Below are 71,942 nucleotides of genomic sequence, written 5' to 3' on the forward strand. Positions count from 1 at the left end.
TGATGTCATAGGCACTACTTTAAATATAGCACCCAACCAAGCAAGTCTGAATTCCAGCCTAGTCAGGGCTACACAGTAAGACACTGCCTCAAAAATGGATGGATGGATGGATGGATAGATAGATAGATAGATAGATAGATAGATAGATAGATAGATAGATTCGGGACCAGGGACCTAGAAAATCTGTGAGTTTCAAGGCAGCTGGGCCCTGAGTACTTTTCATGCAATACTCCATGAACATCAAATGTGTTTAACGTACAAGAAAAAATGACCAATAAGATGGATATAATGATTATTCCCACTTTGGAGATTAAGGAAACAGGTACAGAGAGAATGTAGAACTTGGTCAAGGGCAATTAGTTAAGGCCTCTGAGAAGAGGTGGGCTTCAGGTGACAGGGTTGTGAAGGACAGTGCAGCTGTAGAAGCATACTGTATCACTAGTCTTGGCCATTCCTACATGACAGAGGCCAGAGGCTGCCCAGGGTGTTGGTCCCAAGTGACAGAGTGCAGCCCTAAGACAACAGCTTTTTTGTTTGTTTCCTGCCGATTCTCTGGGTCCATCAGAGATGATCTCTCAAACCCTGAAGTTCTGCTTCAGCCAGAGAAACCATTTGGCAGAACAAAGGAAGCAATTGCCTGGATGCCCCAGGAATAGAACACTGCCTGGCCCTTCACATTCTCCCACTTGAGGCCACCACTGCCCTTTTCACCTTGTCACCACCTTCCCATTTGTGCAGTTGCCTGAGGCAGAACCCAGAGGAGGGTGTGGTATAAGTGTGGACCAAAAGTTCCCTGGGAAGGAAATGCTCCCTTAAAACTCAACCTGGAAGAAAAGGAAGAATTTACAGTAAAATAGGGTGGTTACTGAAAGCAGAAGAGACACTAAGTGTGGTGGAGAGGCTAGGTGTGGTGGTACACACCTTTGATTCCAGCACTTTGTTGACGTTGGGTCCACCTTGGTCACTAAGTGAGTTCCAGGCCAGGCAGATTTAAATGTGAGATCCTGTGTAAAAACAAAAATATACAGAAAAAGTCCTAGCCAGAAGAAACCCAGGAAAGCTGAAAGAGGAGGGTCACGAGTTTGCAGCTAGCCTGAGCTACCTAGGAGAAGGCAGGAAGGAGACCCAAGATATCCACATACAGAATAGGATCTTCTCCTAGTGTTCAGGAAGCATTGCAGTACATGAAGGCAGGAACACATAAATCCACAAACATCAAAATCCCCCAGAAGCACAGACTCACAGAGATCCATGCCCGATCACTGTAAACTTTTACTCTCTGCTTTAATCTCCATATTATTATTTAATTAATGTATTTAATGTATTAGTTATTTTTAAAGACAATGCTGAGCCAAAATGATGGATTTTGATAAAAGCCTTTGAAGGGACCAGCTCCCCATTTCGACAGCCATAACAGCCGAACACGTGCTTGTCTGACCTTGTCTTAGTCACTAAGAGGGCAGACGCCTGCCTCATGGCAAGGAACCAATCAGAAGTTAGCTGGTGGTGCTATGGACAAGTGCACAGCAATGACGGGCAGAGCATAGTAACCACCTGGCAGGGCCTATGGGCCATAACAACCAGTTGACCAGTCAACACAGGGCAAACCCTCCAAGCCTGGAGCCCCACCAATCCTGAGCCTGTGCATACCCCTAGATACTTCCCTTACACTGCCCTATAAGATCTCTATGCAGACGGTTCAAGCTGTCTTTCCTAGCCATCTGCCATGGTGGGTGTGTTAGACCCCCCCGAAAACTCAAGTATACGGGGTCCCAGGCCACGTTCACGGTCACCCCAATCACCAGGCGGATTCGAGAGCTTCCTGCAAACTGCACGAGGCTTTATTGTAATTTAACGAACTAACCCCATGTTAGCTCGGGTCTTTCACCCACCCGCCATGGCGGACGGCTAGAAAAGATGGCTTGAAGCTGCTGCGCATAGATCTTATAGGGCAGCGTAAGGGGAGTGTCTAGGGGTACGCACAGGCTTACGATTGGTGTGCCTCCAGGCTTGGAGGGCTTGCCCTGTGTTGATTGGTCAACTGGTTGTTATGGCCCATAGGCCCTCCCAGGGTGGTTGTTATGCTCTCTACGTCATTGCTGTGCACTTGTCCGTAAAGCACACCCAGGGTCGTAAAGCATAGCGCCACCAGCTAACCTCTGATTGGCTCCTTGTCACGAGACAGGCATCTGACTTTAGTGACTAGGTCAAGGTCATAGAAGCACATGTTCGACCATTATGGCTGCCAAAAGGGAAGCCGGTTCCTTCAGGTGGATGAAACACCCAAGCTAACATGGGGTTAGCTTGTTAAACAACTATAATAAAGCCTCGTGCAGTTTGCATCAAGCTTTCGACTCTGCCTGGTGATTGGGGTGAACAAGGTCCTGGGCTAAGATCCTGGAGGCCTGAGCTTCTGGGGGTCTTACAGCCTTTACTTTGCCAACATGATGACCTGAATTCTGTCCCTGGAACCCACAACAAGCTGGATGTGGTGGCATTCATCTGTAGTCCTAGTGTTCATGCATCTGAGAACTTGGAAGACCAGTAAGCTAGAGCAGGCACAGCAGAACACAGACTCCTCAAAGTTGTTCTTTGACCTCCACACTCTTGCCATGACAGGCATGTAAACAGGCACTCACAAACACAGCACACACATACATACCCAATAATTTTTTGTTGTTATTTTACTTTTCTTTGTATAGCCTTGGTGATTTTAGAACTTGCTCTGTAGACTAGGCTGGCCTTTAAATCACAGAGATCGGCCTGCCTCTGCCTCCTGAGTGCTGGGATAAAGTGTGCACCACCACTGCCCAGCCAGGCAGCATTTGAACATCTATGTGACAGGTCTCCCTCCCTCCACCTACACATGGCTAGCATTACAAGTACACACCCCTAGTTGTATGTGGAATCATTGCCACTGCCCATCCCCAGCTGAAAGACAGTCTCAGGGTCTCTCTGAGCCCCTCAGATCCTTATCTAGAAAATGTAAACAAAATCTAGTAATTCTCAAATGTGGGTGCACATTACATTCACAAGGAATAGTGTCCAAAACCACTGGGGATTAAATTCAAGGCTTTGTGCACACTAAGCAAGCAGTCCACTATGATTAAATTAATGTTTTAAATTTAATTTTTTTTATTTTATTTTATGTGTATTTGTTTTGCTTGCATGTATGCCTATGCACCACTTGTGTGCCCGGTGCTTTTGGAGACCGTAAGAGGGCATCAGATCCTGTCAACTGAAGTTACAGAGAGTTACAGGCTGTCATGTGGGCTGAAATTGAACCTGGGTCCTCTGGAAGAGCAGCCAGTGAGTGCTCGTAACTCCTAAGTCTTATCTCTCCAGCCCCGTCTACTGTGATGAAATAAATCTTAAAAGGGGAAGCATCAACATAACACTGAGGCTGCACCCTGGGACCATCATGGGGAGCTGACTCCCAGCAGGGCATTTCTCAAGGTCTCCAGCTGAGAATAATGTCTCCATTATGTCCCCTCAGAGTTGCTTCTCAGACATCCTTCCCATAGGTAACCTACTACTTATAGTCTCACCTTCATGTTCCAAGAAGGTTCTGGATTCCAGAAGGCAGATTTGAGAGCTGCAGGCTCCAACAGATGAGAGATGTCAGCATCTGTGGGAAAGGGGGTCAGAACCTAAGTCAGGAAATACAAAAAGCTGGAGTGGGGTGGTCTGCTTATAGCATCACATTGCTCCTCCAATAAGGAGCAACTGGTTCAGCAAGTGCATGACCTGGGCCAACAGCAAAAGTTGCCATGTTGGTAACTGACTTCTCTTATTTCTATTTTCTTCAATCTTTGATTCAGAAACAGCAAAGTATCCTGCTTCAGAGCAGAAGCGAAAGAGACCAAGAACTCAGTGAGATGGCCAGTTCTCAAACCTTTAGCCTTCCTTGACTCTTCCTGAAAACAGAATTGATGGTGAGAGTTAAATGCACTAAGAAAGCCAAGTCCTCAGCCATGTACCTGGCACAGACAGGACATGGTAATTGCCAGCTTCAGGACCACAAGTACAAGACCCCAGGCAGTTATGACCCTCACCTAACAGCTGCAGAAGCAAAATCAGCTCACACACTGTCTTGGTCTCTGGGAATAAAAGCCATCCCGGGATCTGTGCTTGCCCAAACCCAATAGTGATTGGGTTAGTATTTATTCAAAAGTATTACCTTTAAGCTGGAAGTGTAGATCCTTGGTAGAGCACTGGCCCAGCCTGCACAAGATCCTTGCCTTGCTAACTAACACCCACCCCACACACACACACATACACACACAGGGTGTGGTTTGGCGCACACCTTCAGTCCCAGCACCCAGAGACAGAGTTCAAGGCCAGCCTGGTCTATATAGAGAATTCCAGGACAGCCAGGGCTAAAAAGTGTATACCTACTACTGGCAGTTCATATGTCTTTCTAGTATAAACGCTCTAGGGATCACCTTTGCTGTGAGGGAGTCTGGGACAATGAAATGTTGCTGAATTCTTGTAGGGAGAGAGGCTTTCTCACCTCTCCACCTTGCTATTATTATTGTTGTTACAGGCAGGGTCTCTCTCTACATAGCCACGGCTATCCTGGATTATTATTATTAGTTGTTATTATTACTGACAACGTCTCTCTACCTAGCCCTGGTGGTCCTGGAACTTATTAGCTCCTGCTACTTGGTAGAACTCAGAGATCCGCCTGCCTCTGCTTCCTGAGTGCTGGGATTAATGGTGTGGCTCCACCAGGCTCAGCTCCACTTCACTCCCCAGGGTACTGCCCCAGGGTTCCCACATCCCATAACCACTGGGCACAGCCTCAAAATCCCTATAAAGTCTTTGCTTTTATTTGGGCTTTCTTCATTTCCTTTCTTCCTTTCTTTTTTGGTTTGTTTAGTTTTGGTTTTTTGAGACAGGGTCTCTCTGTGTAGCCTTGGTTGTCCTGGAACTTGCTCTGGCCTCCAATTCAGAGATCCTCTAGAGTCCTGGGATTAAAGGAGTGTGCCACCACTGCCCAGATGTTTTGGGTTTTTGCTTGTTTGTTTGTTTGGTTGGTTTTTTGTTTTTGTTTTTCTCGAGACAGGGTTTCTCTGTGGCTTTGGAGGCTGTCCTGGAACTAGCTCTTATAGACCAGGCTGGTCTCAAACTCACAGAGATTTACCTACCTCTGCCTCCTGAGTGCTGGGATTAAAGGCATGCACCATGACTGCCCTGCCAATATTCTTATAAAAAGTAATTCTAATTTGCTAGGTGGGTATATAGCTTAATAGAACCTGCCTTGTATGTCAAGGCCCTGGTCTCATTCACTGAACCAGCAGAAGGAATGAAAGGGGGGAAAAAGACTCTCAGTGAAGTCCAGACCAGACTCCTTACCTGACAAAGCTTCTGGTAGCTCCTGACTACCTAGCTTTTGCTGTTGGCCTCTTGGCATCCAATCACTTTCCCGATTTCCTGTTTCCTTTGGGTAAGTCCTTCACTGGGTTCCTACAAAGAAAAATTCAGGTGATAAATATCTCAGACTTTACATATCTGAAAACTATTTTTATTCCTTAGTCTTAATTTTCATTTATTCTTTCTTTCTTTTTTTTCCTTTTTGAGGTAGACTCAAGCAATCTACCCGCCTTAGCCTCTAGTAACTGGGACACCTGGCTCACTACTACTTCATCTAGAATTCTTCGTATTTTAATTGATAGTTTCACAAGGTATAAAATTCTAAACCTTATTTTCCTGGCTTGACCAGTTCTGTTCCCAAGAAGTATGAGAGTTTCCAGTGTCCAGGTTATGGAATAAGTTTCAGGGCTGGGGAGATAGCTCAGTTGGTAGAATGAGTGACAATTTTCTATTGTGAGTCAGCATGTAAGGGCTGGGACTTGAACCAGAGTTCCCTGAAAGAGCAACAAATTCAAGTCCACTTAATCACTAAGCTATCTCTTCAGTCCCTCCTTTTGTACAAAACAAATGCCCCCATTCTTACTGTACCTTGAATACCTGTAAAAACAACTGGGCCATTATTATCATCAAGGAGATTTCCCTGCCAGCCATTCCCCAACCCCATCACAGTCCCAACACACACATACCAAGGGTGAGTGGCTTTGTCTCTTAGGAGATCCTGGTGTGTATCCCTATATATCACTATTTGCTTACACCGCTGGCTCTTCTGCTAGATTATGAGCATGAGAAATGGAAATTCATAACCATAGTGAGTGTTACTCCCCAAATATGTGTAGTAAAACAAGAATGAATGAATAAGGGTTTGTTTTTTTTTTAACTTTTTGTTTTGTTTTTAATGTATCGATATCTTAATTAGGGTGAGTATTGCTGTGATGAAACACCACAACCAGAAGCAACTTGGGGAGAAAAGGGTTTATTTCACTCACAGTCCCATTTAACAGTTATCATTGAAAGCAGTGAAGGCAGGAACCTGGAGGAGGCAGGAGCTGATGCTGAGGCCATGGAGGAGTGCAGCTTACTGGCTTGCTCCTCATGACTTGTTCAGCTTACTTTCTTATAGAACCCAGTACTACCAGTCCAGGGTGTTGAGACACACAATGGGCAGCATCCTCCCCCATCAATCACCAATTAAGAAATTCTCTACAGACCTGCCTACAGCCCAATCTTATGGAAACATTTTCTCAATTGAGGCTCCCTCCTCTCAGATATCTATAGCTTGTGTCAAGTTGACATAAAATTAGGCAGCACAGTATGTCATTGCATACATGTGCATATGAGTGTTTGCTTGTGTGCACATGTGTATCTGTAAGCCTGAGATTAACATCTGGAGTCTTCCTCAATAGCAGTCCATCTTATTTATTGAGGAAGGTATCTCAATTGAACCCAGAGCTCTCTGACTAGCCAGTTTGCTCTGGAGATCCCATCTTCACCTTTTAGGATCTGGAATTATAGGCAGGCCACCACACCCACGAGGCATTGAGGACACTGGTCCTCACATTTGTCAATTCAAATGCTTTCACCACCAAGCTATTTCCCTAGCATGAGTATGCATGCATGCAAGTATATATGCATGTATGTATGTATGTGTATTATATATGCATTTTATATGTAAAATATTTTGCCTGCATGCATGTCTGTGCACCACACATGTGTCTAGTGCACTCAGAGCAAGAAGGTGTTGAATCCCCTGGAACTGGAGTAACAGACTGTTGTGAGCTGCCATGTGACTGCTAGAACCAAACCCATGTCAATTAGAACAGCCAGTGCTGTTAACCTTTGAGTCATTACTCCACCCCACGCTAGTTATTTTTTATTGGCATATATTCATTATATGTTGATGGTTTCATAAAGACATTTTCATACAAGCATTTCATGTGCTGTGAAGTTATTTTTTTAATTAAATGATATGATCAAGTGCCACATATGATATTATATTCTGGAAGATGATATAAAAACACTGATTTAGCCGGGCGGTGGTGGCGCACGACTTTAATCCCAGCACTTGGAAGGCAGAGGCAGGCAGATTTCTGTGAGTTCGAGACCAGCCTGGTCTACAAGAGCTAGTTCCAGGACAGCCTCCAAAGCCACAGAGAAATCCTGTCTTGAGAAAAAACAAAAAAACAAAAACAAAAACAAACAAACAAACAAAAAATCCCACTGATTTAAAGCAAGCCTGGGCTACACCTCTAAAAGGAAAACTTAAAAGACATAATCAGTGATAAGGTGTTTAATAAATGCCCTTACCAATTGGCACATGGTCCTTCCAGATTCAGTGGTAGGGAAAAGGACTGCTTTGGAAGACAGAAATGCCACCAAGATATCCAAGGCACAGAAAACAGTCCTAACTGTTTCTTGTTTGGTATTTGTCTTCTGTGAGGATAGGGACCAACTCTGCACACAGCCATTCCCACCAGACAGTAAAGGTAGCTTAATAAAAACTTGATGAATGGGCAGGTGGCAGGGGATGAGTGGGGGCACATGTCTTTCATCTCAGCACTTGGTAAGTAGCAGAAGGCCTGCCTGGTCTGCATAGAGAGATCCAGGCCAGTGCTACATGTAAGACCCAGGCTCAGAACAGGGAGGGAGGAGAGGGGAGGAGGGAGGGAGGAAGGGAGGGAGGGAAGGAGTTAATGCAGGAATGTATATTTCAGCGATGGAACACTTGCCTAGCCTGCATTCCAGGTACTGGGTTGGATTCACAGGACCAACCTCCTGCCTCCAACCAAAAAAGTTGAATTAGTACTCAATCCAAACAAATCTTATGTATTATGCCACCATGAAAACTGACAGCAGGGTTGAAGAAATGGCTCAATATGAGAGCATAAGGACCTAAATTATGTTCTCCATCCACCATGCAGTCAGGTGTGGCTGCTAGGTACCTGTAATTGAGTGCTTGTGAGGCAAAAACAGGCCAATCCCTGGCCAGTCAGTCTAGCTGAGTCAAACTCAAAAGTTTCAAAAGTCACAGTGAGGAGTGATTAAGGGAGACATCTCATGTTAGACTGTAGCCTCCACATATGAGCACAGAGGTGGATACATGCACTGGCATTTATAGGAGCACATATATAACAACAGACCACACACACACACACACACACACACACAGAGAGAGAGAGAGAGAGAGAGAGAGAGAGAGAGAGAGAGAGAGAGAGAGAATCTAACAAACAAAAGTTCTACAATGTTTCACCATCCTGAGAAAAGGGGTTCCAAATAAAAACTCAGCTCATCATCTCTTCCCTCCCCACCACTACCTCTAAGAGCCAATCAAAACTTTCTCTCAACACCTTTCCACCACCCCTCATCCCCCACCACCCCGATTCCACCCCATCCAGGCTCAGGCAATGTCCTTTGGATACTTACACTTCAATCCCTGGGTTTATCTAACTGACCTTTTTGTTTTGTTTTGTTTTTTGTTTTTTGTTTTTTGTTTTTCAAGACAGGGTTTCTCTGTGGCTTTGGAGGCTGTCCTGGAACTAGCTCTTGTAGACCAGGCTGGTCTCGAACTCACAGAGATCCTCCTGCCTCTGCCTCCCGAGTGCTGGGATTAAAGGTGTGTGCCACCACTGCCTGGCTAGGGTCTCTTTTTTTGGAAGTGGTTGCTAAGGATGGAACCAGTCTCCAGCATGTGGGGCCAGTGCTTGGTCACTCCACTGAACTACAGTACCAACCTGAGTCTCTGCTCCAGTCTGTCTCTCGGTCACCTGGTCCTGCTGCTTCCTCTCCCTCTGTGACAGATGTCATACTGGCCCACCTTCTTCCTCCTCTGGTCCTCTACTGGACCATGATCCCCATACTTTGCTTTATAAAACGCTCTCTCCTTTGCTCTGAATGACCTTGATCTTTGTTTTCTCTTTGAAGTATCATTTTTGTACCTTCTGTTCAATACCCAAAACTACCTTCTAAGGCTCCAAATTTTTATTCACCTTAAATTATAGCTCCTTAAAAGCTGGGCAGTGGTGGCTCACGCCTTTAATCCCAGCACTCAGGAGGCAGAGGCAGGAGTATCTCTGTGAGTCTGAGGCCAGCCTGGTCTACAGAGTAAGTTCCAGGACAGGCTCCAAAGGTAGAGAAACCCTGTCTTGAAAAAGTGTGTGTGTGTGTGTGTGTGTGTGTGTGTGTGTGTGTGTGTGTGTGTGTATCCTCTGCTAGCTTTTATTTATTTATTTATTTATTTATTTATTTATTTATTTATTTTGGTTTTTCGAGACAGGGTTTCTCTGTGTAGCTTTGGAGCCTATCCTGGCACTCGCTCTGGAGACCAGGCTGGCCTCGAACTCACAGAGATCCTACTGCCTCTGCCTCCTGAGTGCTAGGATTAAAGGCGTGCGCCACCAACACCCAGCTTCTGCTAGCTTTTAATTCCAGAATTATTATTAATCATTTTGCAGTGCTACAGACTGACCCCACAGCCTTTTGCTTGCTAGGCTATATCCCAGGATTGGCTTTTTAAGATAGAATATTACTACATAGCCTAGGCTGACCTAAAAGCTGCTAACTAGTTCAGGTTGCTGCTGCCTCTCCAATGCTGGGGTTTTAGCCACCGCTTACCACAGGGAGTGGAAGTTACTGCTAGTGCAGTCTAGTGTTCCCCCGTGGACACATCAGCTCAGTTACAGTTCTCATTCTGCTGAGGCAAGCTGCCTCAGTGTCTCAATAGAACAAACCAACTGGATGTATAGCAAATGCACCTTGTCTGGAATGTTCTCGAATCACTTGCTTAACCAGTCCACTACTCCAGTACTAGTTGATTTGCATTTATTCATTTATTTATGTAATATTTTTGGTTTGTTTTGTGAGATGGGGTTTTCCTGTCTCTAACTCCCCAGTGTTAGGATTATAGGAGTGTACCACCATGCCAGACCCAGATTTAGTTTAAATCATTCTTCCCCTGAGTTACCTTGATTAACGGAACCAGACCTTGTTTCTCTCCCCAGCTTTAAAATTTAAGCAGTACTTATTGCAGCCAATTAAACCGTGATAGGTGCCTTACACAAGTCACCACCAAGTTGACTTAGGTTGGTGTGTTCTCTCTCCTACCAATCTTGGTATTTCTTGTCTGCGAATGGGATAGGGTCTTGATAGGTGGACCCCGATGACCTTGAAGTCATTATTTGGCCCTAGTGACCCTTGAACTCATGATCCCCCTTCCTCGGCCTTAAAGTTAAATTCTTGGACTACAGGTGTATATTACCACCTGGCCTAACATTTATTGAATGACTGATTGAGGCTTGCTACATAGGCTAGGTTGGCCTTGAACTAATGGGCAATTCTCCTGCCTCAGCTTTCCAAGTACTTTAAAATTCAAACATGACAGCATTTAGCAAGCCATGAGGAACAGACACGTCTAGGGTAAATCTTGCTATAAATTACAGACAGGGGCAAGTCATTTCAACCACCCGAGCTTCAGAAATTTTCTCTATACAGTGGGTTGCAGCCACTGCTGCCACAGCCATGTTGGTGGTTGTGATGATCAGATGAGCTCCCATTGGGAAAGGTGATACAGGCATCACTCTGATGCACACAGTTCAGTACTCACAACCTGTTAGGGGTACTCACCACTGTGGTTGGTTGGCAGAGACACGCCAATCCCTGATCTTGGATTTGAACTTCTGGCATTGACTTTGTTTAATTCTTTCAGTTACAAGTCAATTTTATGAATAGAGGCGTCCCACCAAGCCCTGCTCTGTATCCACCCTTGGCTACTCAAAGCATATCTTTGCAGGTCACAGTTGAAGACCAGCTGTGCCATTCAGGTACATCTCAGATCCCATGTTGACCACTTTCTTCAACACTTCTGGGTGAAATGCACTGTGGTCTGACGTTTGTTCTGTGAGCCTTGTCTATTTCTGCCACAGTAGCACAAAGGCAGCACATATTCATGTAGAATTAAAAAAAAAAAAAAAAAAAAAAAAAAAAAAAACAGAAATCTTTTTTGTTTGTTTGTTTTTTCCAGACAGGGTTTCTCTGTGTAACAGCCCTGGCTGTCCAGGGACTCACTCAGTAGACCAGGCTGGCTTCAGACTCACAGAGATCCACCTGCCTCTGCCTCTGGAGTGTTGGGATCAAAGGTGTGCGCCACCACCGCCGGCGAAGAACATAAGTCTTACTCCCTACCCCAATCGCCATGCCTGTGCTTTAGAAACAGTATTTTCTCCTGTGTATTTCCAGAAAATATCTATGGTTTTAGAAACACACAGACACAGAGACACACAGTTTGATACCGTGCTTTAAATTCCCTAAACAATCACCCTACCCCCGTGTGTGTGTGTGTGTGTGTGTGTGTGTGTGTGTGTGTGTGTGTGTGTATGTGTGTGTCTTGTAGTCCAGGATGAACTCCTGATGCTCCTAGGATTACAAATGTGCATCATCACACCCCTGCCCTACAACACAGTTATCCCTGAGCATGTTTCTATATCCACATTTCACAGGTCCTCCATCCACTGTTTAATGGCCACAGATTTCATCAGCCCCTTCCAGATGGGCATCTATTAATAGGGCACTAATTCTAGAACATTCTAAGGAACATCCCTATACAGAGCTCTGTGGACTCTCTAAGCCCTCGATGCTTCAGATTGCTTTGTTAGACTAAACAGGAGGAGGACTGTATGATTTGGTTCTACTTTCAGGTTCTGCCACCTGGAAACAGAGTTCAGTAATGTGTCCATGTTCTCACTCACTGGTCATTAGCAGGCTCACCACCCTCCTCACCTCGAAACGGAAGAAAATGGTCATTGGCTGCTTGTTCCTGAACCTGCTCTGTAGGCTGTCACAGAGGCAGGCTTCTCCCATTCTCTGGAAGCACAGGGGAAATCCTGGACATATGAGAAGAGCACTTCAGAAACCAGCTGTGTTCTCTCAGGTGACCCTGAGGAGCCCTGAGGAGGAAGGAAACACGGTTTTGGTTCATGAGACACAATGCCAGCTGTTTTGTTTTCACTGGGGCTAGAAGGATATGCATGTGATGAGAAGGAGCTTGTGACGAGCTTCAGACAGTAGCTGATAGGAACACACAGCAGTGATGTGGCACTATTGTCCCAGCCCACATCTGTCCACAACAACGTGTCCTTTCTCAGGCTAAGGACAGGATGGGTCATAGGAAGTGACGTTCAGCTCAGCCCGACTCACTATGCCCACCCCAATCCCCACCCGCCAGTTCTGGCCATACCCCAGAAAAGCTACAAGGCTGGGGCGAAGCTAAAGCAGGAGCAAGGACTTGGTAGTAGGAACTCACTGACCACCCTGGGACCTTCAACGAGTCATCAAACTATCCTGTCAATAAAAAGCCACACCAGCAGTCCTTGAGAGCAGGATGTACACTAAGTGCCCAACACAGGACATGGAATTGCATAAGCAGTCAATAAATATTTGATATTTGCTTCAGTGCTATTTCCTTCTGACCTCACACTGTACTAACTCAGAGGAGGTGACCAGCAAGACACTCATCATTAATTTACTCATCCATTGTTAGTGCTAGAAATCGAACCCGGGGCCTTGTGCATGCTAGCCATGTGCTCTACCATGGGGCTATATTCCTAGCCCTTTTCTTCCTTTTTTTTTTTTTTTTTGTGGCAGGGTCTTGCTAAGTTGCCTTGGATTGCCTTAGACTCCTGCACTCAAGGAATCCTCTCACCTTAGCTTCCTTCATTGCTATAACATCAGGGTCCTGCTACCATGTTTGGCTTAGTTTTTATATTGTTTGTTTTGAGACAGGGTCTCACTATGTATCCCTAGCTGGATTGGAAAACCAGGATGGTCTTGAACTCACAGAGATTCTCCTCCCTCTGCCTCCCAAGTGTTACAACAACCAGAAGTGCAGGGTTTTGGGGGGTTTTTTGGTTTGTGTATGCGTGCACAAAACAGTCACACATATCTCGATGGGCCTTGAACTTGGTTTGAAAAAGGCCTTGAGGTGTTGGGGATTTACTCAGTGGTAGAGTGCTTGCCTGGCAAGCACACAGCTAGCCCTGGGTTTAGTCCTCAGTTGGGGGTGGGTGGGGAGGGACAGGAAAAGACTGGAGGGGGGGCAGGATGACACAGACCTACAAGGTAAGATGGTCATGAACTTCTGATCTTCCTGCCTCCACTTACCAAGTGCTAGGATCACAGGTGTATGCCACCATACATAGCTAGTTTATACAGTCCTGGGGATCAAACCCAAAGCTTCATATATTACAGGTAAGTACTCTACCAAATGAGCTACATTCCTAGCTACTCAGTTCATTTCTCCTGCCCCGGCTCTTCCTCCTCCATTTTCTTCTCCCTCTCTCTCCTTCCCCCAAGAAGTAATATTCTAGATATTCTTCTTGTCCTGGCTTATTCCTAGCACCGAGTCATATAAGGGAAGTTTGGAGTCCAGGTTCCAGAACACAGAGCTTCTAAAAAGAAGCCCGAGGCTTTGGAATATCAGAATAAGGAAGAGATTAATGTGTTCACTTAATAACTATTTAGAGAGAATTGACTACACAAGAAAGGGAAGGCAAAGGCCGGGCCCCACCGCTCCCTGAAGTCCTCACCTAACTGGTTTACGCTCAGTTCCCCAAAGCAGACCTGGCAGCTCTGCTGAAGTGGTCTCCACATCTGGGGCTCAGGGACACCACTGAAAGCTGCTGTCCACCTGCATTTACCCTCAGCACTTTACACTGAACACTCAGGTTCACTCTCTGTACCTGTCTCCTTTGGCTTTTTGGGATTCTGGCACTCTCCTGCTATGCTCCTCTCTCCTGTCTGTCCATATGGCCTTCATTTCATCTTCATCATCTACACATTGGGTAGATGGAGAGACAGCTCAGGGGTTAAGAGCACTGGCTGCTCTTCCAGAGGATCTGAGTTCAATTCCCAGCACCCACATGGCAGCTCACAACCATCTGTAATGAGATCTGTGCCCTCTCTGACCTGCAGGCCTACATGTAGGCAGAACACTGTATACACAATAAATAAATAAATAAATCTTTAAGAAAAAAAAGATGTAACTGTGTCAAAATGAGGACACCAGGTTGGTCCCTCAACCAATGTGATTAGTGCCTTTACAACAAGAATTAATCAGCACTCAGAAAGGGAGAAGGCCATGTGAAGATACAAGAGAAAACAACCATCTAAAACTCAAGCAAGAGTCTCAGAGGGAAGCAATCTAGTCAATACCCTGTGACTTCTCGTCTTTGGAAACGTGAGTTAGGAAATTTCTGGGGTTGTTTGGTTTTGGTTTTTTGAGACAGGTTTCTCTGTGTAGCCTTGGCTGTCCTGGAACTCACTCTGTACATCAGGCTGGCCCTGACCTCACAGAGATCTACCTGCCTCTGACTCCAAAGTGCTGGAATCAAAGGCACGTGTCATCACTGCCCAGCAATTTCTGGGTCTTGAGCCTCTCAGTCTGTAATGTTTTGTTATGGTAATCCCAGCAAAGTCACTCATCCTTAGAACACAGCCAGTGGAGGTGGGCCCACATCCACCAACCCCTAAAGCTGTAGCTATGATTCTGTCTCCAACTCCTGCCAACATTTAATGTGTCCACACAGAGACTTGGGCACACCATCCACACTCTAGTTCCAGATGAACTGACAGTCAGATGACACATACACCTCCACCCACCCACACACAACTGCTTTGCTAATCCTTAAACTATAAAGTCTAGAACTACAGAATCATGGGAGGTCAGGCCAGCTCCCTGCTTTGTGCGTGTGGAACCTTTACTAAAAAGCAAACCAAAGAGAAATTCAGACTCAGCCTCTTCTTGGTTTCTTGCCCCTTACCAGCACCATCGGTGCAGCTACTCTGTGGTCATCATCTGTGGTTGCTTCGAGACAGGGTCTCCTTCTACAGCCTAGGCTGGCCTCAAAGTTGTAAACCTTCTGCCTCAGTTTCCAATTTCTGTAGATTATACACTACCACACCCAGTATGAACCCATCTTTTCTTCAATCCTCTCTCTTCCTTTATATAGAACATGAGCACATTCCAACATCACCATCTGTTGCCTAGTGATTTACATGGATTTTGGCCCCACAAAGTAAATACTTTGACAGATGTAATTTCTTTTTCTTCTCTCTCTCTCTTTCTCTTTCTCTCTCTCTCTCTCTCTCTCTCTCTCTCTCTTTCTCTCTCTCTCTCTCTCTCTCTCTCTCTCTGTCTCTCTCACTCTGAGACAGGGTCTCACTGTGTATCTCTGGCTGTTCTGGAACTCACTATGTAGATCAGGCCAGCCTTGAACTCAGATCCACCTGCCTCTGCCTCCTGAGTGCTGGGACTGAAGAAGAAATAAGTATCCCTTGAACATGCCTAACTAAGGCTATACAGCTCCATTGCATACCCCACACGAAGCCCTGGCTTGATCCCAGGGATCACAGAAGACCAGCACGGTGGTACATGCCTGTGATTCCACCACTGGGGAAATAGAAGCAGGAGCAGAAGTTCAAGGCCATCCTCAGTTCAACTACATATGGAGTTCAAGACCAGACTGGGTCATATGAGACCCTGTGTAATATAAGAAGTAAAATAAGACAAAGTTTACAACTATAAGCCTTCCTTACAAGAGCTTGTAACCTGGGTCACACTAGCTCTATCCCACATAGGTAAAAAATTCCCAAGTAGAAAAAAAATTTTTTTTTTCTTTTTGGTTTTGAGTTTGAGAAAGATTTACTACGTATTCTAGACTGGCTACTCAAGATCTGCCTGCCTCGGCCTTTGAAAAGCTGGGTTTATATGTGTAGACTTTGTCTTATTTTACTTCTTCTTATATTACACAGGGTCTCGTGTGACCCAGTCTGATCTTGAACTCCATATGCCAGAAACAGAAATTTTAATGAGGCCCACTTAGGAAAAACTTCAGTAACTTGTAAAAGTTAATATATACTCCTCAAGGGCTACAACTCCAACCTAAGCATCAGAGAATATACATGAAGTTCCCAGAAACCAGCTTAAAATTAAAAATCACAGAGCTGAGCCTGATGGCACAGGTCCATACTCTCAGCTATATAGGAGAGGGCAGAAGCAGGAGGATGGAACTTTCAAGTCCTGCTTAGGCTACAAAGCAAGTTCAAGACCAGCCCGGGCAATTTACTGAGACTGTCTCAAGGCTGAAAAGTAAAGACTGGGGACTGCAGAGATGGCTCAGTGGTTAAGAGTACTTGGTGCTTTTCTGGAGGACCGGAGTTCAGTTTCCAGCACCCAAATCAGGTAGCTTGAAGGCCTTCTGTGATGGAAGCTCTAGGGCATCCAATGCATCTGGCCTCAGCAGGCACTTGCACTCACAGTAGTTATGATAACATAAGCAAACTGAAGGGTACTGCTGTCAACCTACACGATGAAGTTTATCAGACTTCCAGGAAGCAGATCCAGAAATACAGAGCATAAGGGAGAGGCTAAACTTTCCTCCTGCTGTGCCCAGCCTGTGATCTTTCCACAGACAAAACCAATTCTGGTGTTTGATGGGAGTTTATGGACCTATCTGCAGATAGGTGGGCAGAAGGTACAGAAAGGACACTGGCTGGGCTGGGACAGTGCTTACCTTGCAAGTCACTGGAAACAGAAGTACTTGCCTGAGGAGAAGGCAGTAGGAGGACCCGATATTCAAGATCACCTTTGGCCACATCATGGGTTTGAGGCTAGGTTGGGCTATGTGAGACCCTAATATAGAAATGGAAGGTGTGGGGGGGGGCGCAGGGGGAGCAGAGCAGGGGATGGGAGGAGAGGGAAAGAGTGGAAAGAGAAGACATGAACACAAGAGCTTGAACTAGGAAATCAGCTCCATTATCACCCCTGGAATCCATGGACCAAGATGGTTTACCAAGTCACCAGAACCCCTCCCTCTTAGCCCTTTGCAATCTCTTCCTCACACTGGCCCGGGTACTTCCCCCCACACACACACATGGGACTTCACCATGTAGCATTGGATCCTCTGAACTGAAGTTATAGATAGTTGTGAGTTATCGAGTGTGTGCTGAGTATTGAACTCGGGTCTTCTGGAAGAACAAAAGTTTTTAACTGCTGAATCATCTCTCCAGCCCATCTTTTCTTTTCCTCCTCCCTTCCTCTCTCACCAATGTTTGGGTTGCCTTGAGGGTTGAGGGGTTTTGTTCATTTTTGGTTTGAGGCAGGGAATCATATTGCCCAGGCTGGCCTCGAACAGGCTGTGTAGCTGCATGTAACACCGTATCTGCTTTTCTGTAATTCTGGATCAAGCCAGGGTTTCCTGCATGCTGGGCAAGCACTCTACTCACTGAGCTACAACCCCAGCCAGGGGAAAGCTGTTTCCTAATTGGAACTGGTTATACAGCTATGTTCATTTTGTGAGAATTCCCAAGGCTGTACACTTCTGAGTGTGCCCTACTCTGAATGTACTTATGTTGAATCACACGAAATTGGCATTTTTATATATGAAAAGTGGGTGGATACTGGCAGTCACATATGGTCCAACTTACACATTATACTTCAATAAAAAGATTACTTATGAAAAGAAAAAAAATCCTGCCTAGTCGAACTTCTTTCTATACAGCTCTATAAATACTGATTTTGAGTAAATCAGGTTTGATCTCCCTGGGGCTCCATGGCAGGTGGCCAACAGGCTAAGGGTCGGTGTAAAATCTTCCCTGGGGTCTAAGGCTTCTGACTCTCCTAAATCCCTCCTCCTGCCTCTGATAACAAGGCCCAAATCCACTGAAGGAAGCCAGAGCATCCTAAGTGTATAACTTGCTCCCCAGGCCCAAGGTGTCCAGGGGCCCAGAACATAAAGAGTGACTGCTTGGGGTCACTAGACTTAAACTCCTTGTTAGGCATTGTGAGGGTCCTGATCTTCAGAACTTCCCCTGGCCTTGAGAAAAGCTCATCTCCTTCCACCAAATCTATGACTTCTTTCTTCCTCCAGGGCTTTAACCCCTCTGGCAGTCATCACCAGGTACCAACTCTGATCTTCTCACCAGACAAGGCTAGATGAAAGGGAGGCATTCCTCTATGGCACTGACTTCAGCATCCTCAGGATCTGGCATAGTTCCTGTTAACTGATGGGGCGTGAATGGAAGCCAGGTAGACAGAAGTGAAAGTCAAGCATAGGCTTTCCGACAGTCGCTGACTCCAGAGTTCAGACAGGCAGTCCAAGCCCTTCCTCAAGCCTGGGAATCTGAGGGTCCCATTCTTCTGTGGGAAGAGCCTGCTACCAAGGAAGACTCATACTGAACTAGCCTGTGGGGTAGGGATCAACAAGCACACCACACATGTTGCAATGGGGTTGTTGTGGCAGGAGGTGGTGAAGCACACCTTTACTCCCAGCACTGGGGAGGCAGAGCTAGGTGGATCTCTGAGTTCAAGGCCACCTTGGTCTACAAAGCAAGTTCCAGGGCAGCCAGAGCTACTCAAAGAGGCCCTGTCTCAAAACACAAACAAGGACAATGAGGTTGTTGTGAATAGCTCACATAAGATCACTCAACAACTAAGAGGCATACCTCAGGTTAGCTCACTCAATCAGTATATCACCTCAGAGTTTGAGGCTACTCAAAAACTTCTGTGATTTGTAAGCAAGGGCTAAGGCACTATTCCTAGCTGGGCTTTGTTTCTTAATTTTATTTATGATTATTGTGCATGTGTCCATAATATGTGTATGGGGGGACATGAGCTACATACAGCACCCATGTAGGGACAACCTGAGAGAGCTGTTTCTCTTCTTCCACCGTGAGGCTTCCTGAGTAAAATCCTAGCACCCAGGAGGTTGAGTTAGGAGGACTGGAAGCCAAATAGCCTACCCTGGCCTTGTACTTATTCTGCAGCCCTGACAAGTCTTGGACCAGGGCATCCTCCTGCCTCAGCCTCCCCAGTAGCTATGATTCCAGGCCTAGATCACCAGTTAAAAAGAGTGCTTCTTTACCCAGCATACCATTGCCCAGTTTGACAGAGTGAAAATAAAAGTTCTTAGCAGATTGTGGGGGAAAAAAAATAAAACAAAATGGAAACTGTGCTTTAAAAAAGGTCTTGGGCTTGAGAGATGGCTCAGCAGTTAAGAGTGGATAGCGTAGATACTGCTCTTCGTGGAGATCCACATTTGGTTTCCAGCACCTACATCAGGTGGCTTACAACAACCTACAACTCTAATTCAAGGTATTCAATGCCGTCTGCCCCCCACCCCAGGTCCCAGGCATGCACCTGGTACTGCTGTGGAATAATCCTCTGTACACTGTGAATATGAATTACTCTCATTGGTTAATAAAGAAGCTGATTTGCCTATAGCAAAGCAGGATGAAGTTAGGAGGGACAGTCAAACTGAGGCTACTGGGATGAAGAAGGGTGGAGAGAGGGGAGACACCAGCCAGCCCCCAAGGAAACAGGATGTATAAAAAATGAGGCAACAAAGAGAAGCTAGGAAACAAGGAGGACCCTGGAGAAGGGGAAGGGACAAGATCTCCTGAGCATATTGAGAGCATGGGGGAGGGGAGAGGGAGCTAGAAGGTGAGAAGAGGAGGGGTGAGGAGGACATGAGGGAGCAAGAATGTTGAGACAGGGAAGAATAGAGGAGAGCAAGAAAAGAGATACCATAACAGAGGGAGCCATTATAGGTTTAAAGAGAATTCTGGCACTAGGGAAATGTCCAGAGATCTACAAGGTTGACCCCAACTAACAATCTAAGCAATAGTGGAGAGGCTAACTTAAACGCCCTTTCCCAATAATGAGATTGATGACTGCCGTATATGCCATCCTAGAGCCTTCATCCAGTAGCTGATGGAAGCAGACACCCACAGCTAAACACTGAGCTGAACTCTGGAATCCAGTTACAGAGAGGGAGGAGTGATGAGCAAAGGGGTCAAGACCAGGCTGGAGAAACCCACAGAAGCAGCTGACCTGAACAAGGGGTTACTCATGGGCCCCAGACTGATAGCTGGGAAAACAGCATAGGACTGATCCAGACCCCCTGAACAAGGAGGTCAGTTTGGAGGTCTGGACAATCTATGGGGACACTGGTAGTGGATCAGTATTTACCCCTATACGAAAGTGGACTTTGAGAGCCCTCTCCACACAGAGGGATACTCTTAGCTTAGACACACTGGGGAGGGTCTAGGCCCTCCTCCAAATGATGACAGATTTTTTGAAGATCCCCCATAGAAGGCCTCACACACACACCTGGGAAGCAGAAAGGGATTGGGATGGGGGCAGGGAAGGAATGGAGGGAGAGGGAACTGGGATTGACATGTAAAACAAGCTTGTTTCTAATTTAAATTTAAAAAAAAAGAAAAGGAAAGAAAAGAAAATGAGGCAACAAACCGTGAGCCACCTGGTTCTTATAGATAAGAACTATGGGTTAATTTAAGTGTAAGAGTTAGCTAGTAACAAACCTGAGCTATCAACTGAGCATTTATAAGTAATATTAGGTCTCTGAGCAGTTATTTGGGAACTGGCGGGCGGGAGAGAAATGTCTAACTACATGGTACACATACACTCATGCATGCACACATACATCCATCTAAACAAAAATAAATGAATCAGTATTTGTTTAAAGTTCTTAGAGAGGAGGGAAACTAATGGACTATACTGTTATAAACAAGACCACTATCTTCAAACTTTGACCCCAACACAGAACAATTAGAAGACCATAGAGAAGCTGTGTAGCTGGCTCCAAGGCAAGTTACTGAAAAAGCAGCGTGCCATTGAGCACTTACATGGCACTAGGCAAGTGACAGTAGTGTCTACAGTGGGAGCCCGAGAGACTAACAACTAGAAGGCATGTTGACACACACCAGAGTACCCATACTAGAGAAACTGAGGCAGGAAAATCTCCAGACCTTTCTCAAATACCACCCCACCCTACCACCACCCCCAAAAAGAATTCAGGGCCAGGACTGCAGAGAATTTGCCTACTGTGTGCTGCACTGGGCTCCACTGGCGATAGAGAGTTTACAGTCAATCACACTGGTCTTGAACTCCAACTCCATCTACCACTATTGAACCAGGCTATCCACTAATTCTCAATCTACCGGCCTCAGCATCCCAAGATTTGGGGTTACAGATAATGTGCCACCATGCCCAATATCACACTATCAGGACTGTCCTGGGTATCCCAGTCTGGCCTGTATTCTGGAGTTCTGGGCAGCAGGGACACTTCCCCAGACCCCCAGGCTGTGTCCCCTCATCTGCATTCTGTACTTTGTATGCACCACCAATATTAACTTCGATTACACCACTCTGATCAATGAATGACCTGTTTAATGTCTCTCCCCTATTTAACTGTTCCAGTAGTAGGTGCAGGCCTCTGCTTCTGTTGCTTAGAATTTGAGAAAAGATGGAGAAATGTCCATTTAACACAAAAATATGGGTAATGGAAATAACTATGTGTTACTCCCTCCTGTTACTCCCTATTCACCACTGAGTATAGGCTCCATAAGAGCAGAATAATGTCTGTCTCTTCTAGCCTGAAGTGTGCCTGGTATCTTAACACCTGGTAGTGTGCCTGACCTAAAGGAAATGTCATAATTTTAATGGAATTAATACATACATAAGATGATACCTCAGGCTTCTTAGCTCTTTCTCCTTTTTGAGACAGGCTCTCATGTATATAGCCCAGGTTGCCTTCTAATTGACTACATAGCTATATCACTCAGGCTAGCCTCGAAATCACAGTCATTCTCTTGCCTCAGGACATCCAGGGCTAAGAGTGCCAGGACTAAAGGGATGTGTCACAATGAAAGTACCCCTGCCCCTTCAGCCCTTGGAGTTGAACCTGGGGCTACATGCTCTACCACTAAACTGTATCTCAGCTCTGTTTCAATTTTTTTCTGGAACAGCATTCTCTAAGTTGCCCAAGCTAGCCTTAAATTCACCCCATAGCTCAATCAGGACTTGGATTTGCAATCTTTCCACTTTTAGCCTCCTCCCCAGTTGGGATTACAATCCCATATCACTAACCTTGGCCAGGATACAGTTTTCCAAAGAAAAATTTCAGGGTCTGAGGATGTAGATCAGTGGAAGAGATCTTACTGATTATGTACAAGTGCAGGATTTGATCTTCAGCACCACACACAAATGTTTTAAAGAAATACAGATGAGACCGGCGTTGGTGTTGCATGCCTTTAATCCCAGCACTCGGGAGGCAGAGGTAGGCGGATCTCTGTGAGTTCGAGGCCAGCCTGGTCTCCAGCGCGAGTGCCAGGATAGGCTCCAAAGCTACACAGAGAAAGCCTGTCTCGAAAAACCAAAAAAAAAAAAAAAAAAAAAAAGAAAGAAAGAAATACAGTTGAAACCAGGTGGTGGTAGCACATGCCTTTCGTTCCAGCCTTAGGGAAGGCAGAGGTAAGTGGATCTCTGAGTTAGAGGTCAGTCTGGTCTACAAAGCAAGTTCCAGAACAGCCAGGGCTACACAGAGAAACACTGTTTTGAAAAGCAAACAAACAAATGAAGTTGAGCATGGTGGTACATGGCAATGAGTTGAGGCAGAAGGATCCAGAGCTGGAGACTAACCTGGGCTACACAATAAAAGATTCACAAAAACAAAAGCCAAAGTAACAAAAAGGAAAGTGCAAGGGTGAAAACACATTGGGCATTGGAGCAGCAAACAGTTAGTGCTCCATAAATGTCAGACACTGAATTGCAACTGTAGCCTGTCTTCCCTCTTCACATAGAGCTGCTGGATCCTTGATAAAATAGCAAAACTCAGAACTGAAGCCACTCGAGGGCCCTGTCCACCATCTGGAGGCAATGAACTGTATTTGTACCAGCCCTGAGTAGAGAGACTGTCATCAGCATAGGCAGGCCGAATGGTTGTTAGAATCTGATGCTAGCAAAACAAACAAACAAACAAACAAACAAACAAACAAACACCCCCCCCCCCCAAAAAAAACATGTTATTCCAGGGGAAACAACTGGGCATTTTGGAATGAGCAGTCAGTTGACTCGGGATAAAACTCAGGCAGGTGCATAGCCTACCAGCTGCCCAATTGTAAGAAACAAATGTTTTGATTCCCCCACCATCTTTCATTCTGTCTTCTTGCTCCCCCAAACCTCAGTCCCAGGGCTGCTGTTAAAGTTAAATCAGGGTGTTATATCTGTTTAACACTCCTCATCCTTGCTCATCAAGTTGTGGCCGAACCAAGTTACCTACGTGCCAGATTTTTGCCTATGTGTGATGGAGCCTTTAATCCTAGCACTTGGGAGGCAGAGACAGGTGGATCTCTGTGAGTTTGAGACCAGCCTGGTCTACAAGAGCTAGTTCCAGGACAGCCTCCAAAGCCACAGAGAAACCCTGTCTCGAAAAACCAAAAAGAAAGAAAGAAAGAAGGAAGGAAGGAAGGAAAGAAAGAAAGAAAGAAAGAAAGAAAAGAAAGAAAGCAGGCTAAGCAAGCCATGACAAGCAAACCAGGAAGCAGCATTCCTCCATGGCCTCTGCACCAGCAGCTCCTGCCTCCAGGTTCCTATCCTGTTTGAGTTTTTGCCTTGGCTTCCTTCAATGGACTGTAACTCAGGACTTGTAAATCTTTAAATAAACCCTTTCCTCCCCGAGTTGCTTTTGTCATGGTATTTCATCACAGCAATAGTAACCCTAACTAAGACACCCATGAAGAGCTAAGTCTGGATCCCCCAAATCCACATAAAAAAAGTCACACACATCTGTAATACCAGTGCTGGGGAGGCAGAATCAGGAGGATCCCTTGGGCTTGCTACCCACCCAATCTAGCTAAGCAGTGAACTCCAGGTTGATTTCAGAGAGAGATCTTATTTTAAAAGCCAAAGAGAGAGGCTGGAGAGCTGGCTTAGTGAACAGTAAAGAGCACCTGTTGCTTTTGTAGAGGTTCAGCTCATATCATCCACATGGGAACTCACAACCATCTGTGACTCCACTCCCAGGAATCCAGCACCATATTCCGACCTCCAAAGGCACTGGGCATGCACATGGCTTACATACATACATGCAATCAAAACATACACACACACATAAAAAAATTAATTCTAAGGAGTTGGAAGAAGACACTCAACAGGACTTCGGTTCTTCACACACACATACATGTGCACACCCCTTCCATATATACATTCAAACATACTCCCTCTTTGCATGCCTCATTTCTATGATGTCTAAGAGGTCTGACTTCTCTCTCTCTCTGAGCACTTGCCAGGGGTCAAATTGCACTCATTTTGTCTGTCTCCTAAAAGACTGAGTGAGCTTCACAAGGGCAAGGAAGGACATCTGTGCCCCATGAGCCCTAATCACTGCAGACAGCAACAATGAATTCCTCAAAACTGCTGCCAGTGCCTCTCAGGCATTCCGATCAAACAGAAACTGGGGTCGGCAGACAGGATGAGACACTGGAGCTCCTCCCACACCCCACCTTGGACTGGGCATTCTCCTTTCCCAAGACAGGATCACAGAGTGGAACCCTGTCTTTTGGCTAATTCTTTCAATGAAGGAAGCAGGACTATGTCCCTTCCCCTAATATCCTCCACAGTTTAAAAAAAAAAGTCATTTATTCTCATCCTTGTAACTGAGCAAGGACCATGAATGAACACCAGCTGGAAAAAAGTGCCATTGTTTAACTGCTTAAATAACCAGGTTCTAGGATCCGGATGGTGCAGAGGGGGTTGGACTCAAGATAGAGCCAATTGGGCTGCAAACCTTGAAATTCAGCACAATTTACTAGCCCTTCTGTTCACCAGGTGCAAGAGTTTTGGCTCAATTTGCAGATCTGACAAATGAAATGGGAAATGATAAATACACAGGGAAGACCCGAAGTTGTCTCTCCTTGGCTTTGGGTGGAGTTTTTGTCCCAGGAAGGAAGCTGAAGCTCCGTGGGAGAGTCTGTTCTAGCCCCAGGAACTGAGTAAGTAAGTAATCACTGAGACGTGAGTCCGAGTTGTGAGAAGGCATTTTACATTAGGACACAGTGACCTTGAGTTCTGGTCTGAACAGCTTGTGATGGAGCCCAAGCCCCAGGGCAGACCTCACCCGTGGGCTGAGTCTTTCAATTGGTTCCTCCGACAAAGCCAAGCGCAGCACCATGATGGCGTAGGAGGAAAAAGCCTCACAACCCATGAAGACTAAACACCAGCAAGATACACCTTGCTTGGGATCCAGACTCAGAGCCAGCGCTTAGTGCATCAAAGCCACCCCTACTCCAGGCTCCAAGGAGAATACAGGGTTCCCGGTTACTGGGCGGAGCTGGGCATGATGCTGGAGCGCCCGCCGGAGTTGAGGAGTCAAGCCTAATGGAGGGGCTTCTCTTTTCACCGGCTTGCCCCCCTCTCCAGCAAGGAAAGGCCATTTCCATTGCCTCTGAGGCTGAAGAGTCCTGTTATTTAATACCGTGGCCACCCCGGCAGCATCCTGCCGAGGCCTGCTCCACCCATCCACCTGGCCAGTTCATTACTGCTCCCTTTTCTTTTTGGGGAGTGACGAGGGGGAACATTCGGGAAAACTGCCTTCTACAACAAAAGGCACAGGGCCGCAAGATCACAAAGGGTATCGTCTTCTGAGGACTGGAAGACAAGGACGCGAGTAGTGAAGGGGGCACCTAGCCAGGGCAAGAGAGGGCGGGCGGAAGCTCCGGGCACTGCGGACATTACTCTGGGGCGGGAGAGAGGCGGGGTTGAGACCTCTGGCTGAGTGGACAGAATCGCCCCGGGGGGTACTGGAGCCGGAAGAGGTCTCGGCCCAGATACTGTCCACACCCAAGAAATGGGAGGAGGAGTGGTCTGCACTTAGAAAGAGAGCCAGACTCACTCAGCAACCCCCACCATACCCTTCTTTGAAATAGACAAAAGACATTTTCTTAATTTTTGGCAAATGCGGATGGAAGGTCCCTGCCCCCGACGTCCCCAGGCGCCACTGGTCTTGAAAAGGAGAAGGTTCCCAGTAGGGGTCCTCTCGTTCCCCCTCCCCATCGCCTGCGGCGACAAGAGATACGCTGATCGAGGTGTGGCCTCCCCCACCCTTCTTTGAGCCCAGAATACGGAGGCCGCAGCGCCCCCCACCCTCTAGTCACACTGACGGTTCCTGCCCAAGCCCGCAGTGGCGTGAAGGTGGCCTTTACCTCCTCTCGCAGGCTGGGAGGAGGGTACAACCCACGCAGCTGAGCCAGCTGCAGCAGTCGCCGCCGCCCTCCATTCATTAAAAAAAAAAAAAAAAAAAAAAAAAAAAAAAGGAAACAACCTCCCACCCCTCTTTGTAAAAGAACGACGGCCCCTGGAGGAGCAACACCCGGCCCAGCAATCACGGGTTAAGCTCTTTTCCGGCCCCCCATTCATAAAAAAAAAAAAAAAAAAACCGCAGCGCATGCGCGCACGGGGTCGCTTGTGCCCACCCATTCATAGAATCGCGGGCAGCGCGCGTGCGCAGTGTAGCTCTCTGCCCTCCCATTCATAAAAAAGCCATTTTCCCAGGCAAGGGTTGCAACATCGCCGCCGAGGCAGCGAGCAGAGCTGACAGCAGCGGACCTGGCGCTGCAGGACTCAGGGAGCCTTGCCGGCTCCTCTGACTGGCATCTGCGAGTACAACAGCGACTGACCCACTCGGGCTCGGGGATTTACATAGACGTGGAGCGATGCTTGTGACTCTGCAGCTCCTCAAAGTAAGTCCATAGCATGTTTGGAGATCCGAAAGTATCCCCTTAGTGCCGTGACGCGGCTCCCCTCGGGCTGGGGCCACTGGTACGCTATTTCGAGCCTCTTCGGTGTTCCTTCCCTCCGTCTGCGCCTCCTCCGAGTCCCTGCGGTACGCCGCAGTTACCAGGCGCGCCTGGCCGGCACGGCGCTGAGCGTGTTCGCTGCCTGGCACTGCCGTTGCCGATCCTGGGCATTGCCAAGTCGGGCTTCCGCGCTCTCTGAGACTCTGGAAACCTTGTTAGTGTCCGGGGAGTTTGCTTCTGGCCTGGCCTCTTTCCTTCTCCCCCTACTCTCCTTGAGCACAGGAACCCGCAGCCCCAGGCTCGCACTAGAGCGACCGCTTGGGATTTAGGGGCTCCTTAGGTTTGGGCGGCTCGCCCACCCCCGGGCTCCGTGCCCACGGTGCCAGCTCTGCCCTGGGTCTTCCTAGCCCTTCCTCAAGGGCCTATGATCGACGTAGCCTTTTCTTTCCCGATTCCGAGCGGTGGCGGACTAGGTTTCCTCTCCTTATGCTTCCCCACTGGATGGTCAGCGTGGGGCCGGCCAAGGACTGAGCTTTTCTGCTCCCTCTCCTTGGCGAAGCGGTTCCAGACCGTCTGACCTTTGCTCGACTGCCTCATTTTATGCTGTGCAATTGCCTTGCATTTTCTTTGCCTAGCCTCTTCTGGGCCCGAGGCTTCTTAGCCACCCGGTGCCCCCCCCATCCTCAGACATCTATCTTTGCCAGGTCCCAGAGCCCCTGGGCCTCTCACTAAGGCTGTGGTGGGGGCTGAAGGTGCGTTTACATAACGCCGGGCGTGTGGGAGCTGGAGGAAGAGGCTGCATGCGTACGTAGGAAAGATAAGGTGCCCACTTTCCCTCCTTATTGCTACCAGACTTGACAACACGGAGAATAGAGGATAGAGACGGTATGTTCTGAAAAATTTGGAGTCGCCAGGACCACGGGGACATTGAGGAGGGTAAGGGAGAGGACGAGCTTGGCCAACCCAGGCAGCTGGAGCTTGGCTCCATCACTGGGGCCACGGCTGTGCCCAGTTCCCTCTCCAAGCAGGCGATCAAAAAGCATTTACAGTAGCTGCTCTTGGGCAAGAATACGGTTTCTCAATGTTTCTGATTGGGGGCTGGGGGTTGTGGGCAGAGGAGAAAGCAAGAGACAGAAAGATGGTTGCTTGCCTTGAAGGGGCAGAGGGATGGAGTTGTAGGCGACATGGGCTGGAGGGGATTGCATGCGGAGTAGAGGAAAGCTGCTGGCTTGGGCATCCATATTGTCAGGCCTGGCTCAGGGCAGAAGGCCTCCTACTGCGCAGGGAGGGTCCCCGGAAGGCTGCAAGGAAAAGATAGATTCCTTGGGGTCTTCAGACGCAATGGCAGTCTCCTCTTTAATATCACCAACCAGTGGCATGATTCTCCCCATTTTGAGGAGAGGCAAGGGTACCTGGAAGGGCAGGAGCTCAGGCGCATCCCGTGTGTAGCTGACCAGAGCTGCAGTCTTCCTGACAGGCCTCTACGAGGTACAAAGCTGGAAGGTGAGGCGGAGAGCAGTTGGGAAATAGGAGTTTATCAATCTCTTAATAAGTTCCGTCTGGCCTAAGGCCCTACCCAATATTGCACCGCTGCATTTCACAATGTTTGGAGTTCTTCAGGTCTTCACACAAATGGAGCACAAACATCCAAGATTTTCTGCCTCTAACCCCACTTTAGTGCGGATGTGGATGCGTCTTCCAGGGAAGACTGCAGGTGCTCAGGCTCTTTCTCTGAAAGAAGTTGTAGGGTTGACACCCCTGAGGTTGCATTTCCAGTTCTTTGGGGAGGGTCGCTTGCCTCCAGGAAAACCTTCCTCAGGTTAGAGCGGGTGAACTGTGTTGGTGGGCATATAGATTGCTGAAATCTGTGTGAACAACTAGGTTGAGGGAGGCTTTAATGACGACCTGGCTCCGTCTGAAATTTTAGGCCTGAGTTCAGGAGTCTCTTCTGGGATAGCCATGCCCTCTTGCTGGTTCCCACAACCTTTTCCACATTTCCCTCTGAAATGGTAACCTCACCACAGCTTTGGTTCAGGCTGATGGGAGGAGACAGCACATAGATTAGATTCATCCAGGGCAATGGGAGGCTGGGCATCCACCGTTCTTTTTGCTTGAATCATGTTCCAGAATTGGCAATTTGGAAATCACCCTTTGCCCAGTTCATACCTCTTTTTCACCATCTTGTGAACTTAGCACTATATGTGCCCAGAGGTTTGGCTGACTTTCTAAAACAACAGAAAACAAATGAAGGCAATTAAGTGATCCAAAATAAAGGGAGACAAAGCCCATTAACACTTTCTTAAGTGACTCTTGCAATGTGTCACTCTTTGGACCATGCATAAGGACTTTAAATTCCAGTCCCTTGCTGCCCTGTTTTGGACTCCTATACCATTTTTAAATTAGTTTCGAGACAGGGTATCAACATGTAGCCCTGGCTGGCCTTGAACTCAAAGAGATTCGCCTGTCTTTGCCTCCCAAGTGTGGGATTAAAGACTTGTGTAGCTGTGCCCGGCTAACATTTTTTTTGTAAATCCGTGCTGGTTAGATAAGACCTCTGAGTATTGGTTACAAGATGACCCCGGAAGAAGGGCCTTCTTTCATTACAGGTTTAATTTGGTTCTGAATCTAGGATGTCTGTCCTGGTAGAACCAAGAAGGGAGTGGATGGTCTATGTGTCTACCTGAGGGAAAATTCCTGCCATCTGCTCAATTTACTAGGATGCTTGGGGAATAGACCGGACAGGGTTTGTTTGCTAGCTGGCTTGCTTGTAGTGAAACAAGGTCTTGTCCTGTAGGCACAGGCTAATCCTGAACTCGTAAACATTTATTTTAATTATTATCTGCATAGCTATGTATACATATATATGATTTATATATATGTATACATATATATATATATATATATATATATATATAAAAATCATGTGCACGTGTGTACTTCCATGTGAATTCAATTACCCACAGAAGTCAGGCCTTGGATGCTGCTGGAAGCTGTAGTTACAGGCTAAAGTTGTAACAGCTGCCCAAAGTTGGTGCTAGAAACTAAACTCAGATCCTCTGGAAGACTACTATGTCCTTCTAACCACTAAGCCATCTTTCCAGTTCCATAACCTTGTTTTGTTTTGTTTTTGAGACAGGGTTTCTCTGTAACAATCCTGGGCTGTCCTGGAACTCAATTTTGTAGGCCAGACTGGCCTCGAACTCCTGTGCTTCCTGAGTGCTGGAATTAAAGGCATGTGCCACCACCGACCTGCAGCCTTGAAGTTCTTTATTTCCCTGCCTCCTGTAATCCTGAGTTCTGGGTTTACAGATGTGTGCCACCTTGCAGAGCTATGACAGGGTTTTTGTTCATTGTTTTTTGAGACAAGGTCTTGGCTTGCCTGAAACTCACTGGAGACAAGTTGGCCTTCAACTTGGAGCAATCCTCCTGCCTCTGCCTCTGGAGTGTTGGAATTACAGGCAGGCTTCACTGTGTCCCGTTTACAAAAAAAAAAAAAAAAAAAGTTTTTTAAATAAGAGGGGTGGCAAGAGCAGAGAACATAGTGACTCATGGCAATAGATTTTTGTAAGGAGATAATGACTAACGCTGGGAAAACTGTGTTACTAGTCCTTTCAGACTAGGCAAGTGGTGAACAGATTCTCCAAGAGACCGAGGGATTGGGGCAGCCAGTAGGACTGCTAGTTCATGACTAGGACTGGTGCAAGTTCACTGTTAACCCTGTACTCTTAGGAGGAGGGTCTAGTTTTAAGGACCTTTTGAATAAAAGGCACAGGAAATACAGGGTGCTGTGTGCTGGGACTACCCTGCAGATCTGGACAGCTGACTAGGTTGGGGAATGTGTCCATGACATGTGGCCAAGCTTAAGAGGCCCTGCTGTTCAGCTGTGATGGGGGTTGTTCTTTCCAAGGAAGGGCCTCCAGTCGGTGGAGGAAGAGAGGAAGCAAGGCACTGTAGAGAGGCACAGATGTTCTAGGTCTAGAGGAGGAGGGAAGGGGCCCTGGGGCAGGTGGCCAGTTGCAGAAGAGCAGTTTTTCCTTGTCAGTCTGTTTCTGGCTGGGAAAAGGGGAAGTCATTTCCTGCTCAGTCCCAAGAGTAAGCTAAAAATCTATTGTCAGCTCTGTCTCGGTGGAGGTTAGGGAGACAATAAGGCCATCTTGATGATGTTTAAAAAGAAGCCTTTCAAGGGGCTGGGGTCTGCAGGCTTCTGGTCACATTCTATAATTTGGCCTGCCCAGTTCATGAGCAGCTTATTAGCAGGCCTCCATCTGTTGCCTTCCCTTCATGGTGGTATGACTTTTGATCTCCCTTAACGGGATACTGGACAGACAAGTATAAGGGTATATACATAGAGCAAAGCATGAAGGTTGAAACTGGTTAAAATTACTCAAAATACAACAAGGAAAGGAAAGGGTCTGAAAGCTGGGGATGGGACAAAGGATGAAGGGCCACTGTTTTGTGATCCTTAAAAATGGCCAGCAGTGAGCTCTAGTGCTAGTGAAGTCAGAGCAGATAAAGATAAGGGTGTGTCCTCAACAAATTCGGCTGCCCAGGGGCATTCTATTTCCTTCTATTGGGTCTTCACAAATTGGCTTCCCCATAGGGATGCAGGATAGACTTTCCCTACCCTTTCCTTAAGGGTCTTTTTAAAAGCAGTGAGTCATTCCATGCCTATAGCTTAATTAACAAAACTGGGTTAGGGTTACAAAGGTCCAGGCCGTGGTGTTACAGAGAGGTGGGCTGCCTCTCTGGCAGCCTAAAGACTTTTATTCTGAGTTGTCTAAAGGGTTAAACAACCTTCTGTGGAAGAACCTGCTAAGACTGTATGGGCAGCACAGAAATTTGTCCATTCATTCGCAGCTTCTTGCCAGTTTGTCATTCGCTGACTTACAGATTTTAAAGTGAACCAGCAGCTTTTCCCAGCATTTTCCAGCTCCCCTTCCTATGGTATATTACATCAAGGGAAGGGTGACCAGATGGTGTGGACATTTAACCTTGCCCCTGATTCTTTCCATGGAGCTTGTGCCCAGATCCCTCCCCACAAGGTACAATTGGCAGTGAGGACCAAGACAGGCAGCCCGAGCTGCTAGACCAAGCAGATCAAGGGGCTGTGTGGTGGGGGTGGGTAACTTGCTGCTTCATCAGCCTCACCGTCTCCTTGTGCCTGGCCCTCCCTCCTCTCTCTCTTCTCCCCCCCCTCCCTCCACACCTGCACTGGAAACTCTCTCATCAGAGATGCCACAGGAACCCCAGAGTTGAACTTGATAGGTGAGGCGGGAGGGAATCCCCTTTCACACCAGGCTTGCCTTCTCCTTTAAGGACGGTTATAGTGGAATCCTGTTAGGGGATCCATGGGGTAAAGATAAAAACACTTAGTAAAAGAGGGGTGAAGTGACAGAAAACCTGTTTGGGGGCATTTATCAGCTGGTTGGGTTACTGAACCTCCCCACCCCCACTAACCACAGGGCTGGTAGCTAATGGGTGGGGGTTGGGCTACTGAAGGGCTCATGGCTAGGAAAATGGTTGGTGCTTGTACACTTTTCCATAGATCCCCAGGGGTAGGAAAGACTCCCAGGAGTCATTGTCAGCTAGAGCTACATGTCTGTTTCAGTCATAAGGTCACATGTCTAGAGATGAGTCCTGCCCTGATCACTTGCCCTACCCATGATCTTTGTGTGTTGTAAAGTGCCCCCCCATCTGTGTGGGTGTAAGACTGTGTGTATGTGTGTGTGTGTGTGTGTGTGTGTGTGTGTACCACATGCATACCTGATGTTTTTGGAGACAGAAGAGATCATTACTGGATTTCCCCAGAATTAGGAATATACATGATTTGTGAACCTCCATGTGAGTGCTGGAGACTAAACCCTGGACTTCTGCAAGAACAGCAAGTGCTCTTAATTAGGGCACTGTTTCTCCAGTCCCTCTGTCTTATCATTGGATGGAGATGGGCTTGAGGTCTTTCACTGGACTCAGTGATAACCTAATGGCATAACTGGCCAGTGAGTGAACCGTGGGGATCCTCCTGTCCCCACTTCCCCTACACTGGGGTTACAGATGTGACAAAACTGAGCTTTGGGGTCAGAACTTAGGTGTCTTCCTGCTTCGGTGATAAGCACTGTACTGATCAGATATCTCCCCAGCCCTGTGCTTTCATGTCTAACTCCAGAATGGGAACTATTCCCTAAGGTGATAGTGAGGATTAAATGAGGAAAAAAAAAATCACTATGGGTGCAGCAGAGACTCTGCCACCAAGTGTCCCATAAATACTTGTCACTTCTAGTAATTGCCATCTGTTATTGTTGTTACTATTATTATTATTATTGGAGGGGAGGTGAAAGTTCCTTCTTATGCTAATCATTTAGCTGGGAGGTGCTTCCTAGGCATAAGTGCAGGGTTGGCATCATTTCCATCCGGATTCTTCCAAATTGACCATCAAGCTCTTCCCAACAGCTTACTGAGGTAAAGCCTCCTGTCCCATTTATATTATATAAATCTCTTCCTTCCTTGGAGGAGAGACAGAGGTGCCTATTAAAGTGCACTTAACACCTGCAAGGATGCGCAAACTGAGGGCTGGAAATGTCCCAGGGTGGAGACTGTCTTGGAAATAGACTTGGGGGTTTTGCTGGGCAGGGAGTAGACCTGGAACTGTACTGAGGGGTTATCAGACAGGCATTTTAGGAAGTTGTTTTTCTTTTTCAGCCACATCAATTCAGCAGAGGTACACAAGGCTGGGGCAGGCCTAAGCAAGTGTGAGCAGTGGCTCTCTGAGCCAGCCATTGGGTTTTGCTGAGATGGTGGAAGAATTCAAGGTTATGGTAGGAGATGCATTTTCAAACATGTCTTCTGGAACCAAATATCAGATGTGCGTGTCCTGAGAGAGCTGAGTCATTGGAGGCCAAGATCCCACACTCTAGGCTGGCCTCATCTGCCAGCCCAGATGCTGACAGCTGCCTCTGGAGGGTGATGGGAGCCTGTGGATGGCAGTAGCTTCACTGCTCCAAACTGGCTTGCTGATGGGCCTTTTGCATGATTGGAGAGTCTGCTTACTGATTCCAGGGCCTGTTAAACATCCTTGAAAGTTGTCTAATATGTTTTGCTTCATCTGCAAGAAATGAGGCTGTTTTTCAAACAGAGTCTGAGTAACCTGCTTGGCAAAGCAGAGTGGGGAATCAGTTTGTCTCTGTGACTAGTGTACCTTTCCTTTCTGCAGTTTGGTCAGACTTGACCAAACTTCTGGACTTGGTCCTGAGGTATAAAACCTAGCAATAAGGCCCAATATGTAGTTACTTGAAGCTTCCACAAGCATTTTGTTGGCTGATACTCCTGTCTAGGCTTTCTGGAATCAGGGACTCAATCTAGGCTTTCTGTCATTGTCTAAGGAGGAAGGTTCTGGCTGAGACACTCTTAATACCTGAGAGTCTTATCTGTGACACTTTGTTATGTCAACATAACATTTTTACCAAAGACCCCAGAACTAGAACCTGGGGTTTCTAATTTAACTGTCTAGTTGATGCCCCAAACTTACCACTTTTCTAGAGGCAAGGCCTTGGGAACCCTCCTTGGAACAAGTGTATTAGCTGAGAGGTAGCACTCCTTGCAGACCTGTGTTCCATGATGCCTCTACCTCGGCCTGACCATGGCAATTCTCTTGAAGCTGCCTTGACAAGGGACTGACTGTTCTTTGGTGGAAGGCCTCCCTGATGGTCATTCGTTTAATGGTAGCAATTGGGAAACTAAGGAATAAGGACTTCTGTAGCACAGCCTGGGCTATATCATATTAAGTCAGACCAACCTAAAATGTGATGTGAGATCCTGTCTCAAAAAAAAAAAAAAAAGAGAGAGAGAGAGAGAGGGGCAAAAAAAAAAAGTTACGATTTTACCAAAGAGAACTCTGGCCCCTGCCACTATGTAGACTATCCAAGACAATAAAAAAAGACATACCTGGGCCAGGTGGCAGTGGCACACACCTTTAGTCCCAGCACTTGGGAGGCAGAGGCAGGGCCTGGTCTACAAAGCAAGTTCCAGGACAGCCAGGACTGTTACACAAAGAAACCCTGTCTGAGAAAAAGAAATACCTATGGGGCCAACAGTTAGTGCCCTGTGTGATTGGGATCCGTCTGGTGACTGACCCTTGTAGAAGAGATTTGATGATTTTTGCATTTTACAGCATAGATAATACATAGGCTAATGCTGTGGATAACCTTTCTATCCCTTTCATGGACTTTCTATTTGGAGCTAGCTGTTTATTTCATGCGGACTTGAAAGCATCTAAGAAAATGCTTCAGCTATTTGTAACCAAACCCTTGCCTCCAAGCAGGGGCAAGCATAGTGAGTTCCCATCAGCCTCCCATCACCACAAACACTGTACCACAGTTTTACTTCCAGGGAGACAAGTCATTCTTCTGTGATACTGAGGTGGACTAACAGTCCCAGCAAGGGGGGTACACGGAACTAGAAACCTACTTCACATCCCCTTGACAACACCTTTGATGCAAGATAAACTTAGTTGGGAGACAGGAGCTGTCATTAGCATCTTGAAAAGGCATTTACAGAAACGCCACCCTTAACAAACAGTGTGTGTTGTCTCTATGAAGGCCCTCTTCCCTTGCTCCATCCTTCCCTCCCCCAGTCCCTTGAAGTTCTTTGTGGAATCTTCCCAGAGTGTAATCTTTCCTTTGGATTCCAAATTGTGTCTCCTTTGAGCAGAGGTCTTGGCCTTCTGCTGCTATTTCTTTAAATTGATCTCCATCCGAATTCCAAATGTAAAGGTCAGCAGGCAAGGAAATGGCACTTCTAATAGAAAACAATGTGCACTTTCTAAATTTGAACCAAGCCGTTTCCGCTCTTTGATTTAAGTGACTTCCTGGGTTTCCGTGTCAGGCGCTGCAGTTGAATCTCTGGCCGGATGCCAACTTAAAATTGCACTCTCTCAGTGAAATTAGAAACTGATCCAGGGTTGCCTTAGCTATTCTAGTAAATAGCATTTAGTCTGAATGTTCAGCTCAGCACTTGGAAATGGGTGATGTGAGTGCCCCTTGAGAGGATTTCCCATGCAAGTTGTTGGAGCTCACCTTCTCAGGGCTTATTGGCTGCTGGAGGCTGCTGCTCTTGGAAGCTGAAGTAATAGGTTAATGTCCCGGATGAGTGGGCATCAGATGCAGCCCTTCCTTCTCTTCTCAGTACCCAAAATGAAGGCTTTTGTTTATCCAGCTGATGAGCCCAAGGGAGCAGGAACACACAGGAGCTGTTGTATTGACACATCCGTGGTCCTCAGTGCCCAGTACGGCTGGTTCCTGCAGTACTGAGAAATGCTTATGTAGGAGTCAAAATGGTTATATTTTATGGTAATGATGAATTGCTTAGTGCTTTCTATGTGCCGACTGTGTGCAGGTACCAGTGTGCATTTTCTCCTTGAATTCTTGCAAGAACCCTTTTATGGCCATAAAACCACGCCATAAGCCAAAAGAATTCAGGCAACTTGGACCCCAGTGCTCACCACTGCAGAGACAGGTGGATTTGAATTCAAAGCCAGTCCGGGTCTACACAGTGAAATCTCCACCTGCTGACAACCTCCCTCACCCAGAAGTGAGATGGCTCAGTTGGTACAGGTGCTTGCTCACAAGCCTGGGGACCTAAGTTCAATCATTATCACACATAAAGGTGGAAGAAGAGAGAAGTGATTGTTACCTGGAGAAGTTTTGTACCCTGATTTACACATACATTAAAAATAAGTTTAAAAGTTTTACTTGTTCACGGCAACACTGTTAGGCCTAAGGAGTTCTGGTTTTGTTTGCTTGTTTGTTTGTTTGTTTTTTGAGACAGGCTCTTGCTCTGTAGGTCAGACTAGTCTCATTCACAGCTGTCTCCCTGTTTCCACCTTCCAAATTCTGGGATTATAGGAGTATGCCACCATGCCTGGCCGACCCACCCTTTACCTACTCGGTGGTGCTGATAACAAAACCCAAAACCTGTGATCATGCTAGGAAAGCTGTCTACCACCAGGTTGCACCTCAGTCCAATAAATGTTACTTCTACCAGTATTCTCATTATTGATCATTTAAGCCTTGGGACTTGCAGGGAAGTTCTTTGAAGGAATTTAGTTCCCATTTTATCTAGGCTCCCAAGGCCTGTTAGACTGAGGGGAGGGTATTAACAGGCCATATATTGATGCTGGAAATCTATTTTCTCTTCCTCTCCCCCAGGACCCGTAGAAGCCTGTCAGTGTAGTCCAGGACCTCCGGCCTCATGGAGCCCCCGATCCCACAGAGCGCTGTCCCTTTGACTCCCAGCTCCGTCATGGTGCAGCCCCTCCTTGACAGCCGAGTACCCCACAGCCGGCTCCAGCACCCACTTACCATCTTACCCATTGACCAGATGAAGACCAGCCACGTGGAGAATGACTACATAGACAACCCTAGCCTGGCCCCCACCGTGGGCCCCAAGCGGACCCGGGGTGGCGTCCCAGAGCTGGCCCCTACACCTGGCCGCTGTGACCAGGATGTCACTCACCACTGGATCTCCTTCAGCGGTCGGCCCAGCTCTGTAAGCAGCAGCAGCAGCACCTCCTCAGACCAGAGGCTCCTCGACCATATGGCTCCACCGCCAGTAGCTGAGCAGTCTTCCCCTAGGGCTGTGCGCCTCCAGCCCAAGGTGGTCCACTGTAAGCCACTGGACCTCAAGGGCCCAGCAGCTCCACCAGAGCTAGACAAACACTTCTTGCTGTGTGAAGCCTGTGGGAAGTGTAAATGCAAGGAATGTGCGTCCCCTCGGACATTGCCCTCCTGCTGGGTCTGCAACCAGGAGTGCCTGTGCTCAGCCCAGACCCTGGTCAATTATGGCACATGCATGTGCCTGGTGCAAGGCGTCTTCTACCACTGCACCAATGAGGATGATGAGGGCTCCTGTGCTGACCATCCCTGCTCCTGCTCCCGCTCCAACTGCTGCGCCCGCTGGTCCTTCATGGGTGCCCTCTCTCTGGTGCTGCCGTGTCTGCTGTGCTACCTGCCAGCCACAGGCTGTGTCAAGCTGGCCCAGCGCGGCTATGACCGCCTGAGACGCCCTGGTTGCCGCTGCAAGCACACGAACAGTGTCATCTGCAAGGCGGCCAGTGGCGACACCAAGGCCAGCAGGTCTGACAAGCCTTTCTGACACTTTGGATGAAAACTCAACACTGCCCTTGGAAACTGGGGTCCTTCCTGCCAGTCTCTTTTGAGACTGACCTGGCTTCTCTGTCCTCTCTTAAACCCCAGATTGAGAAGAAACAGGCAGAGACCACTACCACCCAACTTAGAGTCCCCAAAAGGATAAAGATGCACTTTGGGGTTTTCATGTTCTTGAAACTTTATGTCAAGCAGCAGTGACAGCATCAGGGTGTGGTGGCTTTGGATGTGGTTTTCCTATTTCAGAAGACAGAACACAGATGTGGACACAATCCCGAAGTTTGGCTGCTCAATGGCCTTCCCAGCCCCTCCTCTCAACCTCACCCTCCCTCTTTGCCTCTGGCTCCTACTGGAGCCTCCTGCCTGGGAGGAACAGCTAATGGAAGGTGGGATACCTCAAGGAAGACCCCGCAGAGCCTTGACTTCTACATTTTTTTCCTCTGCCCATGCCTGTTGGCCTTGGCCTCTTGGGAAGGTGCACCATAGCAATTCCTGCTGTATGTACTTGATAGCTGAGAACAAATCACTGGTGAGCCGAAGCCTCCCTGGAGCCACAGGATGGACAAGGAGCCACTAGGGCAGTCAGTGTGTTCCTCCTAGCTTCAGTCACTAACTTGGAGGTGTCCACTCATCACACCATCCTCCGGTTCATACTCGAGTCACAGACTGGCCTGCCTGCTATGTGTCCTGAGCTCTCTCTACTTAGATTCTCTGCAGAAACTTGCTGGGTTAAGAGGGCCAGGGTGACACAAGTGAGACCAAATATCATTTTGCCAATGAGTCTGAGGCTGTGGTCTGCGGATCCAGTCGTGATGTTTTTATATGTTTAATTAAACTAGATGCTAATGGTGTTTAAACAATAATAATACAACTTGCTTCCTTTTGAGCCACCCCCAGGAAGGGCTGATTTCACAATCTGGGGGCAAGAAACCTCAAGGAGCGTAATTCCCCTGCCCGTCAAGAATGGCGAAAGAAGAGGCCGCACCTCCCATTGGCAGAATGACAGTTGAGCCGAGCTGGGGTTGGGCTTTCTTCTGATTCTGCTGCTTGCTGTCATAGCCTTTTGTGTATAGTGATGTGTCTGTCTTTATGTAAATAGAGAGAGGATGAACAGAGTCTATTTTAGTGTTAGGAGGCCCTGGTGGGGAAGTCAGAGGAACCCAGAGAGGGTGGGGAACAATTTTCCAGGGGCTACTGGATTTGAGCCCCACTTCTGTGCGCAGCACAATCTCCGCCCTTCCCGACAGCCCCCAAAGACGTAGCAACTCTTTCTCTCACGGTGCTAAAGGTCTCAGAAAGTGCAGCACGTCCAGTGGGTAGGTACTTGTTGCATGCAAAAAGCTATAGTGTCTCTGGTCCTTGCCCCCAGCTGTTGTGTGGGGTTTTTGCTTTGTGTGGTATTTTGTCCCCATCCCTGCCTCTGGTGATAGGAGAAATGACCTGGGTCAGATGAGGTGTCCCAGGTGAAATTGGGAAAGCATTAGGCAAAACTCAATGTGTGACATTTCTGGCTCTCTGTGTGGGACCAGAGCTGCCCCCAGGAAGGAGACAAGCAGGCAGGTAGCTGTAATGCTGTCTCAAGGATTCACCCCCACCCCCACCTTGGAAACTAGTAGTAACACCTTATGATTTAGAGTAAGTTAATTGTAACCATAGGTATTTATTGATTGGAGGAAGGGAGGGTTTTATTTTCAGCTTTATTTATGTAACATTTACAGGCTTGTAAAAGGCACGTATAAAATACTGCATCTTCATTCTCTATGGCTAATTCATATAGCTGCCCTTGCCACAGTTGCTTGCAATGTTCTTGCACAGATCGAAAGGAAAGATAGACAAAAACACGTTCAGCCAACCACTTACACTAATTGAATGTATTAGAAACTTACTGAAGGGGCTGCAGATGTTTTCCTCAGATGAGGCATGTGGCAGGACCCCCCCACCCCACCCCAAATGGTAGCGCGCACCAGCACACCCTTTCTAAAAGGCCTGGGAGCTTTGCCCAGGGTCCTTCCTCGATTGGTCTCCACAGAAGAGTTGATCCAGTGGCAGGTTGCACTTTGGTATCTTGTTCTCTACACCTCTGTGGACAATTGAGTTACATAAGCCGTGTATGTGCACGTGTGACACTTACATGCACACCGACTCTCTACACACAGACCCTGTTTCCTGGCAACCCCTCCCAAACCCTGACTTTGTGTACATAGCTGTAAACACGGATTTTTATGGGTTTTGGTTTTCTTTTTCTTTACATCCCCCAACTCCTTGGGAATGATGTCCACAGAACTCCCCCTACCCCCAGAAGTTTGTCTTGGGGCTTACTTGCTTGGTGGTAAAGATAAGGGGGGGAAGGAAGCATCCTTTATTTCCTTGGCTCTATTTTTCTCTGGCAAACACCTATAGAAGGAAAGAACACATAACACAAAAGTGGTATTTTGTCCCCAACCCTGCAGGCTAGTCAACAGGCAGTGAGTCTACAGGCAAACAAATGTTTCTGTAGCTGCCTCAGATTGGTGGCTTGCTGTCACCAACAGGTTGCTTGGCTAGGTTATAGCTCTTAAAAAGTTCCAGCCCGTTCCCACTTATACACCTGGGCTTGGTGGCAGTTGTGCCTGGAACTGAGGATAGTATCCAAGACACTGCCTAAAAAGTACCTTGGCTACTTGGTTTTCACTTTGTGGGGAAAGGCCAGCACTCCTGTGAGTACACTGGGGTCTCGGTCTATACTAGCAAAGCCTTCCAAAGTACAGTCAAGGCTCCTGAAGCCAGCTGGAAGGGAACAAAGAATAGTCCTCACTGTTACCATGGGTACTAAACAACCAATGGGAGGCATCCTTGTGATGTATGTGGTTGGGTTCTTTGAACTTAACAGTCTGCATTGGTGGAGCCCGGTTGGATCACAACCCCAAAGGGGCAACACATACCAAGTCCGTCTGGGCCAGAACCCAGGTACCCATCACTTTGAAGCAGCGTGGTCTCCAGTGCTCCTCTTAAGAAACGTCTGAGGTGTGTGGGCAGCACAAATTTGCACTGTACAATTTGCTAGAACATTGAGGCCTCACTGGCCTCCTGGTTTATGGGTTTGATGAGTAAGTAGTTCAATGCCCTCCCTGCTCTGTAATGGTGGATAGCAATCCTGTGTTTCCATTTTTTTTTGGGGGGGGGGTTGAGACAGGGTTTCTCTGTAGCTTTGGAGCCTATCCTGGCACTCACTCTGGAGACCAGGCTGGCCTCAAACTCACAGAGATCCGCTTGCCTCTGCTGGGATTAAAGGCGTGCGCCACCAATGCCTGGCCTGTGTTTCCATTTTTGCTGTGGGTGACTGTGCCGTTTCTTACCTTGCTTTTTCTTGCTGTCCCATGGTTGATTTCATGTTAGCAGCAGTAGAGCTGCACCCAATGCCCACTCCACCACATCCCTGTTTCATTTCCCACTCACTGTAGCCCCTTTTCACCCCACCACAAAAGTTACCACAGAAGGTTTCCTTTGTAAAAAATATTTATTTTGAAGCTCTATTTTAATAGTATTTATTTTAGAAAGTCTACTATTGTAAGAGTTCTTCTGTTTGTGAAGAAAAAACAAGTTAAAAACTGAATGTACTGATCTAGAAGATATCTATAAATATATATTGTTAAATATACATGTGACTGCCATTCTCTCGTGTGTTGTGTTCCATTGCCTGACATCCTCACACAGCAGAAATTCCACATTTGTCAGAACTCTAAGCCACATGAACACATTGCACACAATGGGCTGGGTGTCTAGACTGGTGAGATGTTTGTCCTACCTCTAAAATAATCTGAAAGCCACTGAAGGATGCTTGCACTTCATAGTAAAGCTGACTGTTATTTCTTTAGATAGCCTTGCTAAATCAAGATAATGTGAGCCCAGGCTGGCATTAAAAGTACGTCACCATGCCCAGCCACTTAGAAATATAGGTGGAAAAAGCTTCAGAACTTGGAAGAATGAGAGGTGGGAAAAGAACCAAAATTTGGTCCTGGTGCCCCCAAATCTACAGGCTTCATGACGCCAAGCAGTAGAGATCTTAGTAGATTCCTTGGGTTTGTGCAACTAATGAGACCCCAAACAAGGTCTTTTCATCCCTAAGGCCTCTTATCCACAGAATTCTCCTGTGCCTTCTCAAACTGTCTCTGCCTCCTGAGTGCTGGGATCAAAGGCATATCACCATGCCTGGCTTTTATTTTTTTTGGTCACAGTGATGGTATCTTAAGACGTGGTAAAATCCAACCCTGTATCTCTTTGAGGCTTTGGAACACATGTCAAGGATCCCCTGGTCATTGCCCAAAGTACACAAAAGACATTCTTCAGTGTGGTCCTGTCTACAATAAAACTTGAATAAAGATAGTCTTAAGCCCTCCTGTATACTGACCATGCAACCTGTCCCACCTCTATAGAAGTAATGTTTTGGTCCCAAGTAATGTTCCACGTTTTGACTCATCAGGTTCACTGTATGTTTTGAGTCTGGGGTTTTAGAGATTAATAACAAAAACCCCAGTTGAGGTTGCATTCTTAAAGGCCTACTCACCCAAATAGTCTTTGGGGAAAGGAGAAGCCAAGACTATCTAGAAGAGAATTCCACGACTGCTATACTTGTCTTTCTCCATCTGGCCTTGTCCCTCCTTAATTTCCAGGTACAAATGACTTAGGGGTGACCCCAAAGGTCAGCACTTGATGAGTTACTTTTTGCCTGATGCTGTTTGCTTTGAGATGCAGAAATGGATGTTAGGGGAATTAGTGTTCATACAGAATATATACTGAGGGTTCTGCAGCTGTACTTGGAGAAGTACTGCATGGAGGACCTGGAAAGTGTCCCAGTGACCAAATACAAAAGTTGAAGCAACCCTCTTCCTGTCCAAAACCTTATAGAAGGAATAGGTTGGGCCTCAGGCTCTGCTAGAGATTTTATACTTGCCTAGCATGTATAAAATCCTATCATCAGTCTCCAGCACTGCCCCCTCCCAAAGGGCTTGCCTTGGCGAGGGCTTTTCTGACCCATAAGTAGAATCTATGCCTGCACTCCTGCAGCCTTGTCCCCTGGTCCAGAGCCCCCAGTACACTCAGCTCTCCAGCCATCCACCCAGCCTAGCTAATTAACAGCTTGAAGTGAATCTAGCTTTCCAAAAAACGTGAACCCCCAGAAAGACCCAGGCAGCCTGCCCCACACTGAAGGTGCTGCCAGATAAGAGCCGGGAGGACATTTTTAAGAGACTTGAAGTTTATTCATCGGAACTTTAATAAAACAATATGTCCAAGGCCCCAGGCAGGTATAATTTTCATAATTTATGGGTCTCTGAGACAGGAAGAGAGCTCAGGGTTTTATTGTGTTTCGCACGATAAATGGCATTCCAATTGTCTGCCCGGTGTTCTTTAAGGCCTCTTGTCTGGCGGCAGTGCGGCCTTCTGGAGCCCACCTGGGCCCGGAGGCCAGAGGCAAGGGCTAATTATGGATGCATCTGGATGCATTAAGCAGGAGATGACTGAAAAACTCCCTGGGCTCTACTTCCTATGCCCACACGTGTGCTAACAGTAACTGCTGAAAGCCTCAGAGCTTCACTCTTCCCCTCCCAGCCTAGCCCTCCCTATCCTCTCTGCTGGACCTGGAGACTCAGGAGGTGTCTTGGGACTCTGCACAGCTACCAGCCACACAGCAAAGGGCTCTAGGTGAGTTTCCCATTGGAGCTACTAGTTGAGAAGCCTGTAGACCCAATACTGCTATGGAGCTTCAGGTAACAGGCCAAGTGGCCTTATGAAATACAGCAGAGTGCATAATTGGGGAGCATAGGTGGGACGTTGTTTGCAATCTTGAAACTAAGTGAAGTTATAATTAGCCTCACTTGACAGAAAAATCAAGGTTCAGGTGGGTGAATTTACTTACAGACCTTCAGTCCACCACTGAGAAGTAGTAGACAGGACATTTTTAACCCAGAAGATCTTCCAAGCTAGTGTGAGAGATGCTAAGGTCTTTCCACAACTTTCAGGGGTGCTTTCTCTTGTCCTCGGACTCCTCATCACTGGCCCTTCTAAGACAGTTTTTGAGTGTAGGCTATTTTAACCAAGATTACTTCCAGCTGTCACTGAGACAGGATTTGAACCCAAGTCTCAGCCAGTGAGCAGCTTCTGTTAAAGCACTAAGTGGGGCTAGAGAGTCGGCTCAGCAAGTAAGAGTGCTTATTGCTTTTGCAGAGGGCCTAAGTTTAGTTGCCAGCCCCACATGGCTGCTCATAACTGTCTGTTCCAGTAGAACCAACACCATCTTCTGGCCCCTGCTGGCACCAGGTATGAACGTGGTACACAGAGATCTATGCAGGCAAAACACTCATACATAAAAATTTAAAAAGAAACAACACTAAGGGCCCATCAATAAGCCAGTTCTGAGAAAGAACCTCTGACCACATAGCACCACTCTTTACTCTTGACGGGGGGCAACTCTCTCCCAGCCCCCATCCTAGGCTATACAGTGGCCATCTAACAAACACCACTCCTCAGGGTGACTAAAACCCTCAGCTTCCATCTAATGGTACAAAGAACTAATCTCCCACTAGGCATGGTTAATTCCCAGAGTGCATATGGTCATGGTCCTGGGACTCTGAGAAATGGCTGTCTTACATGGTAAGAACTAGGAACTTACTGGTCTACCTGGTATTAACTAGGTAGTTCAATCATGGCTGTGTATACTCTGAAGAGGCTGAGAAGCCAGTAATTTCTCAGCCTACACAACTGGATGCATAAGTAGTCCCATCCGATGTTGAAGACCTGGACGTTCCAGAGTCTAAGATGCTGGATTCTGATGGTCACGGAGGATGGCAGAACTGGCCATAATGTTGGATAAGTTAATAAAGAAGTAAAGGCAGGCAGGTGATGTAACCTTTCCGATGGCCTTTTTCTTTTCTTTTTTGGTTTTTCGAGATAGGGTTTCTCTGTGGCTTTGGAGGCTGTCCTGGAACTAGCTCCTGTAGACCAGGCTGGTCTCGAACTCACAGAGATCTACCTGCCTCTGCCTCCTGAGTGCTGGGATTAAAGACATGCGCCACCAACGCCCGGCCCGATGGCCTTTGGGTCTTTGTTCCTTAGTAACACCCTCACAGACATACCCAGGGGTGTATCTCCCAATGATTACAGATCTTACCAAGTTGATAGTCAAGCGGAACTATTCAGGCTGGACACATGGCTCAACTGTTACAATCTTCAAGGACTCGGGATCAATTCCAAGTACCCACATGCCGGGCAACTCACAACTATCTGTAACTCCAGTCCAGGGGAATCCAATGCCTTCTTCAGGCCTAAGTACCAGCTATGTGTAAGTGGAATATTCTGTCCCACCAGCCAGCTCCCAAATAACCACACACACACTTATTATTAATTATAAATGATCGGCCAGGGGGCTGGCGAGGTGGCTCAGAGGTTAAGAGAACTGCCTGCTCTTCCAGAGGTCCTGAGTTCAATTTCCAGGAACCACGTGGTGGCTCACAACCATCTATAATGAGATATGGTGCCCTCTTCTGGCATGCACACATATATGCTGGTTTGTTTTTGTTTTTGGCTTTTCATGACAGGGTTCTCTGTGTAGCTTTTGGAGCCTGACCTGGAACTCCCTCTGTAGACCAGGCTGGTCTCCAATTCACATAGATCCGTTAGCTAGTTGTTTCCAACTAGCTCTTATAACTTAACTCATTTCTGTTAATTTACTTGTTGCCACGTAGCTCATGTGTTGTTACGTCATCTTGTACGTGTCCTGTTTTTTCTGTGTCTGGCTGGTGACTCCACCCTTCTTCATCCCAGAGAGCTCTCTCCCTAGCCAAAATTGTCACCTACCCTCTTCCTGCCTAGATATTGGTGGGAGAGACAGCTTCATTGCAGATCCCAACTTCTCTGTTACCTTCTGTCATCTGCCCTTCGAAACTTTCCTTCAGACTAAAATGGCTGTAGCAATGCCAGTGTCACATTGCAGAGTTCATATCTTTTCTCAAGGCAAATTTTCCTATTCACATAGTTGTTTCCCATTGCCTCAGCCTTCCCAGCTAAATAAACTAATTAAAATAAAGGCAACCATCCCTCATACCAATCCCAGATACGTCAAGAAGCTGTAATGGACACCTGCCACCTGACTGTTGTCTTCTTGCATCACAGAAGCTGAGGTGTGGGAAAAGGGCTCTTGGTGAAACTGACAGTATTACTGCATGAGTTTTCAAGCTTGCACAAGCACTTTGTGATAGGGGCATGGGGCACTACATAACACCTGTATTCATGGTCATTGGTTCCACACTTGTTCACTTCCTTCATACAGAATGCATGTCTATTTCATCTGAGCTGCAAATACCACACCATATGCAGCTTCAGTTCCTCTAGTTAAACTATAGCTATTAAAACAACCAAAACACATTTGCTCTGGGCAAGTTTACCAGATGGACTAAAAGTAGTCAGTGAAAGTGTCCAACCATGCTTGGTGCATAGTTTTTGTTTGTTTTTAGGATTTTTTTTTTTTTTAGTTTGTTTGGTTTTTGGTTTTATTTTGGTTTTTCAAGACAGGGTTTCTCTGTGTAGCCCTAGCTGTCCTGGACCTCACTCTGTAGACCAGGCTGGCTTCCAACTCAAAGATCAGCCTGTCTCTGCCTCCTGAATTCTGGGGTTAAAGGTGTGCACCACCACTGCTGGTCTGTTCTTGTTTTTTAACATTATTTTTTTTAATATTTATTTATTATATATACAGTATTACTCCTCCATGTATGCCTGAAGGTCAGAAGAGGGCACCAGATCTCATTACAGATGGTTGTGAGCCACCACGTGATTGCTGGGAATTAAACTCAGGACCTCTGGAAAAGCAGCCAATGCTCTTAACCTCTGAGCCACCTCACCACTCCCAACATTTAAAAATCAGATGATCATAGGGCAGTGATGGAGCATGCCTTTAATTCCAGCACTTAGGAGGCAGAGGCAGGACGATTTCTGAATTCAGGGCCAGTCTAGTCTACAAAGCAAGTTCCAGGACAGCCAGGCCTACACAAAGAAATGGTGTCTTAAAAAACAACAACAAAAACAAAACCAACAAAAAAGCAGATGATGTTGGTTTGTTTTGGTTTGGGTTTTGAGAAAGGGCCTCATGTAGCCCAGGCTGGACTCACCACACCACCCTGATCATCCTGGCTCTACCACCCAAGTGCTAAAATGAGAGTGTGTACCACCATGCCTAGCTTCAAATTACCTCTTTTAAAAGAATGCAATTGTTGTAAAAAAGGAAAACAATGGGCAAAATGAAGCTGCCAGGGCATGAGAAGGCTCGGAGGTAAAGGTGCTGGCTGTGTACAAGTCTGATGACCTGAATTCAGTTCCCAGAACCCACATGAAAATGGAGGAGAGAACCGAACCCACAAAATTGTCCTTTGACCTTTAATTATGGGCTATGGCTTGTATGTCCCCCAAGGCACACATTAATAATAAGTAGGAAGTTCATCCAGGCACACACCTTTAATCCCAGCACTCGGGAGGCAGAGGCAGGCTGATCTCAGTGAGTTAGAGGCGAGCCTGATTCCAGACAGCCAGGACTATGTAGAGAGACTCTGTTTCAAAAAAAAGGAAAGGAAGAAGGGAGGGAGGAACGAAGGAAGACTGATCAAGGGGTGTTGTGGAATATTAGTTGAAGATGTTTTACATTTGTTTATACTGTGGAACATTTGTTTTATGTTGCAAAGATGTGTTGCATTTCTTTTGTGTTACATTTGTTTAACTCTGTGAAGCTGTGTTACTTTGCCTGTTTAAAATACCTGATTGTTCTAATAAAGAACTGAATGGCCAGTAGCCAGGCAAGAGAAAAGATGGGCAGAGATGGAGGGCAGAGAGAATAAATGAGAGAGAAAAGAAGAGATTGAGAAGCAAGAGAAGGAGAAGGAGAGGAGGACTCCAGGGCCAGCCACCCAGCTACACAGCAAGCCATGGAGTAAGAAGTAAAGAAAGGTATATAGAATAGTAAAAGATAAAAGCTCAGAGGCAAAAGATAGACAGGTTAATTTCAGTTAAGAAAAGCTGCTAGAAACAAGTCAAACTAAGGCTGGGTATTCATAAAAATAAATAAATAAATAAGACTCCATGTATTTATTTGGGAGCTGGGTGGTGGGTCCCCAAAGAGCCAAAGAGCAAAGAGTAAAGAAAACAAAAAACAAAAAAACCCAGCTACAAAGAGGTTCAAGCATGCTGGCACAGGCCTTCAATCCCAGCACTCAGGAGGCAGAGGTAGGCAGAGTTTGATGCCACCGTGGTTTATGTAATGAGTCCCAGGATAGCCAGTGCTACATAGAAAGACCCTTTCGAGGGGCTGGAGAGATGACTCAGGGGTTAAGAGCACTGATTGTTCTTCCAGAGGTTCTGAGTTCAATTCCCAGCAATCACATGGTGGTTCACAACCATCTGTAATGTGATCTGGTGCCCTCTTCTGTCACTCACTGTATACATGATAAATAAATAAATCTTAAAAAAAAAGAAAGACCCTTTCAATAGATAGATAGATGATAGATGAAAAAAGAAAAAAACACTAAAAAAAAAAAAAACGAAAAAAAAAAAAACACTAAAATAGATGGCTCAGTAGTTAAGAGCACTGGCTGCTCTTCAGGAAGACCTGGGTTCAATTCCCAGCACTTGCATGTCAACTCAAAACCATCTGTAATTCCACTTCAATGAAACCAATGCCCTCTCTGGCTTCCACAGGTACCAAGCATTCATGTGGTACATAGACATACATGCAATCAAAACACCTACATGTATAAAATAAAAATAAAATTAAAACAATTTTTTAAAAAGATTAAGTGACAGGATTGTGGGGGGGGACTTGGTTGACTAATATGTGAGGCTCTAGATTCAAACCCTAGAACTACAAAAAAGAAAGTGTCTACTGTGTGCTAGGCATTGTTGTTTTATCTTTAAAACCACACATAGGGAATGGTAATAGAACAGCAGGTAATATGTTTGCCATGTAAGTATGAGAACCTAAATTTGATCCCCAAAATGCAGCAGAAAGCCAAATGTGATGGTGCATGCTTGTAACCCCAGGTCTGGTGAGGCAGAAATGGTTGCATTCCTGGGGCTTACTGGTCACCTAGCCTGGCCTAATTGCCAAGCCCTAGGTCCCAAGGAGACCTTGTCTCAAAACCAAGATAAGACAGTTACAGGAAAAATAGCATCTGAGGTTGACTTCTGGCTTCCACACACACATGTATCTGCACATACACAACGTATACATAAATAATGAATACATGAATATGTACTTGAGAAAAGGTGAAACTATACAGGGGCTCAAATTATGCCAACCTAGTCTACGAACTGCTTTTTTCATTTAGCACATTAGCACTAGGTTGCCTGTTTCTCTCTAGCTCTACTTACTCCTTTGTACATGTATGTTACGTCATGTTGTAGTTAATGTGTATGGATGCACATCTGTGCCCTGGATATACGTGCACATACATCTGGAGGCTAGAGAACAACATTGTCCAAGTAGAGGAAGCTAGTTGGCCAATGAGATCCAGGGACTCTGCAAGCCTTGTCCTCCCCAGCACTGTGATTACAAGCGTGTACCGCTATATCCATGGGTTCTGAGTATGAAATCAGGTCCTCAACACTTTACTATCTCCCCAGCCTTCCATCTTCTAACAGCAGCATATTGTAGCTCATCTTATACCTTCAACATCCCCTCTGCCTACCTCCCTTGTGATGTGCTCTGCTTTCCAGGCCTCAAACCTCATCTGAACCACAAACCTTACTCCCTATGCTTGCCCTGCTGCAGGAACACTGTGACAAAAGCCAGGAACAGTTGAACCCCTGTGTGTGTGTGTGTGTGTGTGTGTGTGTGTGTGTGTGTGTGTGTGTGTGTGCACGCACGTGAGAGCACATTGGAAAAACACTGGCAGGCTGCCACTGAGGGGCACAAGAGGGCCTGCCAGATGGTGTGTGAATTAGGACAAGATCCTAGATGGATGGTGTGGGATTTATCTTAAAGATATCGAAGAAAACCAACAGGAGGAAACAGAAGGGCTGTTGTCCTTACAGACCACAGATTTGACTCGGCTGTCACAGTCAGGTCTGTGTAACTTAGGGCAGTCACTCACCAGCAACCATCACCTTTTTATCCAATCCTTCCTTGTCTCCCTCTTTAAATCTTACAATTTCTCCTCTTCTTGAATGTGGGCTAGACTAAGTTCCTGTTGTGGAATAATCTTTTAGTACATTATGAAGATGTGTCACTCAGACTAGGTTAGTAAAAAGCTAAAGGGTCAACAGCTAGGCAGGACTTTCAGGGCAGAGAGGACGCTGGGAAGAAAAAGGGCAAAGATGCAGAGAGTCGGCTTCCAGAGACAGAGAAAGCAGAAAGCAGGATGGACAGTATGTAGATGAGGTAAATGAGCCTTAGTGCAGCAAAGAGATTAATAGAAATGGGTTAATTTAAGTTATAAGAGCTGGCTGGAGACAAGCCTAAGTTGTTGGCTAAGATTTCATAATTAATAAATCTCCGTGTTGTTTTTGGTGGCCCAAAGAAAATTCCATTTACACCCTCCCAAGAAGTGGGGGTAGAGACCAGCCACAAATGCAACATTAGCCAAATAACAAGAGGTTAAATATCACCGGTAATCAGTCATGTGATCCTACAGGATCAAAACCTAGCTCAAGAAGGACACTTCACCTCCAGTGTTCTTCCCCCACTCTCACAGCAAATAAACCTAAACTGGGGCATATTCCAACAAACACCTTCCCACTGCTGCTCAAGTGCTATGGTTCTGAAAACCAAGGAAAGACAGACATGTCATTGGGGGAGACATGGCAGTGATGTGAAAAATGGTCTGACCAGACCTGGGCCTGAGGAGAGCCACTGATGGGAAAGTGAATGAAAGTGGAAGAGCGTGAGCAATGGCAAATGAAGCCCATACTGTAGTCCGTTTCCTGTTTCGATAAATGTGCTGTGGTTAGGTAAGATGACGAGGGAAGCGGGTAAATAAAATAGGAGGTTTCCCTACTGTTTTTGCAAATTTTCAAAATCTAAAATTATTTCACAATAGGGGCTGGGGAAATGGCTCAACTGTTAAGAGCACTGGCTGCTCTCTCAAAGAACCTGGATTGAAGTCCCAGCACCTACATGTCAGCTCCCAACAGAGCGTTAACTCCAGTCACCCTCTTCTGGCCTCTGCAGACACCACAGACCCTTACTGCACAGACATACACACAGGCAAACAGCCATCACATAAGATAAAAATTTAAAAAAATGAACCCTAAACCTTAGAAAATTTTCAAAATAAAAAGGAGTTTTAGAATAAGACAACAGAACTTTGGAGCTTTTTTTGAACTTAATGTGAAAGACAGGCTCTTTACCAATCTCCCTAAGATACTGAATTGTGCTCTCTGTGCCCTGCCAACCTGCTGGAGTGCTCCCTGACACCAGCTCTTGCTCCTGTGAGTCACACTCCCTCTTCTCCCTACCTCTCATACAACTCTGGCCTGGCTCAGTCTCTCTAGCCCCACAGCTTTCACCTAGGTGTCCCCCTCCCCCAAGCCTGGTTCTTTCCTTCATGGTGCTTATATAAATACATGTTCATTTTTTACCATCTTCCGCTCTCCAAGGGAGGTCTCTATCCATGATCTTGTCTGTAATTCTATATGTTTTCTAGCTCCTAAGTTACCTCCAGTAATTTTTTTTTTTTTTAGTGGACAGCTTCATACAGCTATGTAATTAATTTTAGTCGGCGTGATGCCCCTCCCTTTCCCTTCTCTCATCCCCCTTCTTCTCTAGTTAGATCCTTCTTTCAACAAGTCTGTCTCCTATTTTCATGTCTTCCTTCTGTGTGTGACCCAGAATTTAGAGTTTTTTCCCCCGGCTATACCACTGAGGAAAATGAAACCACCCCCCAACAACCATGAATTGCCAACAGTCCCTCAGGGAGGAGGAGTGGGGTTCCCATATTTTCCCTTTCATAACTACCTTGGCAATCAACTTAGCTGGCATCCAGCCCCAGTTTTCGTTTGTTACACAAGATTGTTCCATTCACTAGCCACCAGACTGGAGTAAATAAACCCACAAATCCTAGGTTTAGAGCTGAGAATGGGAGAGTCTAATTAAATCCCTGTGTTCCTGGCTAATGATTGGCTCATAAATGGACACGTGACATAGTACTGGCCAATGGGGTGGAAGAGGAAATCTATCGGCAAATTTGCGGCTGGTGTTCTACCACTGAGCCTTGTAATCCCACTGCAAAGTTTTCGTCATCTTGAAACACAGAAGAAACGAACATCAAGTGCTGTGTTCTTGTAACAATAAGACTGTAACCTAGCCGGGCGTTGGTGGCGCATGCCTTTAATCCCAGCACTCGGGAGGCAGAGGCAGGCGGATCTCTGTGAGTTCGAAGCCAGTCTGGTCTCCAGAGCAAGTGCCAGGACAGCCTCCAAAGCTACACAGAGAAACCCTGTCTCGAAACCCCCCCATCCAGATCCCCAAAAAAGACTGTAATCTTAAACCTAGAGACTCCTAGGAATACAAAGGAATAACTCGTTTGTGTAAGTTAAGGCATTTTGAGTTGGAAAATGTTTGTCACTTGAAACCAAAGTCATTCTAGCTGATAAAACTGGTACATTCTCTACTTTCAAAATTTTTGGACCAGGTGTGGTGGTACACATCTTCATCCCAGCACTCAGGAGGCAGATGCAGGAGAGAATCTCTGTGAGTTTGAGGCCAGCCTGAACTATATACCAAGTGTGAGTGTGTGAGCGAGCCAGGGTGCACGTGTGGTTAGAGGATAACTGTGGGAATTGGTTCTCCACTTCCACCACATATGTTCTCAAGGATGAGGAGGCTTGGCTTAACGTGTCTCTCTCTGCAGAGCCATCTTACTTACCCGTAATCTCTATTTCTTTACAAAGTCCATGTCTAGAAATAGCCTAGGGATGGGAAGAGCCTTTTAAAAATTGCGTATAATCCAAGAATTTTCAAGGTAAAGATCAGAGGACCAAGAGTTCAAGGCCAACCTCTACCACATATTGAATTCAAGGTCAGGCAGGGTTATATAACACTCTGTCTGAAAAAAAAGACAAAAAAAGCGATTACTGCATTCCATCAAAGGCTATCTATTGCATGTGTACAACTTGCTATAACTGTCCATCATACTAGAACACAGTTATGAAAAAAGTTGCCCAACTATCATCTCAACTGAGTAAGGAATCAGTTGTCATTTTCAACTCTTTCTGGGTGGCTCCCTGCAAGTGTGGCTTAAGTAGGTCAGTGATTATGCCCTGAGCCATGTCCACCTCTAGACAACTGTCACAACACACTCAGAACTCGGCTACTAGGCTGCCTCCTTTGGTAGTGGTTATTTCCACCTTCAAGTCTAAAGAATGGAGGAGAGAGGCTTGGGCTTGTCAAACTGTATTTGTCAAACTATTCTTTCTTTCTTTAAAATAACCCCATTTTCCTCAAAGATGGAATGGGAAGGACAAAGAGCTACACTTCCCAAATCTTCCAAAGTAGATCACAGGGAATGTTGTCTCTAAAATCAAAATTTTATTTTCTTTGTAATTCCAGGAAGAAGAGGGGAGGCTTAGATCTGAAATAGATCTCAAATTAGAAACAGCCCCCCTTCCCTCCAACTACACAGTCCAATGACTCTTTCTCTTGTGGACTTTCAGACTGGAACCCTGCCAAAAATGTGAACAAGAATTCAACCCATTGTTACTTTAAATATCCTGTGTCACAGGCCATCTAGGAACGGCTAAGTATGGGAATTTTCCCTCTGAGCTCTGGAATATAGATATAAATAACTCATTTGTTAGATTTAGTCTCCATCCTGCCTCCCATAGCTTCAGTGGCTTGAATAAGGCAGTCTTGTAAATAACGGTTCCCTGAAACTTGGTGGTGAGGCCAATGGCATCTTGTATAAGGAGTGTTCCTTGCTCTCTGAGATACTTTCTTGCCAGGCCAGCTGAGAGTCCCAAGGTTACCCCAAACTTCTCTTGCAGGTTTAGTCTGGCTCAGTTGCCTATCAACCTTCACACTATAGGACAAGTTGACTTTTTCTTTCCTTCCTACCTTCCTTCCTTCCTTTCTTTCTTCCTTCCTTCCTTCCTTCCTTCCTTCCTTCCTTCTTGCTTTTCTTTAAAAATCTTTCTTATTTAGTTTAAAACAAGGTCTCATGTAGCAATGGTCAGCTTTGAACCCCTGATTCTCCTGCCTCTACCCTGTGAATGCCTAGAGTCCAGGCATTTGTTAGCTTCCTGAGCTGGTGCATCTATCGGTGGGTTAAGAAGGGAGGAGCCCTATGTCTGACATCTTTAACACATTTTTCCTAAGAAGGGCCAGCTGGAACAGGCCCTGAACTGGTGGCCCATTGAGACAGTCTGCAGTGGTCCCCCTACTGTCTCCAAGATTCTCTGGCCTAACGGCACAGCCTGGACAGAAACCTAGGAAGTCTAGGGTGATTTGGGAAGCTCCTTAGGGAAAAGAAGGGACCATATGGCTTATTCTCCTGGCACAGGACAGCCAAAGATCTGTCATCTGGATCTTGTACTGGAGTTGGGCTGAATGAATCATCACACAGGAAGAGCAAGCACAGATCAAAGATGGGGCAAAGGACTCGGGTGGGAACTGAGCATTCCCTGCTCACAGCTGCTCACTCAGTTGTTAACTAAGGGCCTAGCAATTACTAGGCATAAACAAACAAATAACAAATAAAATTAAAAAATAAAACAATAATAATAATAAAAAGAAGTTGCCAGGCACAGCCAGGCTTTGGGAGCTGTGTGATGGGAGAGACCATTGTACAGAGGCCTTGTGGTGTGGAGCAGTGGTCTCAACCTTCATAATGCTTTGACCCTTTAATACAGTTCCTCATGTTGTAGTGACTCCCAACCAGAAAATTAATTTCACTGTGACTTCATAACTGTGATTTTGCTACTGTTATGAATCTTAATGTAAATATCTGTGTTTTCCAATATTTTTAGGCCACCCCAAAGGGGTCACAACTCACAGGTGTAGGAGAAAGGAAGCAGATGAGAACTGAATAAGAAATACATAGGGGCTGGAGAGATGGCTCAGCAGTTAAGAACACATACTGCTTTTGGAGAGGACCCAAGTTCTGTTCCAGAATCATGTCAGGCTGTTCATAAACAATCCCCTGTAATTACAGCTTCATGGGACTGGACATCCTCTTCTGGTATCCAAGGGTACCTGCACGAATATGCACGAACCCACACGCTTATACATACATATAATTGAAAATTTAAAAATAGTTTTTAAGAAGTAAGAAATAGATGCTAAGGATAATTTCAGAGTGAAAAGTGGTACGAAGAAATTAAACAACACGACAGAGAAATGGCTTTGAGTGGTGATCAGGGAAGGCTTCTCTGAGAAAGTGGTGTTTGGACTGAAATGCTGAAACAAATATGAAGTCTGGGGCAATTTGCATAGCATATGGGAATCCCCTGGTTAGCTCCTCAGCGCTGTAAGAGGAAGGAGAGAGATTGGGAAAGGGGTGGGGGAAGGAGGGAGGGAGGGAAGAGAGAGGAGGAGGAAAAGTTTCAGGTGTGAAACTTCTAATAAAGAAATGGTCTTCTCTAACAGGTCTCCTACGACCCAATCCTACTGCACACACACACACACACACACACACACACACACACACACACACACCATAAAAGGTATTCAATAACATCTGTAGGAATGGGCCACCTGACACACAAGGCTGGGGTGAACTGGAGCTGCAAGCTCAGGGTTTCTCAGAACTGGAAAAAAAAAAACAAAAAAAAAAAACAACAAAAAAAACCCTTCACTCCAGGGCAGAGGCCAGGGCAGGAAGGGACTGCTGGGCTCCTGGGAAGCCCTCAGAAGGGAGGGCACCAGACAAATGGTGCAGATAGAGATCTCTCAGTGAGTGTTTTCTTTCCTAATGGCAGCGCCTCAGCTCTGTGCTTCAGCTGAGCTTCCTTTGACAGCAGGGGAGACTTCACACTCCCAGCCCCCCTTTCCTCGGGGACCACCAGGATGGTAATCTACAGACAAAGAAATGCCTGAGATGGGGAGGGGCCAAAGGGAGCTGGACACAAAGGTCAAGGCAGGACGCTTCCCCTTGACCCAGGAGCACCAGGGGAACTGAAACTGCTGTCTTTAGGTCAAAGCTGCCAAAACAAAGCTTAAAGTGTAAAAACAAAGTGAGAAGGTCGGTCACACAGCCAAGGGCCTCTCTCTGGAACCCAGGGCTGGGATAGGTAGGGGAAAGACTTGGCTAGAGTGACTTTTTTTTTTTTTTTTAAACTGTCAAAGTTCTCAGTTGCAAGAGCATGAGAAGAGCCAGGAGGATTCCCAATTCAAGGCTAGCCAGGGCTGCAGAGTGAGTTCCTGCCCCAAGAATGTGGGATGACAGGTACATAGCATTCTCCGGCCAGTTTCATCCATTCTGGAAGTATGTTTTGTTTGTTTGTTTGTTTGTTTTTGTTAAACAATCCAGTCTTGAGGCTGGAGAGATGACTCTGGTTAAGAGAACTGGCTGCTCTCCCTGAGTGAGGGCCAGGTTTGATTCCCAGCACCTATATGATTGCTCACAATCATCTGTAACAAAAATCCCTGGGAATCTGATGCCCTTCTCTGGCTCTGCAGGTACTGCATGTGTGTGCCACACTGGCACACATGCAGGAAAAACACCTGTGCACATATTGTTTTCTTTGTTGTTAAAATAATTGTTTTGAGACAGGATCTCACTCTGTCTCACTCCTGACTGGCCTGGAACTCACAGAGATCCAGCTTCTCTGGTGCTGAAATTAAAGGTGTAAACCATCATGCTGGGCTCAAGATTTTTCTTTTTTTAAAAAGCAGGTCCTGCTGGACGGTGGTGGTGCATGCCTTTAATCCCAGCACTCGGGAGGCAGAGGCAGGCTGATCTCTGTGAGTTCGAGGCCAGCCTTGTCTACAGAGCAAGTTCCAGGCCAGGCTCCAAAGCGATACAGAGAAACCCTGTCTTGAAAAAAAAAGCTGGTCCTGGTGGCAAATGCCTTTAATCCCAGAATTTGGGAAGCAGAGGCAGGTGGATCTTTGAGAATTCCAGGCCAGACAGAGCTGCATAGTGAAACCCCATTTCAAAAAATAAAAGCAAATCATGTGCATACTCATTCTTGCCTTCCCTATTTCCCAGCTTCCACCTGACTGAAGAATTATAAGGTATGCTTCCAGACATGTCCAGAATGTTGTCTACTCTCGCCACCCATTCAAACAGATCAGAATTCCGTGTGTTAACAATCCAAGATCCATCTTCTCTCACCTACATCGTTCCTGATGGTCTCCCTGCCTGTGGCCTCCTTCACCCCCTTCACAGGTATCAAAAGGAACCAGTCAAGCAAAAGGAACCAAGGACCATTTGCAGCTGGGTAGCCACAGTGAGGTTTGTAAGAACAATACACCTGGATGACCCTGACCCCGCCCCCTAACAACGGGGCACTCACCCGCCATGCATTACAACCTGTGAGGTGCAAAACCCCAGTGCGCATATGCAACCTTTCCTTTAAAATGTCCTGCCACCCATCCCTCGCTCTCTTCCTTTGGCTCTCTTCCTTTGGATGACTACCCATCCCCTCTCTCTGTTTCCCCTCTCTGTCTCTCTATGGCGACCAGCCATGGCTGTCAGCCATTTACCCTGTTCCTCTTCTTAGTCTCCCCATTCTGCTGGGCCTTATAATAAACTTATAGTCTTATGTCTCATGTCTCAGCATTTCTCTTTTCTTCTTTTTAAACAAAACAATAACAAGGTTGCCTTGTCCCTCTCTGTACTAGGGTCTATAAATCTGAGAAAACACAAGCTCCTCCCTCTGAGATGAGAGCACGTCGCTCAAGGTGCCATTGTGGAAGCTGAGTCTGTCTTTTGGATTTTGAACCTCCCCTCCAGAGCCATAAAATATACACCTCTGTTGCTTACAGATCACCTTCTCAGGTATTTTGTCATAGCACACACTGTTGCTAGATGGCAGGGTCATATCTGATTCCTAGCGCAGTGGCAGTCTGCTGAGCCAGCCTGTGATAATGAAGGCTTACCTGTCCACTGTGTTCCTTGTATGTGTCAGGTCAGGCACCAAACTCCTGAACTGGTAAGCCTCTCATCAGACTCAGGAACTATTGGGTTTTTGCTAGTTCATAGATAAACTGAGGCTTTTGAAGTATGGACCGAACTGCCACCCAAATAGCAAGTGCTGAAGCTAGAGTTGGAGCTGAACTAGCCGGAAGGAAGGAATGAAACAATTGGTTTGACCTTATTATTGGTTTAGCCAATTCTCGGCCAAGGGGGATTAGTGCACATTTGTGTGGAAAAGGGCAGGAGGGGGCTAATAAACTTGCAAATCGCCCACCCAATCCTCACCTCCCCCTGGCTCCAGCCTAAATAATACAATGGCAGTTAATTGTTTCCTGCTGGGACACTATCTCTTTGGCAATCAGGCACCCGGCCTGGGGTGGGGGAGCAAATCTCATTTTCCTCCTGAGATTGTCATTGTTCACTTCTGGGTGAAGTTGGGGGTGGGAGATAAGAGCCCATGGGTTTCCTTGAGGCTCCACTTCCGACTACAACAAATTCCTGCAGTGCATGTTCAACAGCAAAAAGCCACCTGTTGAATAAATCATGAAGCCCCGAGGAGCTCTGCCTGGGCCGTCACCCTGCTGTTATTTCAAAATTAGAAGGGAAAGGAAAAAAAAAAATTCCATCTCTGAACGCCACACTGGGGGAGGTTTCCACTTGCCCTGAGTTTCAACCTCCTTCAGGGACTGGACTTGATGCTGGCAGCACCCAGTGAAAAGTGGTTTGGAAACAAACCCTGTGCCTGCCTGGCTCTCCCTTTGGGGCCCTGCTGGCCGAAGATGGGTGCTGAAAATAAGTTTAACAGATCCTTGGAAAGACATGGGGCACTACCCAGCCAATGCAGTGAGTGTGGGAGGTCCAAAGAACATAGATTTGCGTGGCAGCCGTGGGTTCAAATCCCAGTTGCACTTAGACCCATCACTGGGCTTTGTTTCAATCCCCTCACCTGCAAAAGAAGCCTCCTTTGTCATCTTTCATGATTGGGGCTGGCATGGAGAGAATGGTGACCACATGACGCCAAAGCTGAGATCCTGGTAGGTGCCCTGTAATATGTTCCATCCCTGGAGGAGGAGCTACCCTAATAAGGCACCCCTTTCTCTGATACGAACCTTTTCTTGAGTCAGTCTTCTCCAGGCCACTGGACTATGGCTTCTCAACCCCTCAGAATTTGCTACCACACTCTAGGGAGCAGAAGTTACTTCCAAGTCCTTTTGGGGTCACAGAGTAGTTTCACACTGATCCCCACGCTGATGGAAGTGTAGGAAGCTTCTCTACAATATTATATCCATTCAATGCATACTCACTGAGCTTGGCCTCAGGCCCAGAAGCTGGGAGACTGCCCTTGGGAAGCCTGGCCTTTTAGCTAGGGAGACAAGGCTAAAGTGTGGCTGAGGGTAAAGTGGCTGTTTTCACTATACTGGCCAGCCCTTGATGATGGTTTTGCAGGCTCCCCTGCTTAGAGATGGCCTGAAGTAAGCATACATTATCTGTTGAAATGAGAAAAGCACCTGTGATGCCTGCCCCGGAAGGTGAAGCTTGTCACGGTGTCAGTGTTATTGTTTTGTTTAAAAAGAAGAAAAGAGAAATAATGAGTCAGACATATTGACTATAAGTTTATTATAAGGCGCGGTAGAATGGGGAGACTAAGAAGAGGAACAGGGTAATGGCTGACCTCCATGGCCGGTCGCCATAGAGAGACAGAGCGGGGAACAGAGAGACGGGGGAGCACACACAGAAAGAGAGAGAGACAGGGGGAGAGAGAGAGAGAAAAAGAGAGAGCGTAGAGGGGCAGGGGCCTATCTTTTTAATGGGTCCTCTGCACCTGCGTGCAGACTTCTTTCCCATGGAACCTTGGGCTGACCAGGGTATTGCCTGAGTGGATTCCACCAGGTAACAGGGGCAGGCCAGCATAATGCCTGAACCTTTCAGTCAGCCTCTAAGAACAGCAACAGGGTGGGGAAACTCCACCTTCTGGGCAGGAACTCTGAAACTGGCTTTCCTGACTTCCAAACCGGTGTTCTTCCCCCTGTTTGGTAGGGAGTAAACACCAGTTATTCCTTCCCTCTGAGGACTTCAGAGTGAACTGTGCAAGGGAACCAAAGACTGCGGTAGAACTGAGGAATTTTGGGATCAGACTTTAGACTAGTGATTCTCAACCTTCCTAAACTTCCACCCTTTAATACAGTTCCTCATGTAGTGGTGACCTCCAACCATAATATTTCGTTGCTACTTCATAACTGTAATTTTGCTACTGTTATGAATCATAATGTAAATATCTGATATGCAAGCCTAAAAGGGTCGAGACACACAGATTGAGAACCATGCTACCTTAGAGGGTCTTAAATGCTACTCCCTCACGTTTTGTGTGTGTGTGTGTGTGTGTGTGCGCGCGTGCACGCTGGGTGTACCATGGAGTGTACGATAAGGTCAGAAGACTGCTTGCAGGAGCCAGTTCTTTCCTTCCATGGTATGGGTTCCAGGGATTGAACCCAAGCTATCAGGCTTGGCGGCAAATGCCTTTACCAGTTGAACCATCTCACCATTTAATTTTGAGCCTGGCAAGTGACAGACTAGAAGCTGTGATGATTAACAAAGAGAAGCACTAGCTGGGTGGTGGTGGCACACGTCTTTAATCCCAGCACTCACACTCAGGAGGCAGAGGCAGGAGGATTTCTGTGAGTTCGAGGCCAGCCTAGCCTACAGAGCTAGTTCCAGGACAGCTAGGACCATTACAGGGGAAACCCTGGAGAGAGAGAGAGAGAGAGAGAGAGAGAGAGAGAGAGAGAGAGAGAGAGAGAGAGAGAGAGAGAGAGAGAGAGAGAGAGAGAGAGAGAGGGAGAGAAGCCCTGACTGGTGCCACAATCTTTAAGAATATCAGTTACGGTTGCTGAGGCCTATGCCCACCCCAGTCTACTGTTGCCAGACTCCAAGTCACATGGCCAACAGGAGGGCTTTGGATTCAAAGAAAAGGCTGTGGAGCAGGTGGAAGCTGATGGGTGATGGGTAAGGGGTCTGGGGGTGGAGAAAGAGGCTTGCATCTCACATCCCTGCTCCATGCCTTTGCCATCAGTGCTTCAGAGCTGGCTTTCCTATTATGCCTTGCATGAGGCTAGACTACCTTGTAGACCATTAAGAGCTGAGCCGGCCTGCACTCTTTCCCTTCAGTGCCTCTTCCAAAGCCACCATCAGTATCTAGTTTTGTCTCCTCTGATCTTGTCCTTGAACCTCCTTTTTCTTATCAGTTACAGGAATACCCTGAGACCTGCCTCACTGGAAAATTCTAAGAGACAAATTAGAACCAGCAAGGAGGACTAGGAGCAGGAGGGTGGGGTGGGGTGGGGAATCATTTAGAAAGTGCTTGTCATCCAAGCAGGAGGACCTGAGTTTGATCCTCCAAACTACATTAAAAACAAAACCCACAGCAGCTCAACTCTGTTCCCAGTGCTATGGAGGAGGAGATAGGCCAATTCCTGAGGCTCAGACAGCCTAGCCCATTCCACAAGTTCCAGGCTGGTTGCAGGTCTTGTCCACTGCCCTCTATCCCCGAAAAACAAAGACAGACTGAGGAGTGACACCCATTGTCCTCTGGCTTGCACATACCTGGGTGTGTACATGCATGAGCTCTGAAAAACGAGAGGCCATGTCAGTATGAAGAGAAACGAATTTGCCTCCACCTCCTGGGTGACTCTACTAGGACCTGTCACACAGAGCCACCACTCAAGACATCTAGCTAGGGGAAAATCTGGAAAGCAAAAAGAGCCAGCATGGTTAAAGCACTAGGCTACCTGCCCTGTCCCTCTGTTCACCAGTCCCTTCCTGAGTCTGGGGAGGTCTTTGGCTTCCCACGCAGCTGAAGCTACAGTCTTAAAATTCGCTCCTTCCCAGAACGGAACCTATTTCAGGATTAAGCAGGCAGGAGGTCATAAAATGCAAAGAGGAAGAGTAGCATCCAGTCATTGTAGGAGCCCTCCATTAAGGGAAGTAATGTGTCTGTAAGTCTGTCTGCCTTTGGGGAAATGGGCCATAAATTGCTGCCTTAAGGGCTAGAGAAAGGCTACAAGTTATTTCCAAAAAGAAAGTCTTGGGCTTTTGAACTCTTTAAGAGGCAATAGCCTTCATTTGGATGATTGGGCTTGCTGTCAGGAGTGCAAACAAAGCCCACAGCACCCAGCTGGGAGAGTGAGCCCCGAAGCCAGGCCTGGCCACTGGGCCGGGGATCCTGTGGAGTGTTCCCAGGCGCCTTTAAAAGGGGGTGTGGGTTGTGGGCACCCCCCCCACACACACACACACGTGCGCGCGCGCGTCACCGAGCATGCGCAGATCAACTCCACCTTGAGGATTGCTGGACTTTTAGAGTAGGAGGCAGCGGGGTGAGCACTGGTTAGTATTCCTTGAGGCTAACATGAGTGCCTTCCCTTTCCGGTCCCCTCCACCTTGGACACTATCTTACCTGGTTCTGTCTTAACTGTCCCTTCATCCCAGGAGATTCCCCTTTCTCAGCACACACTGCTCAGTTTTACTTATTTGGGGATTCCAGGGCCTTACTTGCACCAAGCAAGCACTGAGTGGTGTCCCTCTCAGTTTTTGTTTTTGTTTTTGTTTGTTTGTTTGTTTTTCGAGACAGGGTTTCTATGTGTAGCTTTGGAGCCTATCCTGGCACTCGCTCTGTAGACCAGGCTGGCCTCCAACTCACAGAGATCCGCCTGCCTCTGCCTCCCTAGTGCTGGGATTAAAGGCGTGCGCCACCAATGCCCGGCCATCTCTCAGTTTTATTTTATTTAAGGGACTTCCAACCGTCTGAGAGTTGGGCTTCCTATTGCCCACTGGACCTTTGGATCCAGAACCCATGTTCACATGTATGGTTCGTCTCAGTCTTCATTATAGTCAGAGGGTGCCTTGGGGGAGATTTCAGAAGGTGGTGTTTGAACTAAGTCTGAAGTCACAAAGTAGGAGAAGCCAACTCAGGTCTCAGTCCTCCTCTGTCAGCCATGAGGTGTGGATAGAGAACAGGTGAGGCCAATAGGGAAGCTTGCTGTTAGGTTAGGAAAGATTTTTTTTTAAAGATTTATTTATCATGTATACAACATTCTGTTTCCATGTATATCTGCACACCAGAAGAGGGCACCAGATCTCATAACAAATGGTTGTGAGCCATCATGTGGTTGCTGGGAATTGAACTCAGGACCTCTGGAAGAGCAGTCAATGCTCTTAACCCCAGAGCCATCTCTCCAGCCCCTAGGTTAGGAAAGATTTTAAGAGATGAATGTAAATAATTCTGGTTGGGAAACTGTCTCATTAGTAATGGAAACAGGGAAGAAAAGGAGGGGGTAAATTTATTTGTATGTTATGTGTGCCTACATGTGTGTTGTATGTATGTGTGCTATATGCATGTCTGTTGCTCAAAGAAGATGAAAGAGGGAGTCCAGTTCTCTGGCAGGAGAATCACAGGTGTTTGTGAGATGCCATGGGTATGCTGGAAACCAAACCTGGGTCCTTTGTAAGAGCATGAAGTGCTCTGAACTGTTGAGCTATCTCTTCAGCTTCTCTGAGGATTCTTAGGACAGTGAAACTTTTTTTATTATTGTTATTTATTCTCTCTGTGTGAGTGTACTCGTGTGCACACGAGTGTGTACCTGCACCCATGCCCTTCTCAGTTCTTGGTGCCCTTTAACCTGCAGGGCAGCAAGTGCTAGGGCAAAGGCAGTGGAGTAGGGCAGTCATACTCAGTAAGTCTTCCCTGAGCTAATGGCTTCCAGGTTTGTTGTATCACAGCCAGGACAAATAAGAAACATGGATGAGGCCAGGCGTTGGTGGCTCAGGCCTTTTAATCCCAGCACTCGGGAGGCACAGGCAGGCAGATCTCTATGAGTTTGAGGCCAGCCTGGTCTCCAGAGCGAGTGCCAGGATAGGCTCCAAAGCTACACAGAGAAACCCTGTATGGAAAAAACAAAAAACAAACAAACAAAAAAAAGAAACATGGATGAGGAGTGAACAAAATGAAAGAAGTCGGTTTATTAAGAGAAAATGGGAAAGCTCACCTATTCCAAACAAGACATCTAAGGCTGGGGCTGCTTGGTTGGTGGAGTGCTAGCTTAGCATACACAGGCTTTGGGTTGATTCCCATATAGAATCAACTGGATGTGTGAGATGATCCTAGCACTTGGGAGGTGAATGCAGGATGATCAGAAGTTCAAGGCCATGGGGAGGTAAGATGGCTCCATAGATAAGGACGATTGCCACCAGGCCTGGTGACCTGAGTTCAATCCCCAGGACCCACATGGTGGTGGGAGAGAAGTACCTCCTGCAAGGTTCCGGTACATATGTTCTGGGAATTAACTCAGGTCCTTACCCATACATACCAAAGACTTTCCCAAATGAACCATCTCCCCTGCCTCTTAAATTTTATTATTTAAAGAAAGGGCCAACAGCCCTGCAGTGGTGTCACACGCTTTTAATCCCAGCACTAGGGAGGTAGAGGCAGGCAGATCTCTATGAGTTCAAGGCCAGCCTGGTCTACAGAGGGAGTTCCAGGACAGCCAGGGCTGTTACACAGAGAAACCCTGTCTTGAAAAAACCTAAAATAAAAAAAGAAAGAAAGAAAGGGCCAACAATCATAATAACTCACCAGAAATAAACAGACAGCTTCCTTGTGCAGGTCTGCTGGGCTTCCCTGCAAGCACTGGCAGTGACTGCAAGCAGGAGTCTTCTCTCTCTAACACCCGGCCATACAGGAAGCACTCACATCTTTCATCCCACTCAACCAGCACTGGATGTGTGGGATTCCATCACCAAGGGGGGGGGGGAGACTCTCACGCTGGGTCTCAGGGACTTAAAGTTTTAGTGAAGCAGGTATTCATACACAATGCTGTCTCATGCCAAAACCGCAGGTCTCAGACCTCAAAAGAAACCCCCTTCCCCATCCCTCCACCCACAGCCCTGCCAGACAGTGGTGCTAAACCCTCAGCCCACATTCTCATCTGATCCTCTCTCCAAAACCTGGGAGTGAGGAGCCCTTATCTTATCTAGAAACAGAATCAATGTTGCTGATTTTTCCTTCTGCCTCAGGCTCCATTACAGCCAGGAGGCTTCTTTTTATTTAAAGTTTTGGGGGTTTGTTTATCATGAGTTGTTGGGTTTTTTGTTTTATTTTGCTTTTTTTTTTTTACATTGGCTTTGATTTTCTAAATATTACATTTACACATTATTAATTTTTTGTTTTTGTTTGTTTTCTTTTTGGCTTTTTTTTTTTTTTGAGACAGGGTTTCTCTGTGTAGCCTTGGCTATCTTGGAACTAGTGCTATAGACCAGGCTGGCCTTGAATTTACAGAGATCTACCTGCCTCTGCCTCCCAAGTGCTGAGACTAAAGGCGTATGCCACCACCACCCTGCGGAGAATCCACTTTTTTGTCGGTGTGTATTTGGAGACAGGGCCTCACTGTATATGCTGGAACTCACTATTTAGACCAAGCTGGCCTCAAACTCAGAGACCTTCCCGTCTCTGACCCCCTCCCTAGTGTACCACCATCATCAGCCAGAACCCACTGTAAAGGCTGTGCACAGCTCTGAAACACTGGTGACTCAGTAGGGCTCTTTTGACCTTGGTTCTGCCTCTCTTCCCTTTATTTTGAAGGTTCTGGATCTCAGACCCACTCTCTTTGTTCTCTTCCTGCCTCTCCCGGCCCCCCAGGATCCTTCCATCAATCCTGTCTTTTCCCCTAACACACCCCTCACCCATTTGTCTTCCTGGGATAGCTCTTCTCCCAAGCCAGATGTGAATTCTCACGCTCTCTTCCTGTGTTATCCGTGTCACGTGTAGCATAGTCTGCCCTCTCCTGCAGACTTGTCTTACTCTGCCTTCCTAGGTGATCCTTGCTGAGACCAGTACTGCCAGAAAGAGTTCATCTTCTCCTAGTTCAAATGCCCTCCTGCCCAGCCTTGTGTTTTCTTTCTAGTCAGTGTTCAGAAAAACTGAGTTTCAGGTCCAGTTATGCTAAGCGTGCACACTCAGCACCCAGGCTGGCTGTGTGAAAATCCTGCTACTTATTAGATGCATGACTGTGGGCAAATTCCTCAACCTGTTTCCTCAGGTACAACACGGTGATAATCCTAGAGACCTAATGCAATCTTCTAGGGTATTTGAGTCATAGAACCTGCTCACTAAATGCCAGCTGTGATTATTAAGTCCTTAGTGAAGGTAGTAATTGTTGTTAGGAAAATTAATGTACTAGGCATTTATGGGATATTTTGGAGAGGTAGATACAGGTCACAGCCAACTAGGCACAGAGTTGAGTGTGGCGAAGAGGACAGAAGATGCTGAGGGTAGCATGACAGGAGGTAAGTGGACATAAAGAGGGCAAGGAGTCAGGGAAAGATGAAGGTGTGTGTGTGTGTGTGTGTGTGTGTGTGTGTGTGTGTTTCCTGGGACCCCCTGACACCATCTTTGCTTTGTGGAAACCATAGGTAAACTAGGTAAACTCAATAGGGAAGACTGGAATGGATAGCTAAATAGCCACAAGAGAGCCCCTGAAGCATATCGCCTGGGCTGGGGATTCCGGGGCTTCCTGACTTCAGACACTCTGCTAGTGGGATGTATGACAGGTCCTCCAGGTCTTGGGTCAGTTGCTAAGTGCTAAGTTTCTTCTCAGGGTCCAGAGGAGGCTTGAGCAAACAGCAGGTGGCTGGGCTCACGCTCCCTGCAAGGAGTGCATCTGGTCAAGGCCCATGAGAAGGTCATCCTGACCAAGGGCCTCTGGTGATGGACAGAAAACCCAGAACTCTGTAAGCAGAGGCCCTTTCCTTGACATGAAGGCAGTCAGAGATGGTGAATTTTCTGTTCCCCTTCTTGTCACTGTCTACTGACCCCCAGAGCCTCAATCTCACAAACCTGGAAAAAAGAAACCTTCCCACTACAGAAGTCTCTGAACATAAAAAGAGTCCCCTCCCAGGGTGATGGGGAACCAAAAGGTGGCTCCATTTGGTCCCTGCTGCTCTCACCCTGAGGGACCACCTGGCTGCAGCCCTGGGAAGTGCCATTATCACCTAGTAGCATCTGGAGTAAGTGAGTAAGTTTTAATGTTTGGGGAAGAGGCCTTTTGGAGGCTAGGCTGCCAAGGCTGAGGCCCTGGGGAGGCCTGAGAAGAGGCTTCAGAAGGGTCACCTGGGGTGTAGAGAGACAGGAAGGTCTTAGACTAAAGGGGACTTTCACAGCTTCTAAAATACTTCCTGTCTCCAGAAGAGCTAGGACTGCTTCCTGACCCTTCTGTGCCTTGGCATTAGGACCAAAAGGGGCCCAGCCAAAAGATGCCAGTCACTGTGTTCACTATGAAACAACCGTCTTCCTCAGTGCTATGACTCCAATTTTGTTCTTTGGCAAGACAAAGAATATCAAACCTAGAAAGTTTCTCTCTAGCCCCCAGCGAAGAGATGCCACTGTGAGCTCCAAGCTATCTGCAACTTTTATTTTTATTTTAAAAACAGGATCTCTTGTGGCTGAGGCTGGCTTTCAACTCCTGATCCTCCTACCTCTTCCTCCCAAGTGCTGGCATTACAGGTGTGTGCCAAACAGTTCTAAGTCAGTGATGCCAAACCAGTTCAATACTGTGTCTGCCCCACACCAAACTGGTTCAGTATTGGGAGAGCTTCAGACTGCCCCCTGTGCTGACAGCTCCCCACCCCCTTTTTATTCTTTTTTAGTTTTCTCTGTGTAGCCCTGGTCCTTAAACTCCCTCTGTAGACCAGGCTGGCATCAAACTCAGAGATCCACCTGCCTCAGCCTTCTGAGTGCTGGAATTAAAGGTGTGAAACACTGAAGCCCTGCTGCTATGGAAAATTCCAAAGGATGATTGGGAACATGGGGCTGGGGCTGCCACCCACCATGCAGTAGGTCCTGGCCATGTTGGGCTATTGCTTTGACACTGAGGATCTGAGTGGCCCTAATTGAGTTTCTTGGTTATTTTGAACCTCAATTTTCCCTGCTGTCCAGTGAGATGAATAGAGCAGCTGCCTGAAAAACTCACCCAGGAAGCCCAGTGGTTTCTCATTGCCCCCTGCATGGGCCTCCAGCCATCTCATCTTGTTTTGAGTGCCCCGCCCCTTATACCTTTGTATATGCGTGTGTTGCATGAGCTTTGTTTGTGTATGTCAGCAGGGCATGCAGCAGCACACACTTGTGGAAGGCAGAAGACAACTTTGGGTCTTGGTCCTTCCCTTCACCTTGTGTGAGACAGTTGTTTGTTGTTCACTCCAGCATACACCATGCTAGCTGCCTTCTATCTACTGGGGATTCTTTCATCTCTGCCTTCCATCTTTCTATGGAGCGCAAGCATTATAGACTGCCATTTCATAGGTTCCAGGAATCCAAACTCAAGCCCATTGAGCCATCTTCCCAGCCCTGGTCCCACTGGTCTGAGACATTCTGCCGAGTGCCCAGGGGACCAGTATCCTAGAAAATATTTCTCCTTGAGTAACTCCCGCCTTGATTTCTGTGCTATCCAAATCAAGCCCCAAGGAGGCTCACCTCCCACTACACCCTCCTTTCCCTTCACAGACCAGGACAACACCCACACTGAGACCTTGGCTTGACCAGAGGCCCAACCCCTGTTTTCCCAGAAGCTTCTAGAAGATGGAGGTTCCTATGTAGCCTCAGTGTCTAGCCCATAGTAGGTGTTCTAGAAATCATGGCTGAATGGAAAAAAAGAAGATAAGATGAGAAGACACGAGTAAGAGGCCAGGTATGGCTCCATCCATTAGCAGTGGTGGGTATTTTGGTGGCCGGTCTGAGGTTCTTCCGGGGAGAAAATGAAGCAGAGCACCCTTCAGGTTAAATAAAGACAAGCCAGGAAGACAAGATACATCAACAGGGAAATATTAGGGACAGTACTGAATTGAAAATTCCATTTCGGTTGTAATTGCTTCAAAGGCTTGGAGGAAGAGGAGCTAATGAGTCCAGAGAAGAAAAAGAAAGAAAAAAAAAATCAGAAGAAAATAGAACTAAAGCTGAAGGGAAAGTGACATCGGATCAGCCAAGGGGAGCAGGGGCACTCCAGGCGGGAGGAAAATGTCCCAGCTACCATTTACCTTTAGTACCATTACGACTATCATCATCACCATCTTATCAATATTCATTTCAGCATTTATAATGGAGCCTTTCTCTTTTCTTTCTCTCTTTTTCCTTTCCTTTCTTTCTTTTAAATATTTTTAGCACTGGAGAGATAGCTGCTCTTCCAGAGAACCTGGGTTAAATTCTCAGCACCCACATGGTACTATAGCTCACAACTTTCTGTGACTCCAGTTCCGGGGGATCCAACACCCTTACACAGACATCCACATGGGCCAGATACCAATGCACATAAAATAAAATAAAATAAAAATCATTTAACAAAATTTATTTTATGTTTAATTCTGTGTATGTGTCTGTGTGGAGGTGTGTACACATGAGTGTCAGTGCCTGAAGAGGCTGGGAGAAGGCACTGGACCACCTGGAGCTAGAGTTACAAGCAGGTGTGAGCTCCCTGATGTGGGTGCTGGGATATGACCAGGGTCCTCTGCAGGAGCAGCAAGTGGTCTTAACCATCACCGAGTCATCGCTCCACACCCAGGTCTACCTTAAAAAAATAAAAGAGAGATTTCAAATAATGTGTGTGTGTATGTGCACATGTGGGTTTGTGCACACGTAAGTGAGGGTGGTTGCAGCATCCAGAAAAGGATCCCCTGGAGCTGGTGTTTCAGATGTTTGTTAGCTACCTGACATGTATGGGTGCTGGGAACCAAACTTCATTCCTCTGCAAGTACATTCTCTTTTAGGGCCTCACAGTGTAGCCCTGAATGGCCTGGAACTCACTCTGTAGAACAGGCTGCCCTTGAACTCACAGAGATCTGCCTGCCTTTGCCTTCCAGGTGCTGGAATTAACAGTCTGTACTATGATGCCCAGCCATAGTACATGCTCTTAACTGCGGAGATCTTTCTAGTCCCAACAATGGGGCTTTTTATAGAATTCTGTTCCTTAATCCTTAAACCCTAAGTGAGATTTGTTTTGTTTGTTTTGTTTTGGAGACAGGGTTTCTCTGTATAGCCTTGGCTGTTCTGGAACCAGGCTGTCCTTAAACTCACAGAAATCTGTCTGCCTCTGCTTCCCAAGTGCTGGGATTAAAGGTGTACGCCACCACTGCCTGGTTTAAGAAAGATTTTTTAAGTTAGGTAAGTCTCAGAAAGTATTTCCTAATTTACCCTTTAAAAAGCTCATAGTTAGGGAGGTGGTCTGATACTCACATTGGGACCACATCTGGACTTAGCAGGGCCAGGTAGAACACGGGAAGTCACAGTATTCACAGTGGGGGTGAAGGCAGATCAGTAGTCACAGGACAGCCCAGATACAGCGGTGTGATGCGATCCAAGCTGGCTATCAGTGTCCTGCCTGGTCCATTCCAGAACAGAGTAAGTGGAGAGGGTAGAGACGAGGAAAAGAATTTCACCTGGCAATCTGAGCCATGGTGGACAAGAACAGTGGCAGGGGTGGGTGTTGAGGTTGTTTTAAGGAGGGAATAGAGCAGGGAAAATGTGGGTGCTAGGCAGGAAGAGATGTTAAGGGGTATTATTTTAAGAGATGGCTCCAGGAGCTAAAGAGATGGCTCGGTGTTTAAGAGCACCATATCCAGTGATGGTAATGGCTGGAAAGTCTAGTTCCAGGGGATCTAGATCCCCTTCTGGCATCCAAGGACCGCTGTGTGCACATGGTTAGGCATACAACACATAAAATATATCTTTTTTAAAAAAATAAAGAGAACTTGTGCGTGCGTGTGTGTGTGTGTGTGTGTGTGTGTGTGTGTGTGTGTGTGTGTGTGTGTGTCTGTGTGTTCATGCAGGCACATGTTTATATGCCTGTGGAGGCCAGAGGTCAGCCTTGGGTGTTGTTCCTCAGGCACCAGCCACACATCTTTTTTTTCTGAGACAGGATCTCTCACCGGCCCGGGATCAGTTAAGTTACACTGGCTGGCTGTCCAGGGAGCAGAGTGGTCTGCCATGTCTACGTCCTAGCTCTGGGGTTGCCAGCCGACACCCACATGCCTGGTTTTTATAATGTAGATTCTAAAGATCAAGCTCAGGTCCTCAAGCTCATGTGGTGAGCACTTTGCTGGCTGAGTCAGCCCCAGTTTGAAGTCAAAGCATTAATAACCACCTCTCTCTCTGTCTCTCTCTTCTTTTGTTCTTTCTTCCTCTTTTTTGTTGTTTTTGCTTCCTGAGACAGGGTTTCTATGTAGTCTTTAGAAGCTGTCTTGGAACTCTGTAGACCAGGCTGGCCTCAAACTCACAGAGATCCACCTGCCTCTACCTCTGGACAAGGGTGGTCCCTAAGAAGATGCACTAGAATCCATGTGACTTACAAAATTCTTACATTAGTTAACTATTTTATGTTTATAGGTGTTTTGTACATCTGTGTATTACATGCATGCAGCGCCCAAGGAGGCAAGAAAAGAAGAGGGAATGAGCTCTCCTGGGACTAGAACCATAGATGGTTGTGAGTTGCAACATGTATGCTGGGAATTAAACCCAAGTCCCCTAAAAGAGCAACCAGTGCTCTTAACCTGTGAGCTATCTCTTGAGACCTGTGTCTTTTACTACCTCAAGTCTGAACTTTGTGGACCTACAGGAGAATCTGTGCCTGTCCCCACCACAGACACAGAC

General features: G+C 46.8%; 1 protein-coding gene across 1 annotated transcript; it reads left to right on the forward strand.

Annotated features, from left to right (window-relative positions):
* The first annotated feature begins 26,742 nt into the window (after positions 1-26,742).
* On the forward strand, positions 26,743-41,821 carry Spry4 (sprouty RTK signaling antagonist 4). Its single transcript, XM_027398021.2, has 2 exons — positions 26,743-26,958; positions 37,215-41,821. Exon 2 carries the CDS (start codon positions 37,258-37,260, stop codon positions 38,158-38,160), a length of 903 nt encoding a protein of 300 aa, XP_027253822.1. The 5' UTR covers positions 26,743-26,958; positions 37,215-37,257; the 3' UTR covers positions 38,161-41,821.
* Positions 41,822-71,942: the final 30,121 nt, after the last annotated feature.

This window comes from Cricetulus griseus, chromosome 2 (assembly GCF_003668045.3).
Source record: "Cricetulus griseus strain 17A/GY chromosome 2, alternate assembly CriGri-PICRH-1.0, whole genome shotgun sequence".
Taxonomy (NCBI): domain Eukaryota; kingdom Metazoa; phylum Chordata; class Mammalia; order Rodentia; family Cricetidae; genus Cricetulus; species Cricetulus griseus.

What these genes read in the sequence shown, in the direction of transcription:
- Spry4 (XM_027398021.2), top strand. Translation starts at nt 37,258, where the DNA reads ATGGAGCCCCCGATCCCACAGAGCGCTGTCCCTTTGACTCCCAGCTCC.